At 42.5% G+C, this 62,546-nt stretch overlaps 2 protein-coding genes across 7 annotated transcripts; one reads left to right on the top strand and one right to left on the bottom strand.

Moving 5' to 3' along the window:
• Nucleotides 1–6,831: 6,831 nt before the first annotated feature.
• Nucleotides 6,832–15,323, bottom strand: HNRNPA1 (heterogeneous nuclear ribonucleoprotein A1). Of its 3 annotated transcripts, XR_012881342.1 has the most exons (11): nucleotides 14,905–15,323; nucleotides 14,157–14,273; nucleotides 13,339–13,485; nucleotides 13,047–13,257; nucleotides 12,871–12,963; nucleotides 11,505–11,621; nucleotides 11,175–11,426; nucleotides 10,813–10,995; nucleotides 10,552–10,621; nucleotides 7,477–7,558; nucleotides 6,832–6,917 (listed from the first exon to the last, which is right to left on the bottom strand). XR_012881342.1 is itself a non-coding variant. In XM_075851873.1 (10 exons), the coding sequence occupies exons 1-9, from the start codon at nucleotides 14,917–14,919 to the stop codon at nucleotides 10,557–10,559; spliced, it is 1,197 nt and encodes a 398-aa protein (XP_075707988.1). In that variant the 5' UTR covers nucleotides 14,920–15,321; the 3' UTR covers nucleotides 10,110–10,428; nucleotides 10,552–10,556. The 3 variants fall into 3 exon arrangements, 2 of the variants coding, with proteins under 2 accessions (XP_075707988.1, XP_075707987.1); XM_075851873.1 differs by lacking the exons at nucleotides 6,832–6,917; nucleotides 7,477–7,558 and adding an exon at nucleotides 10,110–10,428 and having other exon boundaries at nucleotides 11,508–11,621; nucleotides 14,905–15,321; XM_075851872.1 differs by lacking the exons at nucleotides 6,832–6,917; nucleotides 7,477–7,558 and adding an exon at nucleotides 10,110–10,428 and having other exon boundaries at nucleotides 14,905–15,320.
• Nucleotides 15,304–44,806, top strand: CBX5 (chromobox 5). Of its 4 annotated transcripts, none has more exons than XM_075851874.1 (7): nucleotides 15,314–15,524; nucleotides 22,347–22,486; nucleotides 25,097–25,153; nucleotides 39,948–40,110; nucleotides 41,568–41,733; nucleotides 42,274–42,371; nucleotides 42,816–44,806. In XM_075851874.1, exons 3-7 carry the CDS (start codon nucleotides 25,129–25,131, stop codon nucleotides 42,964–42,966), a joined length of 603 nt encoding a protein of 200 aa, XP_075707989.1. In that variant the 5' UTR covers nucleotides 15,314–15,524; nucleotides 22,347–22,486; nucleotides 25,097–25,128; the 3' UTR covers nucleotides 42,967–44,806. The 4 variants fall into 4 exon arrangements, with proteins under 4 accessions (XP_075707992.1, XP_075707989.1, XP_075707990.1 ...); XM_075851875.1 differs by lacking the exon at nucleotides 15,314–15,524 and adding an exon at nucleotides 15,665–15,759; XM_075851876.1 differs by lacking the exon at nucleotides 15,314–15,524 and adding an exon at nucleotides 16,094–16,115.
• The last annotated feature ends 17,740 nt before the right edge of the window (nucleotides 44,807–62,546 follow it).

Below are 62,546 nucleotides of genomic sequence, written 5' to 3'. Positions count from 1 at the left end.
GAATTCCAGGAGTCCATAAAATATATTTGATCAATTTTTTGGTTTTCTTCCTGGCTGACTTAAATAACCTCTAGGCACCACATTTCCTTGGGTCAGATTTAAGCCACATCCCCTTCAGGTGAGCCATAAAAAGCATCTAAAATACTTCACAATGTGGTACACCACAATACTGCCATAATTTAAGTAGTAAATTTGTCCCGGTAGTATCTGATGAACAGATTCAATAGTCATAACAATTTGGTTTAAGTATCTACTTGGGGCGCATATCCTTTCGTATTAAATATATTTTAATTTAAAAGGAAATTTTATTGGATAGTAGAAAAACATTTGTTAATAAAAAAAAAACCAACAATCTTCTGATTACAGAAATGCTTTTATGTTAAATGTATTGTATTGTTGAATACATGCTAAGCTCCATCTGATTAGAAATAAAGGACATAAGATATGGGAGTTTAAAATTAAACATCATCTCTCAAAACACCTAAATCACTTTGTTGCTCCTGCGCAGGAAAAAGGTAGTATATTAATTCTGCATTTGATCTCCAGAGAGGGATGTGTAACACAATAGTGACTGAGAATAGTTGAAAAAGCGTTTCCCACTTCAAACAGTGACTTTCCGTTTAGAACCTCAAAAAAAAGAATTGCCACTTCTGCCATTCATATTTTGTCCTTCTTGACTGCATCCCAGCAGACTAGGCTTTTGGGAGGGACAACAACTTGGAGGACTTTATACCCAAAGGCCAGATTTTGGCTGGCAAATATGGCAATGTATTAAGACTGGCGTGTTGCATCTCTCGGCCATGCGCCATACGGTCCCCCCACGTTGCCTATAAACTTAAAAACCCACATACTCAACTCTCCTCCACGTGCCTTCATCCTTCTAGCACAGCTCATATAAGGTCCTGACACCAAGTAGCATCATGGCCTTATATACGATGCAGCACTGCAGTCATCAGTGATGCGTCGTATACAAAGTCCCGACACTTCCCGACATCATTACGTTGTATGATCTATGCTGGTGTGATGAGGGGAGCAGCGAGTATCATTTTTATTTAAACTGTACAATGGGGTTGGGATTGGTAAGTTGGTCAGGGGATGGCAAGGCCACTACCTTGCTACACCCCATAAAAGCTGGCTTAGAATTACACTGTAATTTATGCTAGTTTTCTGGAATAAATTATAATAAATTTATAGGGCTGTGGTTTTTACATAAAAGGAAAGCAAACGTTAAGAGTAGCGCTCATTTAAATAGTGTTTTCCAGGACTATAGAAACATGACTACTTTCTTCATAAACCTGCACCTCCCATAGGTTGCATGTGGTATTGCAGCTCCACTCCATTCACTTCAAATGAGCAGAGCTGCAATACCGGTCAACTCAGGCACAGATGTGGTGCTGGTTTTTAAAATAGAGTAGCCATGTTTTCCTAGTCCTGGATTACACCTTCAACAATTTCCACAATAGAATTATGTGCGGAAGTTCAGCAGCATTCTCAGTAGCAGCAAAGTGGATGGAAAATCTCATGCTCAGGCTGCGGAAATAAATGCAGTGGGAACGGTAATAAATTGACCTGTGGAGCGGAATTTAAAACTGCAGCATGTCAATTTATGCTGCATTTTCGTTGCTTTTCTGTTGCGGGTTTTCCCTATTGATTTCAATGGAGGTGCAAAATCCACAACAAACAGCCAAGCGTTGCAACTTTTGTGCCGGAACTGCAAAAATCACAACTCAGGAAAAATAAATAAAAATAAAGTAGAATTAGTCTTACCGGTAATACGGTTTCCACAAATCGAATTTTCCATGACAGGACCACAGGGGTTGTCTATTGGTCCTAATAGGGACAGGCAAACACAAGAGGTTAAAAGCCCCTCCCACCCCACCTTCACCAGTGTTTTTATAAGTAACTACTCGATCACCTATCTGATGTTCAAGAAAGAGTTACAAGTGAAAGAGTACCGGGGGGGGGGGCGCGACGATGACGGACGGACTCAGTGCTGCCATGGAGGATTCAGAGAAATAGTATTACCGGGAGGACTAATTCTACTCTTCTCCCTTCACCTCCATGACAGCACCACAGGAGAATACCAAATTAATGGTTTTAGGGAGGGACTACCCTCTGGAGAACCTTTCTCCCAAATGCTAGTTCAGAGTTTGAACCTAGGTCGAGGCGTTAATGTTTTGTGAAAGTATGAAGTCCAGGTAGCAGCTCTGCTCTATCGAAGCGTTAGCGCCTTCGGCCCAAGAAACTGAAATAGATCTGCTAGAGTGAGCTTTTAAGTGGGACAGTACTATCTTTCCCTGGATCTTATAGGCCTTACAAATGGCATTTTTAATCCATCTTGAAATGGTATTTCTAGATACTTTTTTGCTTTTATTTATTCCCTGAAATTGAACGAATACGTTTCTATACTTTCACCATGGCTCAGTGATCTTTATATATTCCAGAAGGACTCTCCTTACATCTAGTTTTCTTCTTGTCTGGTTTTGGGATTCTGGCAGAGGAAAGATAGTATAATGTCCTGGGACCTATGGAAGTCTGATACTACTTTGGGCAAAAACGATGGATCCAATTTGAAGACTATTCTGTAGTTTAGAATTTTTAAATTTGGCTCTCATATAGATAGAGCCTGGAGCTCGCTCGCTCACTCACTCACTCACTCGTCTGGCTGAAGTAATTACTATAAGGAATAGTCTTCCAAGATAGCATTTTGCCGCTTGAATCTAGCAATGTTTCAAATAGAGATTTAGTAAGACCTTCCAGGACTGTATTTAAATCCCATGGCGGGAGCAGGTTAGTAAATCCACCTGACTGCTTTCTGTACCCTTCAGATGTGTGGTCGATAGGGATCGGAGTCACTGCACACTAAAAATGTTCGTGGTTATCAATTGAAGGAAAGCATGTCTTGAGCTCCCCTGTTTTAAATGAGCTTGTCCTATTGGCTGACAGTACGAACACGTGGCGTCCATGTAGTGGAGCAGTAGTCAGTTAGTTTTTCACCAATACGTCATTGTTTATCCTAAGTGCTTCTTCCCAGATTAAAGCTGTTCTTACCCCTACCTCCTTTCGGGTAGCTCCATCGACCAGTCTTCCGTATACCTCTTAAATTCTCCTGGTCTCTAAAGGGATGAAAGGATTCCCCCTTTTTAAAGAGCTTGCCAACAGGTTGAGAATTCCTCTTGTCTGAGGATTTTTCAAGTATATTTTCTAGTGCTAGTCAAAACACGTAATTACCTTCAACTGCAATGCCACAATTTTGAGACGCCAAAATGCATGTCTAGCTGAATCGTTGAGCATCTGCCTTCGCTGCCACACTAACCCACTCAGCTGAAGCATCCGCCATGAAAGCGGTTGCCATTTTTAGTAGGGGAATAGACACTATTATTTGATCCCTTGGTGTTCTGTCATTTAGATGGTCAAGCCATACACACACATGGACCTGGAGACACAGGTGGTGAAGATATCTGTTTTAAAGGGAATGTGTTGCCAGAAAAACATGTTTTTTTTTTTAAAAATTAAACATTTAGTGTGTGGGTGATTAAACATTTGTTCAAATTTTTTTTATTTTTTTCGCGAGTCAGGAAATATTATAAATTTTTTCTAATTTATAATACTACCCATTTTTGGTCACTAGATGGAGCTAGTTCCCAAAATTGCAGCATTGCAACATTGGGTTAAAAGCCCTCGCTCTAGTGAGCTCTCAGCATCCCCCCCTCCTTTATCCTGGCTAGTGCCGGGATAAACGAGGGGTTTGAAAGGTTTAACCTCCTACACTGTGTGTCGCCATTTTTTGAGGTAACCCACAGTGTAGTAGGTTTACATACAGTAGTAAACACACACAAACACTAACATACATTGAAATCTCTTACCTGCTCCTGCCGCCGCGGCTCCCTCCGGCCCGTCCGCTCCCTTTGCTGCCGCTGTTCCATGTGCACAAGTCCGGAAGCCGCGACCGGAAGTAGTAATATTACTGTCCGGCCGCGACTTCCGGTCCACAGGAAAATGGCGCCGGACAGCGCCAATTTCGAATAGGACTGTGTGGGAGCGGCGCATGCGCAGTTCCCACACAGACGCCGTACACGGCAGTCAATGGGACGGGAGCCGTTCGCAGTCCCTATGGGACTGTGGCTGCCGTATTCCATGTCTGTGTGTGTCGTTAATCGACACACACAGAAATGGAACAAAAAATGGCAGCCCCCATAGGGAAGAAAAAGTGTAAAAATGAGAAACAGTAAAACACAAACACACAAATGAAAATAAACATTTTTATTAAAGCACTAACATCTTTAACATATAAAAAAATTATTTGTGATGACACTGTTCCTTTAAAGGCATGGTGTCGCCCCAAAAACATGTTTTTTTTTTAAAATTTAAACATTTAGTGTGTGGGTGATAAAACATTGTTCAAATTTTTTTTATTTTTTTCGCGAGTCAGGAAATATTATAAATTTTTTCAAATTTATAATACTACCCATTTTTGGTCACTAGATGGAGCTGTTTGGAGCTAGTTCCCAAAATTGCAGCATTGCAACATTGGGTTAAAAGCTATCGCTCTAGTGAGCGCTCAGCATCCCCCCCTCCTTTATCCTGGCTAGTGCCGGGATAAACGAGGGGTTTGAAAGGTTTAACCTGCTACACTGTGCGTCGCCATTTTTTGAGGTAACCCACAGTGTAGTAGGTTTACATGCAGTAGTAAACACACACAAACACTAACATACATTGAAATCGCTTACCTGCTCCTGCCGCCGCGGCCCGTCCGCCCCCTTTGCTGCCGCTGTTCCATGTGCACTTGTCCGGAAGCCGCGACCGGAAGTAGTAATATTACTGTCCGGCCGCGACTTCCGGTCCACAGGAAAATGGCGCCGGACGGCGCCAATTTCGAATAGGACTGTGTGGGAGCGGCGCATGCGCAGTTCCCACACAGACGCCGTACACGGCAGTCAATGGGACGGGAGCCGTTCGCAGTCCCTATGGGACTGTGGCTGCCGTATTCCATGTCTGTGTGTGTCGTTAATCGACACACACAGAAATGGAACAAAAAATGGCAGCCCCCATAGGGAAAAAAAAGTGTGAAAAAAAGAAACTGTAAAACACAAACACACAAATGAAAATAAACGTTTATATTAAGGCACTAACATCTTTAACATATAAATAAAATATTTGTGATGACACTGTTCCTTTAAGTAAGGCCAATGTTGTTTCCCAACCCCTGAGCAGACTCAGCCTTCCTATCCATGGGGTCTTTTAATTGTGATGCGTCCATAAAGGGCAGTGTGGTCTACTTTGCGACCTTCGTTCGCATCAATTTCATCCTTATGATTTTCAGGACTAAAAGGAAAATCAGTTTCCTTGTCTCTCCTGGGCTAGTCTTTCCTGTGGTCTTCAGCGGGACTAATAAATTGTTAGGGTATGTTCACACTGGATATTTTTGGCCGTTTTTTGAGCCGTAACCAGCCGAAAAATCGGAAGCAGAGCACCTCTAAACATCTGCCCATTGATTGCAATCGGAAAAACGATGCGGTTTCGACGGGCGGTTCTTTTACACGGCAGTTTTGAAAAATAGCCACGTAAAAAAAAAAAGACGCGAAAAAGAAAGTGCAGATAACTTCTTGGGACATTTTTCGAGCAATTTCTCATTTACTCTATAGAAATCCGTTCCAAAAACGGCCATGAAAATCGCGAGTGGCTTAAAAAAAAGTCTGAAAATTTTCCCTTGAAAACAGCTCCGTATTTTCATATGTTTGAGTTTGCATGTTAACATACCCTTAGCCTCACCAGGATCCGGAGTCTGAATTTAAGTAGGGATCAGATTCAGAAATTGATGATATCGCATATCTCCTCATTGTTTTTGATCCAGATGCTTCTCCCCCCCCCCCCCCCATGGGTGCAAGCGTTAGAGCAGATAAAGACGTCTCTTCCCGCACCATCTGTCGGGACTATGTGTGGTCTTTCTTCCTATAATATTTTAGAAGTACATGTCTGACAAAACATTTCTTAAATATAGCAGATTTTTTTTTATAGAACAAACGGTGCATTTGTGTCCTGGTCTGCCTATTACAGCAAGGCTGAGGAAGGAGTATATAAATGTTCCCCTATACAGAGAAAAAAAATATATCCCAGATCTAATACACACTCCAAACTTTGAGGAATGAGAGAGTGATTCGTCAATCATTGGGGTTGTTTTGACGGCATTCAGTGGGGGGAAAAACTGCATGTTAACTATTTATATAGGTTTTACTTTTACAGGGGAAAAAAAAAAAAAAGACAAAAATTAGTGTTTCACCACATTGAGACAAATTTTTATGTCAATTGAGCGATATCTGTGCTTTTTTGCGGGATGAGCTGTAGTTTCCATTGGTACCATTTTGGAGTACATGAGACTTGATCACTTAATTCATTTTTTTAGAGGGGAAGTGACAAAAAACAGATTCTGGCAGTTTTAATTTACAGCATTCACCGTGCAGACTAAACGACATTGTAATAGTTTCGACTTTTACAGATGTGTTACCAGTTAATTCTTTTTTTACAATGTGCTCGAATGGAAAATTGAAAAAAAAAAAAAACACAAAATGTTTTTAATTGTGCCCTAGACTTGAACCATCAATCATTGGTTCATGTACACTGCAATACTAATGTATTGCAGTATATCAGGATACTGCCAGGCTCCTATCTGCTCAAAGCAGGGCTTCATAGGAGTACAAAGGTGGCAGAACAGGCTGCCATGCCAACCAACGACCCACCCCCCCTTTCAGTTGCTCTTAAACAAAACCATTCCATGCACTTCTACCCATTTAGAAGTACCTAGAGTCAGACTAAAAATAAAGACAACTGAAGTAAAAAAAAAACAACGTTTATTAAAAAAATAAAATCTCTTTAAAAATAGTGCATTCTCGGATGTAGGTTCACCAGCTTCACATCACCTGCAGAGGATAAAGGGCTTAGAGTTAGAATCTCCTAAAACACATTTGGGACAGACAATAGGATCACAAAACTTGAAGTGAATATTTAGGGTATTTCCTTAAAAAGCAGCAACTACAGCACAACTACTACCCCAATGGAATCACTGGATTAGCCATAAAGTCCCCCCATTAAATTGTTTGGGTGATTGGACATTAAAATCATGCACCAGACACTTCCATTGAAACGGTCTAAAGGGGTTATCCCATAATTATTAATCACTCAACAGGATAGGTGATAAATATCGGATTGGTGGGGTTCTGGTAACTTGGACACACTGATATCAAGCTTACCTTGCCATTCCTGGGACCCTTATAGGAATGGAGTGGTAGTGCATGATCGACCGCCATTTCATTCTTGTCTATGGGGCTGCTGAATATAGCAGAGCGGCAGCCCCATAGAAAGGAATGGAGCAGTAGCAGTATGATTTGATGCAAATTTATTTATTTTTAACTATCACATTAAAAGGTATCATTTACGCATCAATAAAAACACTGGGTATATAAAGTACCACCACCTTACCTTATACTCTGTAGTCCATGACAGCAACTCCGGTATGGCAGTCAATTCTGGAACATGCCAAGCTCTTGCCTTGAGTCATCACCTGTGAGAGTTCATACATTTAAGCCTTAGTTTTCAGTACGTGTTTACATTTCATATATGAAGCACTGCCCTCAAACTGCGCTGTACATTCTGCAGATGGTGTACCATCTAACTAAAAAACATACTACCCTACAGTCATCCACAGCCTTAAATTACATGTTACTTGTAGAAAGCAAAGGAGTCAGCAAGTAGTCAAAATATTTTCCAGAAGTAAAATTACACTATAATATAAATTAAAGTAAACTGCTGCTACTGTACGAAGTACGAGGGAGATTAGTAAAACAGAATGAGCACCCAAACTTGAGTACATTCAGGTTTATTAAAGGAGCCACCAGTGTTTATAAATCAGGGCTCCTCTCAACCTACCAAAGAGAGAAAATAAAGTTTACTATGGTATAGCTAAAAAAAAAATTCAACACTGCTTAAAGGGATTGTTTGACCATCCTTTGTCCCCAGTAGATAAGTGGACCACAAGGAAATTCATCAGTGGGGGGGGAATAGTGACCAAGTGTTCAATTCCTCTGCAGCGAAACCATAGGGGAAAGTGAAGCATTACACAGCGCTCATTAAACTGATGGGCTGTGCGCATGCATTTTTTGTAGCTGCGTGCCACTGAAGTTAGACAAGAATCTCTCCATCTATTAACCAAATAAAAAAGTTACTTTTCTAGATCAGGCAACCTTTAATTATGCCGACCCACAAACAATTTTTATTGCTTCAATTAATCTAAAACGAAGCAACTTTGCAAAAGCTCTTGATTAAAAAAATATATCTATTGTAGTGTCTACAGCTCCGAATCAGATCTGTGTCTCCAAGGTAATCTTTTAGCAAGTAGATGGAGTGACAGCAGAATCACTCATAAGCCAGGTAGGAGACCGATAGTGGCTACAGAATCAGACTACACAAGGTTTGTCTGTAGTCTGTTACCAGGAGCTGTAGAACTGGAATATTTTTTTTTTAATCAAGACCTACAGCAAGCTTGCTTTATTTTAGATGCATTAAAGCAATAAAAATATGAAAGTTGTTGCCAGTATTTAAAATTCACATACAGCTCCTTTAAAATTAGCACGTTCAGCTAAGCTTTTATTGTATTAAGTTTGTCTTCAACTAGAGCTCAAACCCAAGTAATAAGGAAACTGGAAAAATAGCTAGAGTTCATATGCTGCAAGATCTAGTCTTTACACACCCCAGATACAAAGACAACGCAGGACAACTTACCCAGCCACTAAGCCAAGCACCCTGTATAACTGATGTCACAAAATAGTACATGACATAAGAAAAGTCTGTTCTTACCTACAAGGTAACAAAACTGCCCCTTCTGGCTGGTACTGCATGCTAGGCTTAACTTCTGTACTCTGGTCTGCCTCCTTCCGATGTGCTGATGAATCCCCTTTATCTTGCTAGTTGTAATAATGTGCACTTATCTTACTGGATGTCAGCTATGCTTAGAAGTAGCAAAACTGGTCTGAGCTGGAGTGCATCTTCCTTGCTAGCCGTCTCAGGAGCCATAAGCTATTGTGCCTCAGTTTCTGAACTGTCTTCATCTTCCAGTGCCATGCTAGCTCATCTTGTATACGATCAAACAGGTCTAGCTTTCTTTGCTGGATTTCTCAAGGCCTTTAACACGCACCCCAAACCGGAGGTATATTCATCACAAGAGCACTACCTTGTAGCCGACCTGTCAGTTATTGTCTGACTGAAAAGCTGTTAACACTGGCAGCTTTATTTACTGCCTCACTTTACATGATATTGTAGACGTTTAGCTGTCACATCTTCAGCCATGTTAGACTGGTACACAAATGCCGTTCTGTACAATGAAATTGTGAATGTAGGGGGAATTCTCCGTTATGGTTATTTCAGGCTTGAGGCCCCCAGTCACTGGATTAAAAAAGCAGTCCCGCTAGACTTAAACCATTTAATTCTCGTTCAGATTAAAAAGCCAGCAGCCTCAATGTAGACTTGTTTAAGATAAGACTAATATTCATCTGGATCTCTGTAAGCCAGGTATTTAAAAAAACTCATAACGGCTTTGGCCTGGTCTAGAAACAGACAAGTGGTTGCTACAGCCTAACAAAGCATACCCCCAATTTCAGTGAAAAAAAACAACCTGTGTACAATTATTTTTTTTAATTTTTAAACAACTTGTACTATCATTTCAGCTTCAAACAGCAGGGGCTGTGTATAGTGTTGCTGGCAGCTCATAATTTAGCAGGAGAACGCAACCTACTAGTCTCCCATATGCAGATAGACCGCCAGCACTGTAGAATCCTACAATACCAGCGGCCGTTCTGCATACAGGAGCCCTTGAGAACTATGAGCTGCTGGCAGAACAGACTATACAAGGTCTCGGCTTCTATTAGAAGCAGAAACTAGAATACAACTTATTTAGAAAAGCGATTGTACACTCTTCCACTAATAGTTCAGTGAAAGTGGAGGTATGCTTTAATAGTCGACCCGTGAAATTCTACCCCAACACAAACTGAAGAGCTTATAGCCTTCACGTCTGAGACTTTAAAACCCCTACAAAAAAGGAATGTCTTCTAGATAGAGAATTATAAAAAAAGGACACATTTATTAAAGAGTCATGATGCAGTTTACAGTTTGTGAACAGCAAAAAAAAAGAAAAAAATTATATAAAAGTCCTATACAGTAAAACCCACTCCTAGGAATGCTTGACACTTTAACAAAACAAACTCAAAGTCTTCATAATTAAATCATGAACAGTCCTGTGTTTTCCTCACACGTAATTCTGATTTGCTAACATTTCTTCATGCAGCAGCTATGCCCTGCCACAACTGTGCTTGGCTGATTTCAACTTGTGTAGTAACCTGTCGCTTGCCTGGCTCGCCTCTCTTGCTAAAGCATTGTTTCCTGTTGAATAATACGGGACACGTATGTTAATCTACACATACTTTGACAGCTGAAATGTAACGGCAGTTTCCTATTCTGCACATAGTCCGAAGAACCAGTTGACAAAATTGCTTGTGAACATACCTTGTTTAGAAACGTCTGCCACTTCCATAATTGCTGCTTCCACTGCCGCCGCCACCACCACCAAATCCACCTAGAGCAAAAACTATAATTTAAGAAAACATCCAAAGAATACACTCCTCCCATTGAAACCAATAAGCTTATTAAGCAGAATTGTGAACCACCTATTAAGTTAAAAACCTGAGGGAAACTGGACATCGCACATCATAAGGCCATTATACAAGCTACACCGACTTTACAAAGTATTCTAAAATAATTACTCACCGCCTCCACCACCACTACCGCCATAAGGTCCAGAACTCCTTCCACTGAAGTTGCCGCCTCCTCCTCCTCCTTTCATTGGTCCAAAGTTAGATGACTGGTTGTTGTAGCTGCCAAAGTCATTGTACCCACCTCCTCCTCCAGCACCACTGCCACCTCCACCACCACTACTGCCTCCAAAGTTACCTAAAGCAAGACAATCAAGAATCAGTCATACTTTAGAGACTTAAAAACACGTGAAAAGTTGACATTCATATTTCACTAGACTTTAAACATTTGGCCTAAAAAAACAAACAAACAAAGCAGATTGTAGAACAAGCCCGAGTTTCCAGAGGCATCAAAGACAATACAACAAAGCCACTTACCATTTCCACCACCGAATCCACTGCCACTTCCTCCTCCGCCTCCTCCATTGTTGAAACTATCGTAGCCACCGCCATTTCCTCCTCCTCCTCCTCCACCATATCCTCCACCACCTTGGCCTCCTCCATAACCTTGGCTTCCACCATATCCACGATTGCTACCCCCATATGGTGGGTTGTTACCATAGCTGCTATCATTGTTAAACCCATTATTGTAGTTATCACCTCCATATCCACCACGTCCACTAAAACCACCTGGGGAAAGAGAAAGAGTTACATTAATCTTGTTGGGGGGACAGAACCTACAAAAGCTCCCATGATAAAGTCACTTACCACCACCACCACCACCACCACCCCTACTGCTAAAGTTTCCTCCGCGTCCTCCATAGTTATCATTTCCACCAAAACCACCACGTCCACCAAAGCTTCCACCACCGCCACCACCACGCCCTAATTAAAAAAGCAAAATTAAACAAGGTCAAAGGCATAAACATTACACAAGCCACAGATAGCTGCAAGAGCATTAATCCATTATGAAGGGACAATGCCGAAAAACCCAACTTTAGTCCAAAGTATTTAACGCTCAGGAGACTACATTTACACCAAATGTAATTTTCATATTGCACGCCTGAAGACAGTCAGTGACGATCTGTGAGGCTTAAAGAGGCTGTCACCAGATCAAATCCCTATCTCCTATTGCATGTGATCGGCAACTGGGCGTGTTTTCTCTTATTTCCAACTGGACGTGTATGGTGTTTTTAGCAACTGGGCGTGTTTACTTGTTTCACTGCACAATCACACTGGGATGGAACAATGAGAAGTGTATGACACTGATTAGTCACTGATTGGTCACCGTCATACACTCCTCTGTACAACACCCAGTTGGTAAAAAGTAAACACGCCCAGTTGTCCATTGAGAAACTCATAAATCTAAACTAGCTCATAACTTGCTCAAAAATGATCGTTTTTCAAAATAAAAACCACTGCTGTTCTCTACATTCCAGCACTGATCAGATTATGTAGGGGATAGCGCACTTATAATCTGGTGACAGAGCCTCTTTAACAGCTAGGAGCAAAGAGCCTCAGGTACACTTGAATGTAGAGCACCTATGGATTTTAAAATGCTAGTCCTACGTAATAGGCCAAAATGCTGAAGGAGCTGTAGAGAAAATCTATTACATGTCACCCATTTAATACAGTCCAGTAAAGCCCTTGGAGCAGTTTATTCTAGTATTGATTTATCCACCCTTACTGTTTCTTCAATTGCATTAAGCGAAGCAATTTGTCATGATAAAAATTCAATACAACCTCCTGCCATGCAGTAAAATTGTATACATTAAAACATGCAAGACTAAGGGCAACGGATGGCATCCAGCTGAGGTACTTTCCTTGTTCTAATGTCTCTGGTTATTTTGGATTTAGAAAAAGAAAAGGTGGACACATCTGTATGCGCCAAGCAGTATGGCATATGGACCAATACAGATGGGAGAAACGCAATTCTCCAAAAGTCATTATACAATGCAGTTATAAGAATCTGACACATGGAACCTTCTTCCTAGATATAAGCAGACAGCCAAAACTAGGCAGATTTAAAAAAATTAAGGCAGTACATCTAAAATATGCCTGGTCAATGTTCAGCTGTACTACATTGAAGTTACCAAGTTAACGCTAGTAATATGCAAACTGGCAGATAACTCACCTCTTTGGCTGGCAGATGCCGATGCCATCTCTTGCTTGGACAGCGCCTTCCTCACTTCACAGTTGTGATCATTGACCGTGTGATATTTCTGAACTAAAAACACCAAAACAAGATTAGCATGCAACTAAAACCTCACATAAGCTCAATTCTGGTTTACCAAAAATAACTGCACTTACTAACAATCTTGTCAACTGAATCATGGTCTTCAAATGTGATAAAAGCAAATCCCCTTTTCTTTCCATTGGCACGGTCAGTCATTATCTCTACCACCTCTATCTTTCCATACTTCTCAAAGTAGTCTCTTAAATGATGTTCTTCTGTGTCCTCCTTTATTCCCCCAACAAAGATCTTCTTAACTGTGAGGTGTGCACCAGGCCTTTGAGAATCCTATAAAACAAGGCTTTATTAGATCAGGCACCAGAAAGAACAAATGAACCCCCATCCCAATACACCACATAGGACACCTACCTCTCTGGAAACAGCACGTTTCGGTTCCACTACGCGTCCGTCTACCCGGTGAGGCCTGGCTTCCATAGCAGCATCAACCTCCTCTGCCGAAGTGTATGTGACAAAGCCAAAGCCACGGGAACGCTTTGAGTTTGGATCTCTCATGACCTAAATGGCAAAATTTATATATGTTAATTGCATACAAAAGCCAGAGTTGATTAAAAGGGGTTGATGGGGAAAAAAAATAGCAACATTTTCACATACCCATTTAGGTTAAGTAACGAGTCCAATAATTTAACCCCCCTCCCCATCTAGCAACGAGAGCAGAGGCTAAAATTAGTCTTTAAACTGTGCAGATAAAACATTGATTTCAATGAGCACTGCAATGCTTCACTCCCCCTGAGGTGGCGCTGCAGGAAAATCAAACACTTGCTGCAGAGGTTTCACCATGGCTTATATATGATCTCTAACTGTATAACTAAAAGTAGCAGATCACTAAATTTACCTGGTGTATAAAATAAGCACGTTTGGTAGAAAGGACCATTGAAAGGAGGACGCTTGACAACACAAACCAGCCCAGATCATGTCAAAAAGGAGGTTCTCAGAACTGGTGGAGATCTAGTGATCAAATGGGGGGCAAGGATTTCTCAGGACTAACAGAATTCCCATTGAACACTGTACCTATTGTCCATAAGATGACATTTTAGGATGTAAACCAGAGACCAAGTGCACAGCCAATGGAGACGAGGCTTTGGGTTTCATGATTAGATTTTAGGGCAGGCATATACTTGAATGTAAGAAATATGGATGTATTTACTATTCGCGCTATAGAAACTTACCACACAGTCTGTCAGGGCTCCCCATTGTTCAAAATGGTTGCGGAGACTCTCATCGGTGGTCTCAAAACTTAAGCCCCCAATGAAGAGCTTGCGGAGCTGTTCAGGTTCCTTAGGTGACTGAAATACAAAAGAGACCGCCAATAGTCAATACCTTACAAGAGAGGGAGAGGTTAAAAAAAACAACCGGCGTATTACCAGGTGGAGACAGAACAGATAGGCGTCGCAGCCAATCAGAACGCGTCTTTTACATAAGTGGCCGAGTAACATGAAATCTGATTGGTTGTAATACGCACCTATTTAACGGCGCCACGAGACTTGGCGTCGACGCCATTAAAAAAAAAAATTAATAGTCGAACATAAAAAAAAAATTAAAACGTAACTAAACCGAATAAGGAAAGACTACTACGATAAAATATAGCTTCTAATACAGACGAGTGTAAGGCCGCAGCACACGTGGAGGAGACGACTAGGCCGCACAAGATGGCGGCGGACAAAGCCTGCTTACAGGCCTGCTGACTCATTCGCATCTACCACCCGCTTCACGACCGGCTAAACGGCCGTTCGGCTTATAATCGTTAATCTACAAAACAATACATACCGATGTAGACCGCACCCACGAAAATAACAGTATAAAAAAAAAAGCACTACGAATGGACATTAGAAAAAATAAAAATCAACCATCCGCTTCCGTGTGTTTAGTATACAGTGTAACGCCATCGCCTCATATTAGCCCGCAATAACCCCTTACCTCGGACTTATGCATGATGACGATGTCTTGTTGCTTGCTCCGCAACGACGATGACCAGAGAGAGGCGAGACCTCCTAGTATTAAAGCTCAAACCAGCCCAAACCACCTATTTAGCTCATTGCTATACGCCCCGAAGTCTTCCTATTGGACGTAATCGATTTCCGCCGCTTGTGAATAGCTGAAGCCTATGACGATTCTCGCCTCTGATTGGAGAATAAACAAAAACACGCCTCTTCCTTATGGTCAAAGTGGCCTTGATCACGCCTGTTTCCGATTCATAATCTCATTGGTCCACTGCCTTGTCAATCAATGGTTTAAACGCTTGGCTTTGTAGTTTTTCGTGGTTTTTTAAGGCTGTGTGGTACGCAGTGCGGCCTTGCGTGAATGTTATCAGATGCACGTCCCGGTATTGGCCGTTATACGCAGACTACAAAGGAACCGAGCGATAAGCATCTTAGAGCCTTGTTAGGAGATAGTACCGGGGGGAGGGAGCGTGCAAAGAGGGAGGGTCTGCGCATGCGCTTCCTGGCTTGTTTTTGGCGGGGTTTATTCGCTGCGCAGAGCCCTCTCCGGTAGCGGCATTTCAGTGCGGCCGCTTCTCACGGTTGTCGTTGGGGAAGGTGAGTTAGCAGCGCCCCTGTTTATTGTAGCAGGAATCTAAAGAGACACCTTTAATAAACTAACCCGTATTCCCGAGGTTCATTGAAAGGAGACGGTGCCGGCTACTAGTGTAGAGGGGAAACTTGATTGATAAGAGCAAGGAGCCAATCACCGGGCGGCTGCCAATATCGGCTTGTTAGAAAGGGGCGGGGCATAGAGCGACTGCCGGTGCCAGGGAGAAGGCGTGCGGAGCAGGTATCGAGGCCTCCTGGGTTTTTGCTCCTAGAGTATATCAGGGACGATGGGTGGCATCCGTTTGTTGTCCGGGGCGTGCGTGTCTTGTTTGTGTATGAACATACGTATGTGATCCGTGTGTCCTGATCCTCGCACCCAGACAGCACGTAGTACCAGCCACCGCTGCATCTCACTACAGCACTGCTCATTGAAATCCGTATTCCCTAAAGCACTAATCTAACTGATGTTGTGCGACTACGACTCCCAACATGTTTCACGGAAAGGCGAGCCACAGGTTCCACACGGATGGACTAAAGACCACTTGTATCCCTTGTTATGTTGGGGGAGGTGAAGTCTACATTGTGGGGAGGTTGAGGGTAAGGATATTAAGTTCTTGCCCATAGTTCTGATCAGACTGCGGCCTGTATTTGCGCTGAGCGGCCTCGGTGAGGTTCGTCTTTCTTTCTGTAGCAATCCAAATTATTTTCCAGTCCTTTGACATCTATAAAAAGTTGTAAGACTTGAATTACATGAAGGTGTTGTCATCGGATGCTTGTTCCTGGTGTCACATGAGCTACTACGCTCCTGTAGTTCCAGGGACTGACTTTCTCATAGAAGTCAAGGGAAACGCGGTCACATTGATTTCTGTGGAGCCAACAGCAACCCTTGGTGGATAGATCCAGGGCCAAGTCAGTGCACGATGACGGTACTGATGCCCAGGGTGGGCTCTGCTCACAGATGTTTTTCAGGCACGCCGGAGGTGTATGATGTGCCCATGGACTCTCGTGCAGTCAGAGTATATGCTAAGTGTTTTCTTTTGGCATGCGGTGGGTCGGTATGGAATGTGTCCGCACTGTATAGAAGAGGGGTGGTCTACGCTTTTCTATGTAGAGGGGCACAGTAAAAAACACATACCATGTGCTATACGGTTTTTTATATAATGGGAGTCAATGGCCGAATACTCCTGGTGTAGCCCTTCCATGTGCCTGAAAAATAATGTGATCAGAGCCTCACACATTCATTTGTTCAATGGAAATGTAAGGGGACTATACATGTTACATCAACATCTGTTGTAACCAGATTCGGACTGCCTGATCCTTTGTTCCCCCAGACAATATGTGCTACCAAAAGTGTCTGACAGTCTGCCCCCATTTCCTTATTGCAAAAAATGTTCATTCTCAGCTGATGTAAGCCATGTTATACCGTGTGAATGCTGCAGTATATACAGGGACATAGATGGGATAGGATTGAAAACTTCTATGGTGCCTTAAAGAGGCTGTCACCACATTATAAGTGGCCTATCTTGTACATGATGTGATCGGTGCTGTAATGTAGAGAACAGCAGTGTTTTTTATTCAGAAAAACGATCATTTTTGACGGAGTTATGACCTATATTAGATTTATGCTAATGAGTTTCTCAATGGACAACTGGGCATGTTTTACTATATGGCCAAGTAGGTGTTGTGCAGAGGAGTGTATGACGCTGACCAATCAGTGACCAATCAGCCTCATACACTTCTCCCCATTCATTTACACAGCACATAGTGATATAGCTATATCGCTATGTGCAGCCACATAAACACAGTATAACATTACTGCACTGTCCAGACAATGAATATGCATTACCTCCAGCCAGGACGTGATGTGTATTCAGAATCCTGACACTTCTGTAGCGTCTCTGTGAGATTCCAGCACAGCGAGATCTCGCTGTAAATGACAGCTGACAGAGTAATCTCGTGAGACTACGCCTGCTATACTGTAACTCACAGACTACGCTTTCTCTGCTGTAACTACCATAGAAACCGTAACGAACTGCAGAGATTGTGAATAGACATTCCGTGGAATGTCTATTCACTGTCTAAACACTTCAGTATTGTTAATGTGTTAGTATAAGACAGCACATAGTGATCTAGCAGGATCCCTATGCGCTGAGTAAATGAATGGAGAGGAGTGCATGACGCTGATTGGTCAGTGTCATACACCCACCTGTACAACGCCCACTTGGTCTAAAGTAAAAATACGCCCACTTGGGCATTAAACAACTCATTAGCATAAATCTAAAATCACTAATAAAGTGGTGAACATAGATCGTTTTTTTAAAAATAAAAAGCACTGCTGTCACCTACATTACAGCGCCCATCTCCTTATGTAGGAGATAGGGCACTTATAATGTGGTGACAGAGCCTCTTTAAGTTTAGTAAAACAGAGGTCTTGGTGTTGCAGACCCTAAAATGCATGTTGTACAGCCATGTGAAAGCAGCCGAAGGGCTTATTCAGACGAACGGGTTATACGTCCGTGCAACGAGCGTGATTTTCAGGCGCGTCGCACGGATCTATATTAGTCTATGGGGCCGTGCAGACAGGTGCATGATTTTTACTCAGTGTGAGTCCGCTGAAAAAATCACGACATGTCCGTTCTTTGGGCGTATTTCGCGCATCACGCATGCTACACGGAAGCACTTCCGTGCGACCAGCGTGATTCGCGCAACAGCAGTGAAAAGGATTAATGAAAACATCCAAACGGAGCTGTCAAGTGCCTTTTGCGTGCGCAAAACGCACACGCTCGTGTGAATCCTGCCTTAGAGTCCTCTTACACGGCCTGGCGTGGGCCGTGTAAACGAGAGCTGGTTTGCTTCTTTCACAAGGAGCTCTGTATGGGGATGAGCGCTCATTACTACGATTGCTCGTCCTCGTACGTTTCTATCGTGTTGGCAGCATGTCTTGCTGTTTACACAGGGAGATGTGCTGCCAATAACGATAATATTTTTTGGCTGCATAAACAATACAATCAGCCGATGAGCGTTTGCTCGTTTATTGGCCAAATCGTTGCCCTGTTTACACAGGGCAATTATCGGGAACGAGCATTCTGTGAACGCCAGTATAAAAGGGTCGTAAGGACAGGCCAGACACACACGCACGCACTTTTTTGCTCTATTATTTTTTTTTTTTTTTTAGTCAAACACAGGAGTGGAGACAAAGGAAAGAGGAGATTACGCTCCATTCACGTCTGCGGCAGGTGTTCCGTTGGAGCTTTCCATCAGGGGAACCTATGAACAGAATCCAAACGGAAACCATAGGTTTCCGTTTGCATCAACGTTGATTTCAATGGTGACAGATCCGGTGCAAATGGGTTGTGTAAGGGATCCATTTTTTGACGGAGTGAATAGCGCAGTCGACTATGGTATTGCTTCCGTCAGAACAAAATGATTTCCGTTTGTCACCGTTGTGCAAGAGTTTCGTCTTTTGACGGAATGAATAGCGCAGTTGACTATGGTATTGGTTCCGTCTCGACAACGGAATCCTTGCACAACGGTGACAAACGGAAACCATTTGCACCGGATCCGTCACGATTGAAATCCATGGTGATGCATTTGTTAAAGTCAGGATTCCTTTCATGGGTTCCCCTGACGGAAAGCTCCGATGGAACCAATGAACGGAGCCCTGACGTGGACGAAGCCTTAATCAGTCTTTTCTCTATACCTTTCCTTCCTTTTGGATCCACTTCTGGCTTTGGCTAATAAAACTGAGCCAAAAACAGCATCAAAACTTGTGACACTGGCCTTATACCCATGGCAGGATTTTATATCCGTATTTGGAAGCCAAAACCAGGAGTGAAACGGCCTCAGAGAAGAAGTGTAATGAAAGGATTTGTACCGTCCTGTTATGGACCCATTCCTTGGTTTTGGCTTACAAACACTGATATAAAATACGGACTACAATGCTGTATGAAAGTGGCCTAAGGTCTCATCTAGATGGGGGTTACCACACCAAAGTTAACTGTCTGTATTCTGGACCCCCTGTGGCCATAGTTTGACCATGAATGGAGCAAAGGGCATGCAAAAAGCACAGTACTGGTAGTATTGTAACAGTTATTTTAATGGGATTTCCACGATTTTTTATAACTTTTCCTAGGGCAGGGAATGCTTTAAAATAAACTATCCAGTGCTTCTCTCTGAAATCCCCCTCCCCACTGCTCCTGCACAGCTGCTACGCTCCCCTCCGCTTCTGTCACGAGCTACTGCAGCCAATCAGTGGTCTTAGCAGTCGTGTTCCTTTCATGGCAGAATATCTGTTGAGGGCAGTGATTGGCTGCGGTAGCACATGGGGCTGCAGGAGCTTCTAGGATTGAAGGGGTGCAGCATTTCAGGGGTAAGTACGGGATAGTTTAGTATCTAGGAAAGGTCTTTAAAAGTCCTGGAAAACTGCTTTAAATAAAGAAGTCCTCAGAGAATCTCTGATACAACGTGGTAAAACTGGCCTTCTTACATATGCTGTGGTTTTTCTCACAAAATCAATGGTAAAACTTCTCAAGATCTACTCCATGGACTTGTGTTCTACATAATTATTGCTAAACTGGAATGGATTCCAGCATTTATATTTTCCTTCTACGATCCATTCCTGTTTTTGTAAAAAAAATAAAATGGACGGATCATGGACTTTACATTTGTTAGGCATTGTGAACGATCACTTATTTCTGACAATGGGGCATAGTTCTCAATGTCATTATGTCCGTTTTCTTTCTGTATCGTGAAGCACAAAGAAAATGATGCAATTACTCAACTACTAAAAGTTATACCTGTTAAAGAGGCTCTGTCACCAGATTATAAGTGCCCTATCTCCTACATAATCTGATTGGCACTGTAATGTTGATAACAGCAGTGGTTTTTAGTTTGAAAAACTTTAATTTTTGAGCAAATTATGAGCAATTTTAGATTTATGCTAATCAGTTTCTTAAAGACCAACTGGGCGTGTTTTTACTTTAGACCAACTGGGTGTTGTACAGAGGAGTGTATGACGCTGACCAATCAGTGACTAATAGGCCTCATAAACTTCTCATTGTTCCAGCCCATTGTTACAGTGTGATTGTGCAGTGAAAGAAGCTGGGCTGGAACAATGAGAAGTGTATGACGCTGATGGGTCACTGATTGGTCAGTGTCATACACGTCTCCACAACGCCCAGTGGGTAAAAAGTAAAAACACGCCCAGTTGGTCATTAAGAACCTAATTAGCATAAGGGTATGTTCACACGCACTAATTACGGACGTAATTCGGGCGCTTTTGCCCCGAATTACGTCCGAAAATAGCGCCTCAATAGCGTTGACAAACATCTGCCCATTGAAAGCAATGGGCAGACGTTTGTCTGTTCACGCGAGGCGTATATTTACTCGCCGCTGTCAAATGACGGCGCGTAAATAGACGCCCGCGTCAAAGAAGTGACCTGTCACTTCTTTGGCCATAATTGGAGCCGTTATTCATTGACTCCAATGAATAGCAGCGCCAATTACGTCCGTAATTGACGCGGCGTTCAATCGCCTGCACATGCCGTTACGGCTGAAATTACGGGGATGTTTTCAGGCAGAAACATCCCCGTAATTTCAGCCGTTACGGACGCTGCCGTGTGAACATACCCTAAATCTAAAATTGCTCAAAAATTATTGTTTTTCAAAATAAGAACCACTGTTCTCTATATTACAGCACCGATCAGATTATGTAGGAGATAGGGCACTTATATTCTGGTGACAGAGCCTCTTTAAGTCACAGTGGGATTTAAAAGCAAGATTGAATAACTTTTTTTTAAATGTCTCCTAGCGTCATAGGTGCCTATGACGATAAGAGCCCGGCTCCCTGCACTGCGTTCGGTCCGGGAAATGCGGCCTACTTACGGACCGAACACGCTCGTGTGAATCCGGCCTAAGATATTTCACCCGTCAGAGGGTGCAATAACACCTCTACAGGCCTGTAAAGGCATAGTCACACTCAACTCAATCTCATCATGTGTATTTCTAGGGGAAAGGTGCGCTGCGTCAACATTTTTGTGCAAAGGAGAGTAGTGGTTAGGCCGGGTTCCCATGGGTCTGATACGCTGCGTAAAACTACGCAATGTATCTCACCTGGAACCCGCAGCACATCCTGTCCGAAAAACCGCACCACGTTAGGTGCCGTTTTTCCGGTGGAATCACTTGGCTATTTGTTGCAGGTTTTGCATCCCCATTGAATTCTATGAGGGAAAACCCGCAACAGAAAATCAACGAAAACACAGCATAAATTGACATGCTGCGGATTTAAATTCCGCTCCACAGGTCAATTTATTAACGTTTTCACTACGGTTTTTTTCCGCATCTGATTTTGCAGTAGCAGCAAAATCTCATCCGCTTTGCTGCTACTGTAAATTCTACGGAATTTCCGCACAGAATTGCATTGCGGAAATTCCGCAGAGTTTACGGTACGTGGGATCCCAGCCTGACAGACCTTGCGTTCATCATGCGTGCAATTTTGAAGCTGTGGCGTATATTTTAAAAACAGGTGCATGCGCTATCCGCTGTGGTAATTGTCACAATCCTAAGCTTTTTTTTTCCCTACCGACTTCTATGGGGAAAGATTCAACCGCTAAAAAAACCGCTATCAATTATTTTGATTACATTATATAAAGTTCCTGTGTGAGCAGAATTACGTCACTACAGGCATTGTGGAGGACACAGAAAAATGTATTGATTTTATTTGTGGAAGTTAATTAATGCAAAAAAATGGAAGAATACAAACATTTTTATACTTTCAAGTTTTTTTTTTCATTGTTTCTAACCTGCGTTTTCCTGGCGGTTCCTCTACAGAAAAAAAAACCCTCTGAACGTGTGTACGTACGCTTACTCATTAACCATTATCTGAACGTAGACAAGTAGCCGTTGGAGGGGAGAGGCTGCTCTGCTGTTGCCAGATCCGGAGAAAGTGAGCAGCTGTACCGGAAAGGAGGGTGAGGCTGGTCAGGAGAGCTTTTTTATGGTTTTATTCTGTTGCAAAAAAGTAGCGTCAAAAATGTAAAAAAAGCAATAAAACCGTGAATAAAAACATAACCTCCTGATATACAGAGTATACTGGTAGATCATGTACACAGAATACCCCTTGCCATAATGGTGGACGTATAGCTGCATAGGGGCCCAGATGGAGATGGTGCCCGCTATAGCCACAGGGTCTCGCTCCTGGCACATACTCCTAGGCCCGGCATAATACCTGTCAGCCAATCACAAGGACTCAAAGCTGTGATCTTCCAGCACCTTAGGGATCACGGACTATTATTAATGCTACCTCCGTAGATGTTGGGTCACCCATTCCTTATGGTCTCCGTCCAATGACATTTCTGCTGTATGCCCAGTTACACCACTGCTGATATGGAGGTAGTTGGGCAAATCGGTTTGTTTGTGGGTCAGACCTGCTATTACATCTTGCCAGTTTCACACCATGTGGCCACATGATGTCTCCATGTCTTTGTTATGCATGTGCTCTGCTTGCAGTGATGGTGTATTGTTATGCAGAGAAATAGTGTCTTTCTCATTACATCTCGGGGGGGGGGGGGGGGGTCATTGTTCTTGTTTATGTAACATGTAGGGGTATTGAACTGGGAATGTCGATTGTTGGGTCCTGTCTGTTCTGGACTCGTTTTATTCATTCTTTGCTTACACATCACTCAAAGACATTTTCACCACACCCAAAAACTCTTTGACATGATAACATTACTCTGAATAGAATTTGGTTTATTTCTGATTAACATGAAATTAAAACAAGACAATAGATCAGTCAGAATGAAGCGATAACTCAATTTATGACACCGTTTCAGTAAACTACATTTGCAGGGAAGACTTGTCCAGATTAAATTAGCACTTTGTCATTATTCTACATTTTGGGCAGACATAATGTTTAGCGGTCAGGATTTTCCTTGAAGAACTTCAATTTGTACTTAACGGATGAAGTTGTCGGAATTTGCCCATACCTGCTGGGTTGTCTTGATATCAGATATATCTTAAATGGGTTGTCTCATGACAGACGTTTATGGGATATCCACAGGATATGCTATAAATGGCTGATAGTTGCGGGTTCTGCCTATGTGGCCTGCACCTATATCCAGAACTGGGGCCCCTGTCCCTGCCTGACGAGGCAGCCACTGTGGCTATGCCATAAATGTCTGCCATGAGACAACCCTTTTAATGTATGTCTATTAAAGTGGATCTCTGATCTCCTGCCTGACCTGATATCGCGCAACTGTACTGCCTAGCGTGCAGGAGCATCTCTCCACGCCCAATGTCAGGTCGGGCAGGAGATCACACTTTAACTACATTATTTGGGAATTGCATTGTGAGCACTTCCCTTCTATAATGTCATTATCAGAAGCCCTCCTAACTTAAAGGGGTTTCCCATCAGGCACATTTATGGCATATCCACAGGGCCTGGGACCCGCACCTATCTCTAGAGCGGGCCCCCCTAAACCCTGTTCTACCTCTCTGTGCTCTGGTTGACTCGTGTGATTCCCGACCATAAAAAGAAACCGCTGAGCTACGCTGTTTCCGTAAGTCCCATAGTAGGGAATGGCAGTTACGGAAACCGCGTTACATGCGAGCATCTATATGGGACCCGCATCTATCTGACATTTATGGCATATCCTGTGGATATCTCATAAATGTCCCTGATAGTAAAACCCCTTTAAGGCCTCATGAACACGACAGAGGCGGAACTCAGTGTCGCAACGTTTCCCTTGTGGAGCTGTAGACTGTGTTCTAATCTACCTTCATGCGGCGCCATATTCTACCCTAGAAGCAATGTTTCTGGAGAGAATACATTGGTAATACAGCATGCAGCGGGACATGTCATTGTATGAAATCAGCACATGAAGGTACAGTATAGGCTCTATGGGAATTCTACAACATGGATCCATAATACAGCCGTGTGCATGAGACCTAAGTAGAGGAAGTTGCAATATTACAGGAGGGTATGAAGGTCAGTCCAGAGTATTCCCTCAGGGCTGTCCGCTATTTGTCAGCCATTATTCTGTAAACTACTGTGCATGCGGTTTGTATTCTGTGGAATAGGATTCCCACCAATACTCGAAATCTGGCCATACATACACTTGATAGCTGTCGGCCAAATTATTGTTCAGCCGACAGCTATTCCTCCCGGCTACCCCATACAAATTCACGCTCCGCTTGGCCAAGCGTGAATGTGTTTTCAATAGGGAGAAGTAAGAATGCTGCTCCCGGACTCCTAGCAGCGGTTTATCTATTTGCATAAAAAGGATCGGGCATTTTGAAATTCAGCATGTCCGACCCTTCACTACCTTGACTTTTGCCGTTGGGGAGAGTCCGGACCCTGCCGTAAACATTAGGTGGTCGTCCAGTCCCACCAAAATTGTTGGTTCGACTGGCGTCTAATGCGTATGGCCAACCTAATAGAGTAATAACATTTGTGAATTGTTTGTAATGTAATTCCCTAATAGTTAAAATGGCTCCAAACTGGAGTCTCACTTCAAATATGATGTCCTGACACAGTTCACATGTATATCTGTCAAATGTTTGTCTTTTTTTTACAACTCAAGTTTTCCGGCTCAACCCACATCCGACGTAGATAATGGACATCACTGAGGCCCCAACAGGTACAATAAACTGGCTGCAGATTTTATTCAATGCTTTGTAAAATGTTTTTTTTCTTTTATTGCCTTCATGTTTTAATAAAAAAAAACAGCAACACTGACATGTTGAGAATCACACCACAGCAAAGCAACTGAATGGCAGTCACTTTCGATATGTAAGTGCTGTATAGCCATTCAGCCCCCACGTCCTCTCATGATAGTGGCTAAAGGCCACAGACGCAATCCTGCAGGTAGATGGATGTCACGACCAAACCACTTTCCCCCAATGGTAATCTAACTGTAATTAGACATCAGTTCAATATAAGTCAATGAGGTGGACCGGAAAACTGGTGACGTCACTCACCCCGGTCTGCATGCCCGCTCTGTCCTGAAGGGGTGAGCCAGAAGAGGCGCTGTGGTGGAATGGGTGATCAGTGGGTATTATTTTTTATTTTTAGAAAAACCTTTCTACATTGTGCATCCGCTCAAAGCTGCTGGCCAAATGTAAAAAAATAATCTGTGCCATTCATACACTATGTGAATATGGTGCACTTGGCCACCCTGGCAGTATCATGCCGCTGTAAAGTCACCGTGTGTATGGAGTGTATTCCGGATATCCTGCTGGCACTTTTGTGTTCCATTTGTATGGAATGTATTACATTCTCGTTGTGTACATTTTGCACAGTAATATAGCCCGTGAGTAAAATAGCAAGGACAGTAGACAATGCCCCCTTTATACTGACACGGTCATACAAAACTGGAACAAGCACAGGATGATCTCCATTTCAGATTCCTGGATCCCCCCCCCCCCCCCCCCCCATTATAGATCTGTAATACGGTTGTGTGCATGAGCCCTAAGGGCTATATGTTGTATACGTCCGTCTGACGGCCGTTACACGGACGCATGTATTTGAATGGGGCCGTTTTAACGGACAGTGTGAAGGTCTGTTGTAAAATAAAACATGTCCTATTTTTTTCCGTTTTCACGGATCCCTCAATAGACTCAAGTATATGAGGGATCCGTGAAAACGGGTCCCACATGGGTGTAAATCGGACGTGAAAAACTGCCGGGTTTTCACATCCGAGTTTGCACGTTTAGCCCTAATGCTGTGCTAAAAAATGTGTACATTCTGGATTGGCATCTGTGTCGCCATCTGTTGATTAGATGTCTGCGCACTTGTTTTAGGCCTAATTCACACGAGCGTGTACGTTTTGCGCGCGTAAAACACTCAGCGTTTTTCCTGCGTTGCAGTTCCGTGTGGCATGCAGTGGGTTCCAAATAGGACATGCGGTGAGTTACACGCAGCGGACACACGCTGCGCGAAAAACACTGATTGGCCCATTTAAATTGCATAGGAACGTGTGACGTCCGTTGTTTTAACGCGTGTTAACACGGACGTGAAATACGCTCGTGTGAATAAGTTCTTAGGGTCTAAACAGACGACGTGGTTGAAGTGCGGTTGAAACTGCATAATTTTTTTTTCCGAAATACTGCGTTTTCACTGCAATTTGGTGCGTTTTTTCACCGCACCTCGACCGCTACGTCTCAATAGACCCTTACAGAGCGTTGCAGCGGTTTTGCGATGCTTTATTGGCCGCTCGGTGTTTACAAGTGAAATACATTTTTGTAAGAGTGCATTTAGATGGGGTGTTTTTGGCCGCACGTTAAGAGACGCATCAAAAATCATGGCAAAACAGCGCATGGTTTTTCTGCGTTTTGCCACTGTTTCCAATGCGGTTTTTGCCTGTGCAGTTTTTACGGGTGAAACTTGTGAAATAAATGTGTTTCTTTACATGTAAACACCAAACGGGCAAAAAACGCATAGCAAACCATGGCAATTTGCAGTAAAACTACGTGCGTTTTTGGTTAAATTTTTTATGGTGCGGCTGAAAACGTCTCATCTACATGCATCCTTATATACTTCACCTGTAAGAACCGCGCAGCCAATAACCGCATCGCAAAACCACAACCATTTACTGTACGTTTCCAGTTTGAAAGAAACGTCCGATATCCTGGTGTCTCAGCCTAGATGCGTTTCATGTGTATTTGGCTTTATTTTCTCGGTTTCTTGCTAGTATTTGTATCCTGTGGTTGAGAATGGACATGGACTCTTCATGTGTGCATTTCTACCATTACTGTAGCTGCTCTATCCTCAATAGTGGCTGTATCTGATTTTCTTTCCTTTCCCTCCCCCACCAACCTGTGGGGGAAGGGAGGCTCAGCCTCTTCTGCAGCTCTTCTCTCCTGCTACTGTGCTGCTTTACATCCAAATGGAGGAGGGGAAACCTCTAACTTAACCCTTTATAAGTCATAGACGAATATCGAGAGAGGAATAAATATAAACTTTTAGTGAAGAATGTATATTATAGTTGTAAGTTAGAGCAGTAATCGCTTCATTGCTTTCATATCCAGTTTACTTGGGCGTTCAGAGAACATGGATGAATATTATGGATATTATTCTTCGGAATATGCAATTAATATCCTTTATAAAGTGCCAAGTTATTATATAAGGCAGGGGTCAGCAACCTTCGGCACTCCAGCTGCTGTGGAACTACAACTCCCAGCATGCCCTAATAGCCAAATGCTTTATTATTCCACCCAAAGGCTGCCAGGGCATGCTGGGAATTGTAGTTTTACGGCAACTGGAGTGGCAAAAGTTGCTGACCCTTGATATAAGGTATGCATAATATAATAGACATACAAATAAGGCCCCATGCACACAGCCATGAAAAATCGACGTAATTGCGGACCGCGATTACAGACCCGCCCGGTTCTATTGGCCGCGGACACCTTTCCGAATCGCTACGGATGGGTGTTTGTGCCATAGAACCGTGCCGGGAATTATGGAGCATGTCCTACTTTTCGTTTTTTTTTTTTTAGGGGCCATGCTCCCATACTTTGCATGGGACCACGGCACGAAAATGCGGCCGGCCGTGATAACGGGCACAGCCGTGTGCTTGAGGCCTAACAGAGTAGGAGAGGACATTCCTACGCTATATAATCCAATAATGTACTACAGGTGTGCGTGGGTTTATTCATGGCAACTTTTTTTTTTTCTTTATCAAAGATTTTTATTTTGAAAATATAACAATACATAAACATTTCACGGTTTGTGCAAAACAAAAATTGAAATTTGCACGCAGTGCAATACATTTAAGTGAAGTATCATAGTATAACAACAGTATGTATGTATGTATATATATATATATATATATATATATGTATATGTTATAAGAACAACAGTAGAAGGTAGCCTCCCACCTATCAGAATTGAGTGATAAGAGAGATATATCGGCAATAACTGTACCATGTTCGCATCAAATCAGTGCAATAGTCAGGGAGACCGCCCCCCCAGTAAAGTGAGAAGTGACACATATAAGAGCACTTTTGAATATATGGACGCACAACACATAACGCCAGACAACAAAGGGAAAACACATACAGACAAAGCACCTCAGGTAGGTAATATGATTTGTTCAGAACATTCCATCCAGCCAGAGAGGTAGATCAGCACCATCCCGGAATCCAGACCACACCATCCAAGTTTGGACGAAGAGCCGTGATTTGCCCCTATCATCGGACATTCATGGCAGCTTTAACCAATTGTTAGTGAACAAACTGCTGGGGTTCGTTGGATATAGTCTAGGGGTCCATTCACACACTGAGGTTGAAGAGCAGTTAGAACCACATAAAAAACACATGTGTTTTCAGTGCAATTTGATGTTTTTGTTTTTTTTTATGCATCAAATTGCGATTAAAAACGCATGCAGTTTTTCGATGCGCTCCTTACTGCTTTTCAACTCCAATGTTTGAATGAATCCTAAGGCCCCGTACACACAAACATGCTTTTGCGGCCGCAATTCACCCGAAAATCCACAGTAGAATTGCGGCCCCATTCATTTCTATGGGCCCATGAACACGACTGTGGTTTTCACGGTCCGTGCATGGCCCAGGAGCCTGGACCGCAGAAAGAACGGACATGTCTTATTACGGCTCATAGAGAATAATGGACGCGACCATGTGCACGGCCCGAGATTTGCGGCCGGCTCGCAGGTGACAATCCGCGGCTGGCCGACCCGAAAATCACAGCCGTGCACATGGCTACGGTCGTGTACATGAGGCCTTAGCGTATATTCACACAGTGCAGTTTTTGAAGCCACTACGAAAAGAGAATAATAAAAGGTGAGAAGTAGAACCATTCCTATATACTTTCCTCCCTTTAGGGTTCATTCACACGTTAAGGGGGGTCGAACCGCATTGAAAAAAATGCATTAAAAAATGTATGCGTTTTTACCATGAATTGCGTATTTCGATAAGGTTGTGTCGAGAATCACGAAATTGCGGCAAAAATGCATGCAGTTTTCGGATGCGGTTTTACCCGCAACGTGTGAATGGACCCTACCTAGCCACTCTTGGTTATAGATTTAAAAAAAACTGCACTGTGTGAATAAGACCTAAGCCCTTATTCACACGACAGGGTTTCCCAGCCGGGTGACGGCCGTTCATAAATCGGCCGTCACCCGGCTGCATTAGGAACAATAGACCCCTAATGGGGCTATTCACACGACCGATTTTTTTGACGGCCTGGGAAACCTGGCCGTCAAAAAATGGGACATGCCCTATTTTGAGCCGTTTACCCGGCCGCCTGGCTCCCATAGAAGTCTATGGGGCCGGGTAATACACGGCCATCACCGGAATGTGTCCCGAGTGATGGCCATGTATTCCGTCGCTCGCTCTCTCTCCTCCTCCTCGCAGTGTGAATGTGAGGAGGAGGATGGTCTTTTCACGCTCCCTGTAGAAGTCAGAATCACCAATCCCTGCCGGGGATTGGGGATTCCGCTACAGGAGAAGTGAGTGACTACACTGTCTATATATGGACACAGCGACGTCACTCACTTCTGAAGCCGAATCCCCGACACCTTGGCCGAGGATTCCGCTACAGGAGAGGTGAGTGACTACTCTGTCTTTATATAGACACAGCGACGTCACTCACTTCTGAAGCGGAATCCCCGACACCTTGGCCGGGGATTCCGCTACAGGAGAAGTCAGTGACTAAACTGTCCATATATGGACATTGAAGTCCGTGGGGTGCAACCTACAGGGGGCTGTGTGACATTACCTACAGGGGGCTGTGTGACATTACCTACAGGGGACTTGGTGGCATTACCTACAGAGGACTTGGTGGCATTACCTACAGGGGACTTGGTGGCATTACCTACAGGGGACTTGGTGGCATTACCTGCAGGGGGCTGGGTGGCATTACCAACGGGGCTGGGTGGCATTACCTACAGGGTGCTGTGTGTGGCAACAAATTTAAATGAAATTCATCCAATTTTAAAACGGACAGGGAAAAAACGTCTGCTAAACGGGTCAAAATCGGCTGTTAAAAACGGCAACACGGAACGGATGCAAACCGACCGGCCCAAAACTGCCGATTTTATCGGCCGACCCTCGGACCGTCGTGTGACTGAGGCATAACGGTATATTCACACGTAGCAATTGAGGTGCGGTTCAAAACCACATTTGTTTTTCCTGCGATTTGGTAAAAAAAAAAATTAAAGCGGTTTTCAACTGCAAATCAACTGCTACATGTGAATATACCCTTAGGCTGGGTTCACACGACCTATTTTCAGACGTAAACGAGGCGTATTAATTATGCCTCGTTTTACGTCTGAAAATAGGGCTACAATACGTCGGCAAACATCTGCCCATTCATTTGAGTGGGTTTGCCGACGTACTGTGCAGACGACCTGTCATTTACGCGTCGTCGTTTGACAGCTGTCAAACGACGACGCGTAAAAATACAGCCTCGTCAAAAGAAGTGCAGGACACTTCTTTCAGACGTAATTTGAGCCGTTCTTCATTGAACTCAATGAAGAGCAGCTCAAAATTTACGGCTGTCGGAGAAGCCTCGCAAAATGCGAGGAGGAGCAATTACGGCTGAAACGAGGCAGCTGTTTTCTCCTTGAAAACAGTCTGTCATTTCAGACGTAAAAGCCTGCTACCGTGTGCATATACCCTTAGGGTCCATTCACATGGTGCGTTTAAATCGATTTGGCAAAAAGCACAGTGTTTTGCTACAATTTCACGGTAATGGCGTGTTCGCCCCATGAAAAAAAATCTGTACTAAGTTACCCAGAAGACAGAAATATATAGGCCCAAATTTACTAAGACTGACATTTCATACACCAGTCCTAGTATTAATCCCACAGAAGTAAGGTGCGCATGATTTATTAAGAGGTGCACGTCTTATAATAAATTTGTCACATCATGTGTTGTCCATCTATGAGATTTCTCCTATAATTTACGCTAGTTACTGGTGTCAATTAGGCCTTATTTACACGAACATGTTTCTCACGGAAATGTAACTCAATGGGGCCGTTCAGACTGTCCGTGATTTTCACTCAGCGTGTCTGCTGCGTAAAACTCACCATATGTCCTATACTTGAGCGTTTTTCGCACATCACGCACCCATTGAAGTCAATGGGTGCGTGAAAACCGCACACGGACGCGCTTCCGTGTGCCACGCGTGATTTGCCCTACAGTTTTTAAATAAATGAAGGGGAAAAAAAAGCACCACATTCATTGCAGTTTCTAAGCATCAAAACCGTGTGTCATAAGGATGGCATATGCGTGAAAATCACGCAGTCAGGCACCAAACACTTATGACACACGGAACTCGTGTGAATTTAGCCTTAGGGTATGTTCACTCGCCCTATTTACGGACGTAATTCAGGCGTTTTACGCCTGGAATTACGGCCGAAAAAACGTCTCCAAACCGTCGGCAAACATCTGCCCATTGAATTCAATGGGTCTTACGGTGTTTTGTGCAGACGGGCTTTTTTTTTACGCGCCCCTGTCAAAAGACGCCCACCTCAAAGAAGTGCATGTCACTTCTTGGGACGTAATTGGAGACGTTTTTTATTGACTCCATTGAAAAAGAGCTCCAATTACGACCGTAATGGATGGTTCGAAAAACGTCTGAAATTCAGGAGCTGTTTTCGCCTGAAGACCGCTCCGTAATTTCAGACGTATTTTGCGTTGTCGTGTGAACATACCCTTGTAGTAAATGTGTCGAGCCGCAGGTGACCCCACCCATTCCACTAGGCACCGCTCACTTTTCTCTAGAGTTCTGTGAATGGCATAAATGCATCAAAAGTTGTAATTTTTATTACAACTTTTGACACATTTGCAACTTTTCTATGACAAAAAACTGGCGTAGAACATTTAATAAATTCTGTGATGCAAAATTAAAGCCGCCTATATGTGATAGAGTTTAATGGTTGTAGGTAGCCAAAGACAATAACTGATCAGTAACAATCTGACCATAAGGAATGATCGTTGATCGTTGTTTCTGTGGTACAGAAGAGATTTAATTTTATTTCTTATCATTACTGATAAACACAGGGGCTAATGTAACAAAGTTTCAACGCCAGTTTTCTGAAAGTTTTGATAACGGCCCAAAAGTCGGTGGAGCTTAAAAAAATGGGGTGTGGCGTTTACTATGATTTATGCCAGAAACTAAATTATAGCGGAAATGTACACCAGTTCCTGGCATAGTCTTAATACATCGAGCTCTATGATCTTCGCATAGAGCAAGCAGTCACACAAGAGGATAAAATACATGCAGAGTAATATATTTATAATAATTGCAACATTTTACTCATGCAAAATCATTCTCATCATTGCAGATATCTTTCAGCCTATGGGTATGTTCACACAGCTTATTTTCAACCATTTTTCTGGCCGTAAACATCTGCCCATTGATTTAAATGGGAAAAACTGCGTTTCATTGCCACGGGGAGTATTTTTACGCGGTCGTTTGTAAACACGGCGCATAAAAAAGAAGTGCACTTCAGAATAACTTCTTGAGCTGTTTTTAGACACGTTTTTCATTGTCCCAATAGAAAAACCGCTCCGAAAACGACCCTAAAAAACGCATCAAAAAATGCTTCATGCATAAAAAATGTCACATTACTGTCCATATATATTGACCGTGTCATCAGTAATCCCAGAGAAGAGAACTACTTGATGCTCTCCCTTGGACTCCGGCTCTGGGGGAACCCAACATCTATGTCTATTGTATACCTGTGACCCAAAGGCTCCCATGTTAAAAAAAAAATAAAAGTATTCCTCAGGATGTAGTCTACTATGCCTTCGAGCCTTCAAAAGAAAAGAAAAGGTACACTGATGTATATCAGCCTGCTGAAGGTCAAAAGGACACTCTTTTGGCCACCATCGGGCTAGTGGAGCCCTATGGACACATTTAGTGTGTACATCGGGTGCTTTCTCTACGTACACGCTATACGTGGGCATAAACGTGTTGTGAAGGGGCCTTATTTGTTTTGTTAGCGTTGCAGATTTTAAAAGATTTTTGTTTACAATATTTAATTTAACCCGTTAGTGACCGCCCCGTAGTGTTTTTACTGCGGCCACTAACGGGCTTTATTCCGATGAAATAGCCTTTTTACGGCCTGCATCGGAATAAATAAACAGAGCAGGGAGCTGTTAAATCTCCCTGCTCTCAGCTACCAGAGGTAGCTGGGGGCGTCCCTGCACTAACTTGTGAGATCGATATCCGTATCGATCTCACCCATTTAACCGTCACCCTGTTTGTGATCACAGAGTGTCTGTGTCTTCTATGGCAGCCGGGGGGGCCTAATAAAGGCCCCCAGGTCTGCATGTAGTGTATGCATGCTAGGTCATGCCAGAGGCATGGCCTAGCAGATGCCTGTCCGTTTTACACGGACAGGCACTAATACACTGCAATACAGAAGTATTGCAGTGTATTATAAATGCGATCGGAGGATTACATAGTGAAGTCCACTAGTGGGACTAGTAAAAAAGTTAAAAAAAATATGTAAAAACCCACTTTTTTCCCTTTATTACTAAAAAAAATAAAGTAAAAAAAGTTACACATATTTGGTATTGCCGCGTCCATAACGGCCCCAACTATAAAGTTCTTACGCTATTTAACCCGCACGGTGAACGTCGTAAAAAATCAAATAAAAACAATGCAAAAATTGCTGTTTTCTTTGAATCCAGCCTTAAAAAAAAAAAAAAAAATTGATAAAAAGTGATCAAAAAGTCGCATCTACTCCAAAGTGGTACCAATAAAAAAATACAAGTCGGGCCACTAAAAAAAAGCCCTCATACAATTGCATCGGCGAAAAAATAAAAACGTTACGGCTCTTCAAATACGGAGACACAAAAACAAATAATTTTGAAAAAAGTGTTTTTGCTGCGTAAAAGTAGTAAAACATGGTACTGTAATCCGCTGCAAGTTTTACCTGTGTAAATTCAGAGGTAATATCCACAGCGATTCCGGTACTTGCGGGCTTACCCTAAAGATTTTCCCAATTTTATCTAAATAAAGCTTAATCATTGTAGATTGATAAGCTAATCAACTTCCTAGTAAACTTTGTTTCAATTCCATTCTTTTCAAGGTCTCTTTTTGCTATCAGTGAATAGATAGTTACATAGTTAGTACGGTTGAAAAAAGACACATGTCCATCAAGTTCAACCAAGGGAAGGGAAAAGGAAGGGAAACATTTCTACACATAGGAGCGAAGATTTATTTGTTCTAGGAAATTATCTAACCCTTTTTTAAAGCCATCTACTGTCCCTGCTGTGACTATTCCATAGATTCACAGTTCTCACAGTAAGGCCTCATGCACACGACCGTATTTTTGTCCACCCGTATTTACGGGCACGTTTTCGCTGCAAAATTGCACTGCAGTAATCGGCAGCCCTTCTCTCTATCAGTGCAGGATAGAGAGAAGGGACAGCCCTTTCCGTAATAAAAGTAAAATTAAAATTCATACTTACCCAGCCGTTGTCTTGGTGACGCGTCCTTCTCTTGACATCCAGTCCGCTCTCCCTGGATGACGCGCAGTCCATGTGACCGCTGCAGCCAGTGATTGGCTGCAGCGGTCACATGGGCTGTAACGTCATCCCAGGAGGCCGGACTGGAGGAAGAAGCAGGGAGTTCTGAGTAAGTATGAACGTCTTTGATTTTTTTTTTTACAGCTTTATCTATATTGTCATCGGTAGCCACTCTCCCTGGTGCTGAAAGAGTTACTGCCGATCGTTGAACTCTTTCAGCACCCTGGACAGTGACTATACACTGACGTCGCCTAGCAACGCTCCCGTAATTACGGGTGCACACACGTAGTCACCCGTAATTACGGGAGCCCCATAGACTTCTATGGGCCTGCCCATTCCTTAATTACGGCCTGAAATAGGACATGTTCTATATTTTTCAACGTCACAGGCACCTTACCGTAAGCATACGGGGAGGTACCCGTGGCCAATAGAAGTCTATGGGCCCGTAATTACGGGCGTTTTTACGTTCGTGTGCATGAGGCCTAAAGAAGGCTTGTCGTCTCTGCAGATTGAACCCTTTTTTCTCCAGACGGAGGGAGTGCCCCCTTGTTTTTTGAGGGGGTTTTACGTGGAACAGGATTTCACCATATTTTTTGTATGTGCCATTAATATATTTATATAAGTTGATCATGTCCCCCGTTAGTCGTCTCTTTTCAAGGCTAAATAGGTTTAATTCTTTTAATCTTTCCTCATAACTTAAATTCTCCATGCCCCTTATTAGCTTCGTTGCTCTTCTTTGTATTTTTCTAACTCCAGGGCATCCTTTCTATGAACTGGAGCCCAGAACTGAACTGCATATTCTAGATGAGGCCTCACTAATGCTTTGTAAAGTGGTAATATTACATCCCTGTCCCGCGAGTCCATGCCTCTTTTGATACACGACAATATCCTGCTGGCCTTTGAAGCAGCTGATTGACATTGCATGCTGTTTTTTAGTTTATGATCTAAAAGTACACCCAGATCCTTCTCAACAAGCGACTCCCCAAGAGTAGCGCCCCCTAGGACATATGATGCATGCCGATTGTTGGTACCCAGATGCATAACTTTTTACATTTATCTACATTAAACCTCATTTGCCAACTGGACGCCCAAACACTTAGTTTGTTTAAATCCGCTTGCAATTCACGAACAACTTCCGTACACTGAACTATAATACATAGGAAGATTTAAAATCCATACAGACCGAATATGCCTCACAGCTGAAGGTTTGCTGCAGTTGTATGCAGTCCAATCCTCTATTAGCTAAGCAGCCTTGACTCCAGGATGATACATTTCACCTACACGGATACACTATAGTAAGTTATCGGGAGAGAGATTAGTGGAGATACATTTATAGCTGCTCTATTAGGCCTCCTATGCTACCCTATATGAGTCGCTGAGGATATATGAGCTTGTATACCGGAAAGACGTTGTAGTGTATATGTAAGAGGGTCAGTTTTTAGGGTATGCCACCCTGAAGGATGGTGCAGTAATGGAGGCAAGTACAGTTCAAAGAAACCCGGTTTTACTCTGGCTGGGGCACAATGTGTAATGGTAACAGGCAGTACTACTAAACGTAACGATTACAGGGTTATAACACAACTTGTTGGTTACAGTCTCTTAAAGGGCCCTTAGCTTGGAAGTATAGTCTCTTGAGAGGCATTTAGTTTGATGGTTACAACTCTTGTAGGCACCTGTCTTGGCAGCACAATCTCTGGTCTTTTAGTGACTTTTCCAGGCATGTGTGACTAGGCCTTCACCTGTCCAAAGTACAGGATTACGCTGGAAGTCGTACGAAACCACACTCACTTGGCTTTTTCCGGTCACTGAGCACTCTTCCGGTAGACCTAAGATACACAGCAGTCCGGAGCCCCTCAGAAGACAAACGCTGGCACGACACAATCCTCTGACTCGCTCTAGATCTCTGCTTGCTTTTAGTCCCATGCACTTCCTACGGTCACACCTGACACAATCGTCACTGTGACTATCACTGACCCTTCTCACCACAAGACGTGCCAAAACGCATCCTTTAGAGACTCGCTCCATTCTAGTACAAAGCTTGCGCGCCGCCATGTTTCTGCTTCTGCACACCTGACCAGAGATTATACAGCCTGAAATAGAAACATTACAACACGTTAAAGGCACAACACCTGCTACAGAAAACATGTTAGAACATAACAGTCCAGTTACTTCACGGGAACAATCCAAGTGCATTTCTTGGTAAGGCCCCATGCACACGACCATAGATTTCAGCCGTAATTATGTACCCATTAATTTCTATTGCTCACGGACACCATCCCGTATATTTATGGGAAGGTGTCCGTGTCGTAGAAAGGCTCCGCAAAAGATAGGACATGTATTTTATGAACCGTGCTGCCATACTTTATAATGGCAGCACGGCCCGCAAATGCGGACTGCTGGCCATGCCCGTAATTACAGACCGTGATTACAGACACAGTCGTGTGCATGGGGCCAAAGTGGTGGGGATCACTATCAAAGTCCACTTATGCGGAGCACCTCCTTACATATGGGGGGGGGGGCACAGGGTTCATAAGCTTTCTCGATGCATTTTAACTACTTTTTACATAAAAATACTAAAATCATAAACTATATATCCCCTAGCTTTGTGTCTTCTCCCTCTGTCCCATACTGTTCTTATATAGTTAGCATCAGAGAACTGACAGAGCCACTTTAACCCTTTCCCTTGCTGTGACAATATAGTATGTCGTTAGCTGTTCCCACGAACCGTCGTATTATTACGTCAAAGTAATGGTGCTGTGCCCGCCCCATCACTTGCGGGTGCCGGCTGTAGTCCGTAGTGATCGCGGCACCGAATGTGTTTGACAGAGGGAGAGGACTCCATCTATCTCATCAGCGGCACTCCCGCCATGTGATTGCAGGGTGCTGGTTTTTTACTATGGCAGGTGAGGGCCTAACAAAGGACTAATAGATTGCCTTTCAGTGTAGCAATAATGCTTTCATATCAAGTCTCCTAGTAGGTAAAAAAAAAAGTTCCAGATAAAATAAACCCCGTTGTAGCATTAAATATTTTATTTATTAAAAATAGTTAACTATAAAAAAAGACGTATGCTACCGCTGCAATCCTAACGACCCGTAGAATAAAAAATATAGTATTTATACAGCACATCGCATGGTGTAAAAAAAAACAAAAAAAGACGCTATAGCGGATATACAATTTATTCACATTCCCCCTCCATTTTTATTTTTTATATAAAAGTTAGTCAATCAGATACATAAATATATCGATAAAAAAAATAAAAAGTTTTATGGCACTTGTAATTCGGCAATGAAAAAAATCGCTGCGTCGTCAAAGTCCCAAAGTAGGTTGCGTTCTTCATTGTTCCGCTCAGGGGATTGTCTAGACTGGATACTATTATCAGCTGGGAGAAATTTTCAGCCGTAAACCAAAATTTTGAAAAGGATGAGGATCTGAGGCAACCAGAAAACTTCACACACGGCAGATTTTGTTGCAGAAATTTTTGTGCCTGAAAATCAGTTCCATTCATCTGAGTGAGGTTGTTTCTATGGCAAGTACAAAGATTTCTGCAGGTTCCAATCAAATGAATTAAGCTGATTTTCAGTCGCAGAAATTTCTGCAACAAAATCTGCCGCGTGTGACTGCACCAGAAGACTTGACTCACAATTCGTTTTGTTGCAGATTTTAGAGCCAAAGCCAGTAGTGGTTTCAAAAGGAATGGGAAGAACTCCTTCGATCCACTTCTGGTTTTGTCTCTAATATCTGCGCCACATACGCAATGTGGGAAACCCACTCTAAAAATAATTGTTTTAGTAAATACTTGTTTTCCCCATGTGCCGATGTGCCCTATTATTCCTCCAAAAATGTATGAATAAGGCTAGATTCACACGAACGTGGGGGAAACTCAGATGTGAAAAATGTGATGTTTTTCACGTCCGAGGTGCCCCCGTGTAGGTCCCGTTTTCACAGATCCCTCCATAGGCTCAAGTCTATGGGGATAATTGGACAGGTTCTATTTTTCAACGGACCCTTCACACGGTCCATTGAAAAGACGGCCATGTGAATGGCCCCATTGAAAATCATGCGTCCGTGTGATGGCTGTTGTTTTAACGGCCATCTCACGGACATCTTCAACGCTCGTGTGAATCATGCCTAAATTGACAACTGGGTGTTACCAGCTGGGGGGGAGGTGTCCCTACACAGTCTGACAAGGTCCTGTCAATGCTCATAGTATCAAACTGTGCAGGGACACATTGTTTTGACAAGGGGAATGGAAACACCCAGTTGTCAATTTATTTATACATTTCTAGGAGGAATAACAGGCAAATGGCACAATGCAGAGATCCTACCAAGTCTCCTTGACCCTCCTATACCTTTAGTTCATTGGCAAATCTGCCGAAGAACTGAGTGATCGGAAATGTCTTAGGGCCTGTTCACATCAGCGTTATCTTTCCGTTCCGGGGTTCCGTCGGGTGAACCCCGCAACGGAAAGTCAAACTGAAACCACAGCTTCCGTTTCCTTCACTATTGGTATCAATGGTGACGGAAACATTGCTAATGGTTTCCGTTCGTCACCATTTCAGCAGGTTTCCGTTTTGCCGTTTTTGGAGCCGTTTTTCATTTTGTCAATAGAAAAACAGCTCCAAAAACGGTCTAAAAAAACGCATCAACAAACTTTTGATGCTTAAAAACAGCTGAAAATCAGAGGCTTTTTTCCCTTGAAAACAGCTCTGTATTTTACAGCTGTTTTCCATTTTGCATGTGAACAATACCCTAACATGTCGATTTTTAAGCATTTCAGGGGTTTGATTAGCAAGAGTGGCAGTAAAAATTGCACTGGAATATTCTTCTAATTTCTTAGCTTTTTTTAACCTGTTCTGTTTTGCCATTGTGATAAATAGTATAGATAAAATATTCTTCCTGTTTGTATGTTTTGTATTTTTTTGTTTGTTTAGAGGAGAGCGTGACTATCAGTAGCAACGTGGCAAAAAAGAACAAAAGAGCTTCTGATGCCTCCTCTTCCTCTGAAGAAGAAGAATACGTGGTCGAAAAAGTTCTTGATCGAAGAGTAGTCAAAGGACAAGTGGAATATCTCCTTAAGTGGAAAGGATTCTCAGAGTAAGTAACCCAGATCCGCAACACCTCAAAGGGGTTGTCTCAAGAAGAAACCTTTTTCTGAAATGGGCCTAGTGATCAGCCGAACCCAGCATGTTGTGAACAGCCATAAATGTCGTATTACATAGCGGCCATTCAAATGCTGGGGCAGCCAAAGTTGGAAATGCTACTATTTGGGGTGATCCCAATGCCCTAATAGCGTATGAAAAGGGGTAGTCTCAGTGAAGCAGATCATATTGTCCTTGTATGCAGATTGCTATGGGGCAACGTAGTACCCAATTATAGTGACCATAAAGAATGGAAGACGGAAAGCGAAAACGGGGAGAATAATTAAAGGTTATCCTTACTGTGTTTCACGTTCTGTAGGGAAAATGGGACAACTGACCCTGAAACTTTACACCTGGCCCGGGGAGGAGAATATAAAAAGCGAAGATCTTGCATATTCCCATTTCACGGAATAAAAAGCTTTGTCTAAGTCTAGATTCTGCGGCATTAATAAAACGGACATTTTATACCAAACAATCATTCTAAAACACGAGTGAGTTGTGGTTGTTACAATTTATGTGCTTTGGTAGCCAGTTGTTCGACAACTATTTACAGAATCTGATAAATGATATAGTAGCATTGGTTCCATCAAGAATCAATGTATCGATCGTTACTCATTGTTAATACCAATTCACACAGGAAGATTCTCATTTGATACATTCATATTTGTTGTCTTAGACCCTCTCATTAACATATCAGAATTGCTCCCTTTACAAGTTTGAGCGTTACAGTAATAATCTGCATGAGTTTCAGAAGCCTTGCTGAACTGGTCCTATTGGAGTTGTTTGCAGACAATAGACTGTATTTTATAAATACACTGCACTGCAATACAGTCCTTGTATAATAATGTAATTTACTTACTCTATAGATGTGAAGTCTTGGCTTCATTCTTGTGTTAATTCCACGTGTCGGTGGTGGGAGTATTTGTAATCATAATAAACTACATATCCCAGCATACAATGCACTGGCAAGGATCTAGCTGTATATGGATCAAGTGTAGAGATGATACTGTGCATACTGAGATTAGAAAAAAAAGGTAGGATAAATTTACATGGAGCTGAGCTGCAATGTCACATACGGCCAATGGACAAGAGTGGCACTTTGGAATAAAACCTGGCTCTTTTAATAACCCTGGAAACCCCTTTAAGTGCTCAGATCTATTGGCATTATAAATCCTTCCCAGCGGGCAGAATCGTTGGCATCACAAGTGGCATAGACATAACCACTAGCCAAATAAGTTATGTGCATATTTAAATCTATTTACCAAGTGCCGAAAAATCCCTTTGACACAAAAATGGTAGGGGGTAGAAGAAGTATTGCTGTTGTCCAGAAAGAAAGGTCCTGTCTTAAAGCTTGCAGGTCTCCCCTCTATGATGTTTCCACTGACCGTGTTGTCCACCACTTTCCTACTGCAGAGAACATAACACATGGGAGCCTGAAAAGAACCTGGACTGCCCTGAGTTGATCTCTGAATTTATGAAGAAATACAAGAAGGGTAAAGAGGCTGAACCCAAACCCAAGACAGAACCCACCAAAAGAAAAGCTGGAAGTGATGACATTCGGGCAAAAAAGAGGAGAGAGGTGAAGCCATATGTTGTTAACACTAATACTGTAATGCAAACTGGAATTTAATAACATTTTTTAAAGGGGCTCCATCAGGACTACCTCTTTTTTTAATGGTTGACCACTGTGGTTGCGGCTACTGGAACCCCCTGCAATTGGCAATCCTTGAAGGAAGCTACTAGTGCCTGCATATATAATATTATATAGAATCCATTGAAACCAACATGGTCTTGCCAACTCTTCCTGTCGCCCTTTGCTATGCTTCTCATTTCTGGATAACAGAGTGGGGGTCCTGAGTGAGGGATGTCTTGATAGGGTATATGGACAGAAATTGTCCAGATAAGGCAACCCCTTTAAAACACCAGAACAGTAAATAAATGTAGTTCTTTGTGTTTTCTACCTTGGTTTTATCCTTAATCTATACATTGTACAGGATTAAAGTGAACAAAGTACAGTTATGTGTTTAGTTCTAGCTGACGTGCTGTTTATCGGTACAGTCTTTGATACAACGCTTACCTGACGTTCTCTTTTATTATTCTATTTTATAAATTGCTACAGAGTAATGACATTGCCCGGGGATTCGAAAGGGGGCTTGAGCCTGAAAAGATTATCGGAGCAACAGATTCCTGCGGTGAGCTCATGTTTCTCATGAAATGGTAAGTAGAAGTGTAGGCTGTCTTCTACAGCCAGAGAGGATAGGGCATATGGAAAGGAGTTGTCTTAGTGGGACATTTTTAAACATAAAAGTTGATCCGTAGCAGAAAATGTACGATAATAGTAAAAGTTGGGCAAGTAGCATTTAGATTTAACAATCACACTTTCGGCAACTATGACTTTTAGGGCATGCTGTGGTTTGGGAGGGGGGGAGATGATTGGGGGTTTAGCATCAGGCCCTTGAAAATGTGCCGCTCTGTGCTACATAGTGTGAATGGGTTTTTGCTAAAATGTCCTTCACAACTATGGCACTGGCTACAAAAGTGGGCTAATGAAGAGTTCACTAAAAAAAAATCTAGGTTTATTACATCTCTAGCTAGTTACTTTTGTTGTATTATATTGTGATTTACCTTGAAACAAAGCCACCTTCCCCTTTTGTATTGCAGGAAAGATTCGGATGAAGCAGATCTTGTACTAGCGAAAGAAGCCAATGTGAAGTGTCCGCAAATAGTTATTGCATTTTACGAGGAGAGATTGACTTGGCACGCTTACCCCGAAGACACAGAGAGCAAAGAGAAAGAAGCTGTGAAAAGCTAAAATGCCCTTTTATATATATATATGTGTGTGTGTGTATAATATACCTCCCCTCATTTAAACACATGCACACACATTCTCCCCACACTCCTCATCCGCCCAGGTCCAAGTGTTATCAAGATGGGGAGGGAATCTTGCCTTTCATAGATTATTTTTGATGTACACTTAACCCTTTTACCCTAAAACACTCTACAAGTGGCATTTGCACAAGATCAGACTGCCAAATTTTAGAAGATTGGGCAGCCATGGCATATTTACCACTCATGGAGGAACGCACTGTAGACGTTGCTTGCTGAGCGCTGCTAAACTTTCTCTAACGTTTAAATTATTGTGAGGAAGATCTGCAGTGGGCAAAGGGGTTAGATCAGTAAATGGTTACAGTGTCTGGCAAGTCATGCCAGGATAAATTGTGAAAGGACCTCCCTCAAGTAACAGTGACCAAGTATATACTGTACTAGGAAGGGAACGTTGCTGCTTTCTCCCGTTCTTGGACGCTTGTACTTTGAGGGAGAAGAGATTGTGTTTTAATGGTTTTAATTTTTTTTTATCTATCTGTATCTACCTTGTTATGGGTCTCTCTGCGTATTACTTGTTTTTTTATCTGAAGATATTTGCTAAAAACAACAAAGAACTCAAGTGGCAAGTGTATCAACTCGGGAGAATTTCTATATTCATATCCAAAGTGTCATTTAAAAAAAAAAAAAAAGCACTTTGAAAAAGTCACTGTGTGGTGGGGGTCCCACAACCCGCACTTTAACGGAGACCTCATCAGTCATTTGTATGGGGGTGTTATGAGACTGTGTGGCTTTTGTATGTGTCGTTCATTCAATGTGCCATAAATAGTAATAGAATATCATCCCGTTGATAGTCATGTGTGAGACAGAAATCATGCCATACAGTATTGATCCCAAGTACAATGCTGAAGTGATGCTTGTTAGCGTTTTATATATACAAAATATACTATTTCCATCTGTAATAAATTGAAACCACTTTGTGGGTTTTGATAAAAAAAACATTTCTTAAAAGATAAAATACAAATCACACATTTCAATTGTCAGTGACAACATTTATGTATAGTACAGTAAAATAAACTTTTAAGATCAGCTTGATGTTTTTTATGTTAAAGGCTCTGTACACTTTGTTGGCTTTTTGTTTTAAATGAAATGTATGTATTTTACCATAAAAAGCACTTGTGATTGGCTTTTAAAAAATGTTTTGCCCCATTTAGTGACGGCAGCTTCTATTTATCACAGTACATAGAAGCTGTAAAAAGCCGTTCTCAGCTGAATTAGACAGATCACTGGTGTGTTGGCTGGATCTGCAGCGGCTGCTGTGTGCTCCTCAACCATCATCTAAGCCTAAGTGCACGTTCAGATGTGATCGACTTGCGGTGCGGATTTCGTATCACAAATTCACAGCAATTTACAGTATGATATAAGTGGCGAAAATAATCTGCAATATCTTTCAAATCCCAAACATGCTCATTGTTGTGCCGAGAAGCAGTAGGTTTTCACTGCAGAAGATACCCTTTGCAATAGAGTAAAGCCCGCGTCAAATCTGGGAAAAAAATAATTGCATGTAACATGCATATTTGACCTTCGATTCATCTGTTGTGGATTCGCCTAATTTCTCCGTCACGTCTGAACATGTCCTAATACCTTGATTTGATCAGTATTAATCTTGGATGATGTCTCAGGAACAGACAGGAGCCGCTAAAGAATGAGCTGTCAGACCAGTGCTCTGTCGGATATGTCTTTCTGCAGCTCATATGTACTGTAAACATAGAAGCTGCAGACACTGAATGGTCCAAAATGCTTTTTTTTTTTTTTTTTTTATAGTAAAATACAAACATTTTATTAAAAAAAAAAAAAGCCACCAAAGTTGTCCACAGCTTTTAAAGAGGTCTCAGAAATGTAATGGTTGTATTTCATTTTCCGTGGTTGTAGTGCAAAATTATAGTGCATATAATTTTTTTTGTTTTTTTTTTTTAAAGTAAGGTAAATTTTAATTGTATGTATACCTAAATATGTTTTTTGTTTTTTTTTTATATAAAATACATGGTGGATGACTGCATCCCCCAAAAGTTAGGGTTTAATAAATGTATTTGCTTTAGGAGAAAGACTATTTGCATATGAGCCTGGGACATAACACATGGGAGAAACGGCAATAAAATAATCTTCCTTAGTATTGCCTAAGTACTTAGTCTAATCCAATATTAATTGGCCAGATACTCAGTCGAGTTACATTATTATGACAACATCCTACTTTTGACGTTGGCAGTGCATATCCTGTGAAGGAAGTGATGTGTCGTGGGCTGGCTTGGGTATATAAGGTGTGCGATAGGCTGTCTGAACACATATCAGTCGATGTTGTCATGGGTAAAAGGGACGATTTATCAGAGTTGCAAAAAGGGATGATTATTGGCTTTCGGGTCAAGGGAAGTATTTCTTAAACAGCGCAGTTTGTGAGCTGTTCGCGTGCTGCTGTGGTGAAAGTGTAACGTGAGTGGACAAATGGCACCATTGTGAATAACCGACCTGGAAACTGCAGATCACCACGTGCCATTGATGTGAGAGGTGAATGTCGGCTACGAAGGTGCGAGAGGGCAAAACTACATGCTACAGTGGAGCAGCTCACCGTGAAAATCATCCAGGGGGCTACCCAGACGTGTGTCTAAAACAACAGTTCAGTGAACCATACCACGTATGGGGCTCCAAAGCAGACGGACAGTCACTGCTGCTACGCTAACAAAGATGCATCGGGAAAAAAAGGCTTCAATTTGCATGGCAGTATCGGAATTGGACCACCGATGATTGGCAAAGGGTTGCCTTCTCCGATGAGTCACATTTTCTGCTTCAATGAATGGACATTTAGTGTGTCAGGCGAGAAACATCAGAGAACAAACACCCTGCAACCATTGCTGGAAGCGCACAAGCTGGTGGTGGCAGCGTTCTGGTCTGGGGAATTTTTTTCATGGCATTCTCTGTGCCCACTCATCCATGTGAAAGGCACTCTGAACCGATTTTGCATATTAATCCATAGTTGCAGATCATGTCCATCCATACACGCTGTTTGTCCTCTCCGGGGCAGATGGAATCTTCCAGCAATACAATGCGACATGTCACACGCAAGAAATGTCCGACAGTGGTTGGAAGAGCACGACCAAGACTTCCAAGTTCTTTACCGGCCCCCTAATTTGCCAGAATTGAACCCAATTGAGCATCTATGGGATCACCTCGATCGTCTTGTTCGCTCTATGGATCCCCCCACGCACCCTCCAGCAAATGTGGGATGCACTGCAGTCAACATGGCTCCGGATACCTGAGACAACTTACCAGCATCTTATTGAGTAACTCCCAGCCCGTCTAGCTGCTGTCTGTGCTGCACACGGCGGTTACTCTGGATATTAGCTGGTGGTCATAATGTGACTCGACTTTGTAAAATATTAATGAGCGGGTAATGTGAACCTGCTATTAATGGCAACCTTCTACTTAATCTCTGTTCTTGGTGCCATATACTCTAAAAAGAGAAAGTCAGAATTCACACATGCAGTGTTTGAAGCAGTGTTTTTTTTGTTTTTTAAATCTAAAGCCAGTTTTGGATCCAAAAAATTCTGCAATTCCTGAATCTGGAATACGTCAATAAAATGGCTATGAATAGTAAAGCTTTTAAAGGGGTTGTCCCGGATTAGAAGAAGATGGATACTTCAGAAACTGCGCCACACCTGTCCATGGGTGTAAACTGGTGCGGAATATGTTGGTGCTGTATAAATAAAGGTTATTATTATGGGTTGTGATGTGTAGTATTGCAGCTTAACTCTAATCATTTCAATGGAGCTGAGCTTCAATATAAGACACCACCCATGGACAGGTGTGGCGATATTCTTCTTATCCTGGACAAGTCCTTTAGGTAGGGATTTGAGAAGGCCGTGCTTACTTTCTATTTGTTTTTAACCAAGCCCCCAGTGACCACAAACTATATCTCCAATAATGTAACACATATAACCTGATAGAGCTTGTATTGTTAATGTACTGTGTCTATTTAAGACATGACTGGAAAATTGGGGGGTGGGACAAAAAAATGTATGTGTGTCCAAGAAGGCTTTCCTTCCCCCCCGTCTTCCTTCACTGCATGTGAAACAGGAAACTTGACATCAGAGTTGGGGGCTCCACGCTAAGCCACAGCTTGATATTTCTAGTAGGAGCTGGATCCCTGTTGTCTTAATCCTGCATTTTTTTTTCTACCCCCAAAATGAAAAACAGAAGAAGGGAAAATTTGTATTTTTGGTAGCATACAATATTCAGTATTAGCATGTGATGGGACGATATTTGGGTTATTTATAGAGTGCCCAGTATCACTTGCAATCACGTGATCTCCTGGTATGGCCTACTTTACCTAATATAACAGGAATAAGATGTCAGCTTTGCTTTATGAGATCCTTAAAGTGGCCCTTTCACCTTTAAGGGTTTTTGTGCACAGTGTGAGAACTCTGTTTTCTATTACAGCTTTAAAGAGGCTCTGTCACCACATTATAAGTGGCCTATCTTGTACATGATGTGATCGGCGCTGTATGTAAATTACAGCAGTGTTTTTTATTTAGAAAAAACATCATTTTTGATATGACCTATTTAAGCTTTATGTGAATTACTTTCTTAATGGACAACTGGGCGTGTTTTACTATATGACCAAGTGGGCGTTCTGGAGAGAAGTGTATGACGCTGACCAATCAGTGACCAATCAGCGTCATACACTTCTCCCCTTTCATTTACACAGCACATAGTAATCTTACTAGATCACTATGTGCAGCCACATACACACACATTAACGTTACTCAAGTGTCCTAACAGTGAATATACATTACCTCCTGCCCTGCCAGGACGTGATGTTTTTTCAGAATCCTGACACTTCGCTACGGTTTGTGTGAGATTTACAGCAAGGCAAGCGTAATCTTGTTTTAAATGACCGTTTACAGCGTAATCTTGCGAGATTACGCTTGCCTTGCTGAGAATCTCACACAAATGTTAGCGAAGTGTCAGGATTCTGAAAAGACCTCACGTCCTGGCAGGAGGTAATGTATATTCACTGTCAGGACACTTGAGTAACGTTAATGTGTGTGTATGTGGCTGTACATAGTGATCTAGTAAGAACACTATGTGCTGTGTAAATGAATGGGGAGCAGTGTATAAACACTTCTCTCCACAACGCCCACTTGGTCAAAAAGTAAAACACGCCCAGTTGTCCATTAAGAAAGTCATTAGCATAAAGCTAAAATAGGTCATAACTGTCAAAAATAATCATTTTTCTAAATAAAAAACACTGTTGTCACCTACATTACAGCGCCGATCACATTATGTACAAGATAGGCCACTTATAATGTGGTGACAGAGCCTCTTTAAGCCTTATTCAGACTGGTATAATCCATGATGCTGTTTGTTCAGGGTCATTTGAACCACAGTTGGGCTGGTATTTGCGGCCATAATATGGACGCTAAAATGTGGCAAAACTAGGGAGGGCCTGTTCACATCACCGTTGCCCTTCCATTGAGGTGTTCCGTCTGAGGTTTCCGTCAGGTTAACCCCTCAACTGAAAGGTAAACTTAAACCTAAGCTTCCGTTTGCGTCACCATTAATATCAATGGTGACGGAAACGTTGCCAGAGTTTTCCGTTTGTCACCATTGTAACAGGGTTCCATTGTTTTGACGGAATCGAGCGGAGTCAAAAACTACGGAACCCTGTCACGACGGTGACAAACGGAAACCTTTAGCAACGTTTCCGTCACCATTGATATCAAAGGTGATGCAAACGGAAGCTTAGGTTTCCATGTGCCTTTCCGTTGAGGGGTAAACCCGACGGAAACATCCAACAGAACCCCTCAGTGGAAAAGAACGGTGATGTGAACACAGCCTTACTGCTGTCTGAATGAGGCCTTAAAAGTCAAGAGACACAGCCAGCAACCCTTGTAACATCCCTCACAACGTTTTATCTACCTTGCGTTACTTCCCTTTCCGTACTAATGAGGAATGCCCTAAAAATTAGCCTGACCATTTTTATCTGGTAAGCAGTCTTAAAGAGGCTCTGTCACCACATTATAAGTGCCCTGTATCCTATATAAGGAGATCGGCGCTGTAATGTAGGTGACAGTAATGCTTTTTATTTAAAAAACCGATCTTTTTGTGAGATTCCAGCAACGGATACGAAATCTCGCGAGATCACGGAGCTAAACGAGATTTGGTTTCACTTGCCGGAATCTCACAAAAGATTCAGAAGTGTCAGGATTCTGAGTACACATGACGTCCAGGCTGGATTGTCATGTGTATTCATTATCAGGACACTGTAGTAATGTTAGGGTTTGTGTATGTAGCTGCACATAGTGATATATCTGTATCGCTAGTGCAGTGTAAATGAATGGAGAGGAGTGCATGATGCCGATTGGTCAGCATCATACACTCCTCTGTACAACACCCACTTGGTCGAAAGTAAAAGTACGCCCACTTGGGCATTAAGAAAGCTCATTAGCATAAACCAAAATCGCTCCTAACGTTGTGAAAAAAGATCGTTTTTTTAAATAAAAAGCACTGCTGTCACCTACATTACAGCGCCCATCTCCTTATATAGGAGACAGGGCACTTATAATGTGGTGACAGTCTCTCTTTAAAAAAGGGGTAAAATTAATAATAATATGCCTCTATAACTAATTGATAAAGAGTTATTCCGAGATTTCATCTCAAATAATTGAGTCATTAAAGCAGTCCGCCGTATCTTTTTTTCTATTTTTTGTTCTATTGGATGATCATTCTGGCTACAGCACCAAATCCGTGAGTGCACGTCTGTAAGTGCAGGCTCTATTATTTTCAACAAGCGGCTGCATGCAACCTTGCTCTTTACAATGTCTTCACTTTATCGAAATGTGTAAATACTGAGGCATACCATATTAACCATCATTTTTTTTTTAATCTAGCGTATGCTGTACTCAATATACTATGTTCAGATTATGTATTTTATTAAATTATCAATTTCTGGTAATTTCCTATAATTATTATTTTGATTCTGTGCCAAATAATGTTAGTTTTCAACCCTTAACCCCTTAGTGACCAGCCTATTTTAGGCCTTAAAGGGGTTGGCCAGGGAAAATTATTTTCTAAAAAGTGTCCCCCTGCCTTAGTTTGCCTTCCCTAACACCCTTCTAACCAGATTTCTGTTTGATCTCAATAGTCACTACTGCTCTTTCTGTTTGTTTACATCCCTTGCTTCTGTTCATGTCTGTTTCCGGTCTTGTAACCCACCATACCCATGATCCCTTGCTGCATCTGAGGAGACTGCTTACAGTCCCCTCTTCTTCCACAGCATCTTAGCTATTTGCATACTGCCACACCCTTCTATGTTCACAGGGTCATTCCCTGCTCTAATTACAGTCACCCAGCTCCCTGCCTGCACACTTTCACACACTCCCACTTGTAATCACACTGTGGTGATGAGGGATATATACAAGGATGATATAACTCCATCATCCCTGTATATAACCCCCATCATCTCTGTATTACCTCATCCCTGTATATAACCCCCCATCATTCCTGTATATAACCCCCCAACATTCTTGTATATAACCCCCCCATCATCCCTGTATATAACCCCCCATCATCCCTGTATATAACACCCCCATCCCCATTATACCTGTATTTATGTAACCCCCATCATCACTTTATATATGTAACCATAGTTTGCAACATTTGAAAAAAAATAATAATTCTGGGACACTTAGGCAGGGTTGCCAACCTCTACTTAAGTAAATTTTTTTACAACTGAGCTAAAAATAACGGATAGACCAAAATTTTGACAGACCTATTACAAAATCAAGAGCTAGTGATAAACCTGATGTACCCCTATCATCCCTGTATACAACCGCCGTCATCCGTATATATACACCCACATCATCCCCGTATATCACCGCCATCATCCCTGTATGTAAACCCTATCATTCCTCTATATAACCCCATCATTCCAGTATATAACTGCCATCATCCCTCTATATAACCGCCATCATTCCTGTATGTAACCCCTATCATTCCTCTATATAACCCCATCATTCCTGTGTATAACCCCATCCCAGTATATAACCACCATCATCCCTGTGTATAACCCCATAATTTCAGTATATAACCACCATCATCCGTCTATAACTGCCATCATCCCCCTATATAACCGCCATCATCCCAGTATATAACCCCCCATCATTCCTGTATATAACCCCCATCATCCCTGTATGCACAGCCCCCCCTGTAGATGGTGCTCCACAATCCTCCCTGTAGATAGTGCCACATGGCCCCCTAAAGATTCCACTGGAGGAAGTCCCTGCCCTTATATGGACAGTGAAGTCGGGCTCCGTCTATGTGCGGAATCCCTGGCCAGGGCGTCGGCAACGATGTGGCATGGGATTCCGGCGCTCCGTGAAGAGTAAATGGCAGAGCAGGAAGCGGATAGTTTCCTGCTCTGCCATAGTATTCAATTGTATGTGCATCCTGAGGACGCAGATACAATTATATGTGTCAGTTGCCGAACAAGTCCCGGGACAGTAATTTGCCGGAACTGCCTTTAAATTCGGGACAGTGGGCAAGTATGCTTTATATATGTAACCATCAGGGCGTCCGGGGATTGAGGCATAACATGAAAGCCACCCTCTCTGCCTTCTACATCAGAGAGTAGAAGGAGGAGGCAGCGTGTACTATGAGAGACGACGTTCTGTGTCTGCTCAGCCAGCACTTCCGGCTGAGGAGAGGCACAGCGCGTCATCAACTACGTTTACAGGCAGTGGGACCAGAGGCTGGGCTCCGAAGAGCTCATGAAACATCCGCCTGGCCCACTGCCTGTAAACCTACTTGTTGACGCACCATGCCTTTGCTCAGCCGGAAGTGCTGGCTGAGCAAAGACACGGAACGTCAGAGGAAGTGATAAATTTACTCTGGGTGCCGTCACGTGACCGCAAATCAGAACAAAGCGCTGCCACATGTAAACATACATTATATTGGAAAGATAAAGGGTAAATAAAAGTTCAACAAACTTCTGACATGTCATAACGACATGTCAGAAGCTTTGATTGGTGGGGGTCTGAGCACTGAGACCCCCACCAATTGCTAAAATGAAGCAGCAGAAGTGTTTGTGTGAGCGCTCAGCCGCTTAGTTTCTGTTCGGCTTTTTCTGGAAATCAATATATCGGTGTACGGGCTCAATAGAAAGCCCGCACTCCGATACATCGGCTTTCCGTTTTAAGTTACCCTTTAATTATATATGTCACATTAAGGACAACCCCTTTAATGACCAAGCAATTTTTTTCGTTTTCCCATCGTCTCATTTAAAGAGCTATAACTTTTTTATATTTCCGTCGACATAGCTGTATGAGGAGTTTTTTTTGCGGGATTAGTTGTATTTTTCAATGGCACCATTTTAGGGTACATACATTTTTTTATTAACTTTTTTTTGGGAGGGATAGAAAAAAAACAGCAATTCCACCATTGTTCAATGCGTTTTAAATTGACGCAGTTTACCATGCGGCATAAATAATATGTTGCCTTTATTCTATGGGTCGGTACGATTACAGTGATACCACATATGTAGTTTTTTTTTTATGTTTTACTAGTTTTGCACAATAAAAACACTTTTGAACTGAAATTATTTGTTTTTGCATAGTCGTGTTCCAAAAGCCATAACTATTTTCCCATCAATTTCGTTATATGTGGGCTTGTTTTTTGCGGGGCGAGACGTCGTTTTCATTGGTACTTTTTGAGGGTACATGGGACTTATTGATTAACGTTTATTACTACTTTTTTGGGGGGAAATAGAAAAAAATAGCAATTTCGCCATGTTTTTTTTTTTGTTTTTTTTTTACACGGTGTTCACCTTGTGTTTTAAATTTCATGTTAACTATTGTTAGGTTCATTACTCGGGCGCGGCGATACCATATATGTGTACTTTTTATATATTTTTTTTACACTTTTACTAAATAAAAACACTTTTTAATGGAAAAAATGTTTTGGTTTTTTTTTAACTAATTTTTATTTAACATTTATTACATATTTTTATAGTCAAACTAGGGGACTTCACTATGCGAGCTTTTGATCGCTGCTATAATACTTTGGTATACTTAGTATATCAAAGCATTATTGCCTGTCAGTGTAAAACTGACAGGCAATCTATTAGAACGTGCCTCTGGCACGGCCTAATAAGCATATAGCCAGGGCAGGCCTAGGGGCCTTTGTTAGGCCCCCGTCTTCCATGACACCCCATCGGAGGGCCGCGATTGCATCTGCAGGCCGGCGTTGGATGACAGAGGGAGCTCCCTCCCTCTGTAAACGACTTAAATGCTGCGGTCGCTATTAACCGCAGCATTGAAGTGGTTAAACGGACGCCAATCGCCAGCTCCAGCCTGCACGGGACGCTCATGCAGGACATAGATTAAGCTGCCGTGAGAAGGCGGCGGCCTAGCCTAAGGCCTCCTACACACGAGCGTGTTTGCACTACAGGGAGCCGGGCTCCTAGCATCATAGTTATCTGTGACGCTAGGTGTCACCGCCTCTCTGCGGGACAACTGTCCCGTACTGTAATCATGTTTTCAGTACGGGACAGTAGTTCCATGATGCTAGGAGCCAGGCTCCCACCAGTGTGTTCGGTTCGAGAAATGCGTCCGACGTACGGACCGTATATATCATGGACCGAACACCCTCATGTGTGAGGCTCCTAGTGACTGTCCTGAAAAGGCGTATTGGTGGTCACTAAGGGGTTTTCCCATAATATCGGATCACGAGAAAGGGCTTACCTTGCCAGTCCTGGGAGCCCCATATGAATGGAGCAGTAGTGCATATGCTCAGCCCCCATTTTGTTTATTTCTAAAGGGCTGCCGTAGATGGAGCTCAGCGCCCCTATAGAAATGAAAGAAGCAATGGTCAAGCATACGCACTACTGCTTTATTCCTATGGGGCTTCCAGGAACGGCAAGGTAAGACTTCTCGTGATCGGTGGAGGTCTCAGCAGTCGGACCCCCACTAGTCAGATATTTATCACCTATCCCATGGATAGTTGATAAATAATGATTATGGGAAAACCCCTTTAACCCCTTCAGGACCCAGCCTGTTTTGGCCTTCAGGACACGGCCGATTTTTTTCAAATCTGACGTGTTACTTTATGTGGTAATAACTTCGGAATGCTTTTACCTATTCAAGCGATTCTGAGATTGTTTTCTCGTGACATGTTGTACTTTATGTTAGTGAAACAATTTGGTCGATAAATTTGGTAGTTATTTCTGAAAAACACCAAAATTGTCAGAAAATTTCCATTTTTCTAAATCTAAACGTATCTGCTTGTAAAAGCACAGAAAATAGTTACTAATTAACATTTCCCATATGTCTACTTTATGTTTGCATCGTTTTTTGAACGTCCTTTTATTTTTCTAGGACATTACAAGGCTTAGAACTTTAGCAGCAATTTCTCATATTTTAAAGAAAACTTCAAAAGGCCATTTTTTCAGCGACCAGTTCAGTTCTGAAGGGGCTTTGAGGGCCTTATATATTAGAAAAATCCCCATAAATCACCCCATTTTGAAAACTGCACCTCACATGGTATTCGAATCAGCATTCTCAAAGTGTTTTAACCCTTTTAGGCATTTCACAGGAATTAAAGCAAAGTAGAGGTGAAATGTACAAATTAAATTTTTTTGCCGAAATTAATTTCTAATAAAAAAAAAATTTGTAACACAGAAGGTTTTACCAGAGAAATGCAACTCAATATTTTATTGCCCAGATTCTGCAGTTTTTAGATATATCCCACATGTGGTCCTAGTGCGCTAATGGGCTGAAACACAGGCCTCAGAAGCAAAGGAGCACTTAGTGGATTTTGGGCCTCCTTTTTTTTAGAATATATTTTAGGCACCTTGTCAGGTATGAAGAGGTCATGTGCCAAAACAGTGGAAACACCCCAAAAGTTACCCCATTTTGGAAACTACACCTCTCAAGGAATTTATCTAAGGGTATAGTTAGCACTTTGACCACACAGGTTTATCGCTAAATATATTGGAATTCGTCTGTAAAAATTAAAATCTACTTTTTTTTCTGAAAAAACAGACATTTTTAATGTTTACAAGGAATAACGAAGAAAATGCACCCCAACATTTGTAAAGCAATGTCTCCCGATTACGGCAATACCCCACATGTGGTAATAAACTGCTGATTGGACCCACAGCAGGGCTCAGAAGGGAAGGAGGGCTATTTGGATTTTGGAGCACAGATTTTGCTGGAATGGTTTTCGGTGCCATGTCGCATTTGTAATGCCCTGGAGGGACCAAAACAGTGGCAACCCCCAAAAGTGACCCCATTTTGGAAACACACCTCAAGGAATTTTCTAGGGGTATAGTTAGCATTTAGACTCCACAGGTTTTTTGCCAAATTTATTAGAATTAGGCAGTGAAAGTGAATGGTTTTCAGTGCCATGTCGCGTTTGCAACGCCGAGGAGGTACCAAAACAGTGGAAACCCCCCAAAAGTGACACCATTTTGGAAACTACACCTCTCAAGGAATTTATCTAGGGCTTTTTGACCACACAGGTTTTTTGCAGAATTTAGTGAAATTAGACCGTGAAAATGAAAATCTACTTTTTTTTTCTGAAAAAACATAGAAATTTTTACTAGGAATAAAGGAAAAAAAGACCACAACATTTGCAAAGCATTTTCTCCTGATTATGGTAATACCCCATATGTGGTAATAAACTGCTGATTGGACGAACAGCAGGGCTCAGAAGGGAAGGAGCGCCATTTGGATTTTGGAGCACAGATTTTACTGGATTGGTTTTCGGTGCCATGTCGCATTTGTAATGCCCTGGAGGGACCAAAACAGTGGAAACCCCCAAAAGTGACCCCATTTTGGAAACACACCTCAAGGAATTTTCTAGGGGTATAGTTAGCATTTAGACTCCACAGGTTTTTTGCCAAATTTATTATAATTAGGGCGCGAAAATGAATATCACAATTTTTTCCACTAAAATGTTGAATTTTCTAATTTTCACAAGGGATAAAGGAGAAAAAAACAACCAATTTTTGTAAAGCAATTTTTCCCGAATACGGAAATACCCCACATGTGGTCATGCGTTTTTTTCATTAGAAATGAATTAACCCTTTCAGGACTGATCCATTTTTTGCTTTCTTATTTTCGTTTTTCACTCTCCGCCTTCCAAAAGCCATAACTTTTTTCTTTTTCCGTCAATACAGCGGTGTGAGGGCTTATTTCTTGCAGGAGGAGTTGTAGTTTCTATTGACACCATTTAAAGTACCATAAAATGTACTGGGAAACTGAAAATCTTTGCGGGCTAAAATTGGAAAAAAATCTGATTCCATTTTTTTGGGGGTTTCGTTTTTCCAGCTTTCGCCGTGCGGTAAAAATGAAAACTTTACTTTATTCTGCGGCTCAATACAGTTACGGTGATACCAAATTTATATAGTTTTTTTTAATACTATACTACTTTTACAAAGAAAAATATAATTGTTCAAATAAAAATGGTTTTGTTTTACCACATCCTGAGAGCCATAACTTTTTTATTTTTCGGTTGATTAAGCGGTGGGAGGTCTTATTTTTTTGCGGGACGAGCTGTAGTTTTTATTGGTATAATTTTTTGGTACATAAAAAGTGATCAAAAAGTTGTATTACATTTTTTTTGAGAGCTAAGGTGACAAAAAAAACCAGCAATTGTGGCAGTTTAAATTACTTACGTTTCTTACGGTGTTCACCATGCGAGTTAAATAATGGAATATTGTAATAGTTTGGCCTTTTACGGACGTAGCGATACTAATTTTGTTTATTTATTTTTTTACATTACTTTAGAAGAAAAATTGGAAAAGGTTTTTTTTTCTTACTCCTAAAAACTTTAATTCTTATACACATTTTATTAGCCCCCCTAGGGGACTTGAACCAGTGATCATTGGATCGCTGGTACAATATACTGCAATACTAATGTATTGCAGTATATTGTTATCTTTACAGGCTTCTGTAACAGTGTGATCGCTGTTCCTGTCCGTTAGTCCCGGGTGTCAGCTGTAAATACACAGCTGACACCCGCAGCGTATGGAGCGGGCTCAGCACGTGAGCCCGCTCCATACATCACCCCCGCACCATGACGGGCAATTAAGTCATAGTGCGCAAATGGGTTAATGCATTGGATGGTTCAAAGTGAATATTGCAATTTTCCACTGATATACCATTTTAGTGCATAATATGTTATGCCCAGTTTGTGCCACTGAAGACAAATACCTCATAAAACGTTAAGCGAGTTCTCCCGGGTGTGGTGATGCCATATATGTGGGGGCAAACTGCTGTTTGGGTACGCTGCAGGGGTCAGAAGGGAGGGAGCGCCATTTTGCTTTTGAAGCGTAGATTTTGCTTGGTAATAGTTCTGTTTGGGGTTTTGCTGGTATTTCAGTTTATAATCTGGAGGCATATGTAATCTGTGTGGAGAACATCAGGGCATAATAAGAGGGTATAATAATGCGCTAAATAAATAATAATTCATAGATGTGTGGCCAGTGTCGCACTGATAAATGGCGCCCGATCTTATCCGCTTTTGGAACACTGCATATTTTGTATTGTCATATTCTGAGAGCCAGAACTTCTTTATCTTTTCTGCATCGGAGCTGGGTGAGGGCTTAATCTGTAGTTTTCATTGGTACCATTTTGGGGCATATGCGATTTTTTTATATCACTTTTTATTCAAATTTTTTGCAAGCAATTCTGACAATGTTTTTTCGTTTATTTTTTGCGGCTTTCATCATGCGCTATGACAATTTTACTTTATTCTGCGGGTGGGTACGATTACGTCGATACCATATAAATATAGTTTCTTTATATTTTGCAGCGTTGTGTCACCATATTCTGAGAGCCATAACTTTATTTTTTAGTCAAAAAAGCTGTGTAAGCCACACGAACGTAAAAACGCCCGTAATCACGGGCCGTAATTACGGGCCCATAGACTTCTATTGGCCACAGGTACCTCCCCGTATGCTTACGGGAAGGTTCCTGTGCCGCTGAAAAATATAGAACATGTCCTATTTCAGGCCGTAATTACGGCATGGGCAGGCCCATAGACGTCTATGGGGCTCCCGTAATTACGGGTGAATACGTGTGTGCACCCGTAATTACGGGAGCGTTGCTAGGCGACGTCAGTGTATAGTCACTGTCCAGGGTGCTGAAAGAGTTAAACGATCGGCAGTAACTTTCAGCACCAGGGACAGTGGCTACCGATCACAATATAGATGAAGCTGTAAAAAAAAAAAAAAAAAAAGACGTTCATACTTACCTAGAACTCCCTGCTTCTTCCTCCAGTCCGGCCTCCTGGGATGACGTTACAGCCCATGTGACCGCTGCAGCCAATCATTGGCTGCAGCGGTCACATGGACTGCGCATCATCCAGGGAGGTCGGACTGGATGTCGAGAGGGACGCGTCACCAAGGCAACGGCCGGGTAAGTATGAATTTCTTTTACTTTTATTATGAAAAGGGCTGTACCTTCTCTCTATCCTGCACTGATAGAGAGAAGGGCTGCCGATTACTGCAGTGTAAGTTTTGCAACGAAAACGTGCCCGTAAATACGGGTGGAATACGGGTGACACCGGACACGTATTTACGGGCACGGGTCCGCAAATACTGGTGCAATACGGGTCGAATACGTGTGACCAAGGACCCGTATTTACGCCAGTATTTACGGGTGGCCAAAAATACGGTCGTGTGCATGGGGCCTTAGGGCTTGTTTTTTGCGGGACGGGTTGTAGTTTTTATCGGGTACATGCAGCTTTTTTATCACTTTTTATTCTCTATTTTGCGAGGGGTGATGACCAAAAAATAGCGATTCTGGTGTTGTTTTTTATTGATTTTTTTGGGGTGTTCATAATGCGGGAAAAATAGCATTATAGTTTTATAGTTGGGGTCGTTACGAACGCGGTGATACCAGATGTGTACTTTTTTTTAACGTGTTCATTTTTTTCCTATAATGAAAGTCTTATTATAGGAATACAAGCATTTTATGTTTATATAACGTATAACTTTTATTTTTACACTTTTTTTAAAACATTTTTCTTACCTTTTTTTTTAACTTTATTTACTTGTCCCACTACGGGACATTTAGGCCCCATGCACACGAACGTGCTTTTGCGGACGCAATTCCCCCGAAAATCCATGGGAGAATTGCGGCCTCATTCATTTCTATGGGGCCTTGCACACGACCGTAGTTTTTACAGTCCGTGCATGGCCCGGGAGCCCGCACCCTAGAAAGAACGGACATGTCTTATTACGGCCGTGTTCTACGGTCCAGCCTCATTGAAAGTCATGGCCGTGGCCATGTGCATGGCCCGTGATTTCCGGGCGGCTTGCGGCCGACAGTCCGCAGCCGGCCGACCCGAAAATCACGGCCGTGCACATGGCTACGGTCGTGTGCATGAGGCCTTAGACTTGCAGCTTTGATCGCTGCTAGAGTACATTACACTACCTACGTAGTGTAATGTATTATAACGGTCATTGTGACGTGACAGCCACAATGACAGGAAGCCTAGGAGGACCGGCCGGAGGCTGCTCCTCCGAGGCTTCTGTACATGGCAACCCGGAGGCCATTGTCTGGCCTCTGATTGCCACGACAAGCATCGTCAGCCCCCACAATCCCTTCGTGGGGGCTGCCAATGTGCTTCAAACCCCTTAAATGCGGCGATCGCAATCGGTCGCCACATTTATGGGGTTGATTGCCTAAATCAGGGGACAGCTGACCTCCTGGTTCCCAAACACTGTCCGTTAAGTCAGTGTGCGCCGGGAACCGCTCTGCAACTGTACATCCTGGTGCAGGAAGCAAACCCTCTCCAGGACGTACAGTTGCGGCGCAGCGCGGGAAGAGGTTAAGTAACCCACATCTATGTTAAAGGCTATGGACACCTTTTGAAAATAATTTTTATTTTATTTTTTTACTTATTTGCTTCCTAAATTCAAAATTAGGCAACTTTCTAAAAAAAAAGTCTTCATTAAACATGTCCTGCCATTATGCGGCTGTAGAGTCCGTACAACCAGAGATGAAATCAGCATCCTGGACACACAGACTTTACATCCAGAGTGTGAGCCAGACACCCACACGAGAAAAGTCTGAAACTAGGAGCAGCTTACAAAGTGAATATCAGTTGGTCTGAAAAGAAATGAAGAAAATACGCAGCACAATACAGTAGCAGCAGTGTGAGTGAGATTTGAACAAATTTTAGCCACCCACAGCGTTAAATATCCATTGAAAAAAATTGTTCAGAAATTGACCTGCGGTGTACTTTTTTAAGCCGCAGCATGTCAATTTATGCTGTGGAATCGCTGCTCTTCTGTTGCTGGTTTTCCCTATTGAATTCAATGAGCTATGTTTTGCATCTCAAATGCGATTCCGCCTCAAAAATCGCAAATGAAAAACAAACCTGTGTTTTTTATTGAAATTAGTGAAGTTTATACTTACTCCCAGCCATAGTCATAGCGACGCGATCCTCTCCCAGCCCGGATTCCAAAGGCTGCAGCGGTCACATGGACTACAGCATCTTCACAGGAGGCCGGCTATGCTCAGAAGAGAGAGACTTGTCGCCATAACTATTGTCGGTTAAGTACAACCTTTTTTTTTCTTTTTTTTTAATTACTGCAGTATTTCCGCAGCAGAGTTAAATTTGGTGCGGTTTTCGGCAGAGTTCCCTGTGGCTATCTGGGCGGATTTGCTGTGTCGTTTTACGCAGCGTATCCGCCTAGTGTGTTCCTACCCCAAAGGGGTTCCCAACGTTGATAAAAAGAAATCACCAGACTCCCTAGTATGATAAGCCCTATAGTTTGGTTTATTTAGAAGGTGTAATGTTGTGTCTATGTATACACCGCGTTCCAAATTATTATGCAAATGTTATTTTTCGCTGATTTTCCTAAATAGTCGATGCAAATGACAGTCAGTATAATCTTCAAGCCATCAACCGTTGGAGTATAATGCAAATTTTATTGAACAAATTTCCTAATGATAACAGATTTTTTTAGAAGTAAAAAACTCAAAATGCACTGTTTCAAATTATTATGCACAACAGAGATTAAAACACTTTAACCCCTTAACGACCGCCCACCGTCTTTTGACGTCAGGCGGTGCAGGTACTCAGTCTACAGCGACGCCTTTTGGCGTCGCTGTAGTAGAGGGGGTTTAACGGCACCCTGGTGACATCGGCACTAAAAACCGGCTGTAAGTAACAGGTCCGGTTCTTAGTGCAGCCATCAGGACCTGCCGATTTCGTCGTAACAGCATGTGACCGCTGTGACAGCCAATCACAGCGGTCACATGCTGTTACTGCGTACAGAGCCGCCGGGAGTGTCTAAATGACAGCTCCTGCTCTAAGAACGAGCTGTTGCTAGCAGCTCTGTTCTTAGAGTAGTGATCAGGAGCCAATAGTATTGGTTCCTGATCTTTTGTCATCACTATGAGATCCAATCATAGTGATCACTACTGTAAAATAAAAGTAAAAACATGTATCTGTTTCTCCTCACTGTTCTAGCTGTGGAGAGAAACAGATACAAGTGTGTCAGTGTCCCCACACAAAATCACTTGTTCCTCACACACAGTTTATTAAAAAAAACAACATTTTTTTCAGTATTTTATAGTATATAGTATATACATATATATATAAATATAAATATATTTACTGTATATACTAAGAATCATACTATAAACTACTTTCTTTTTAGGGTACGCTGTTAGACGGCGTGTACGCTGTTAGGCCTCATGCACACGACCGTAGCCGTGTTCACGGCCGTGATTTTCGGGTCGGCCGGCTGCGGACTGTCAGCCGCAGGCCGCCTGCAAATCGCGGGACATGCACATGGCCGCCACCATTGTTTTCAATGAGCCCGGACTGCAGAACAGGGCCGTAATAAGACATGCCCGTTCTTTCTGCGGTCCGGGCTCCCGGCCCGTGCAAGGACCGCAAAAACTACGGTTGTGTGCATGGCCCCATAGAAAAGAATGGGGCCGCAATTCTCCCGTGGATTTTCGGGGGAATTGCGGCCACAAAAACACGTTCGTGTGCATGGGGCCTTAGATGGCGTAGGGTGCTATTCTGGGCTTGGGTTTACGGTTTGTGTTAGGCGTAGGGTTTAGGTTTAGGTTTGAAAAAAAAAAAACTTAAAAAAAACAATAAAAAAAAAAAAGTTTCATTCTTTTAGTGTTCTTAGTTGATTAGGCTTCATGCACACGACCGTGCTCGTAATTACGACTCGTAATTACGAGCACGGCCGGCCGCGGGCAGCCGGCTGCTTTTGCGAGCCGTGCTGTCATCATAAAGTATAGCAGCACGGCCCGTAAAATAGAACATGTTCTATTTTTTTAACGGCACAGGCACCTTCCCGTGAGAAAACGGGAAGGTACCCGTGGGTAACCGAAGTCTATGAACCCGTTATTGCGGGTGTTTTTACGGTCGTGTGCATGAGGCCTTAGTTGATAAAAAAAAAATTGAAACCGCTAGTTCCACTTATTATTTGCGGTTTAGACTGTATTATCATTATGGCTGCCAGAAGATACTGCGTTG

This window comes from Rhinoderma darwinii, chromosome 2 (assembly GCF_050947455.1).
Source record: "Rhinoderma darwinii isolate aRhiDar2 chromosome 2, aRhiDar2.hap1, whole genome shotgun sequence".
NCBI classification, from domain to species: Eukaryota; Metazoa; Chordata; class Amphibia; order Anura; family Rhinodermatidae; genus Rhinoderma; species Rhinoderma darwinii.
This window is presented reverse-complemented; position numbering and strand designations above follow the sequence as displayed.

Bases quoted from the DNA above. Each gene is read 5' to 3' on its own strand.
- HNRNPA1 (XM_075851872.1), bottom strand. The intron at 13,486-14,156 runs GTAAGTTTCTAT...TTTGCCATTTAG, and splicing joins GAGCCCTGACAGACTGTGTG to GTCATGAGAGATCCAAACTC. The intron at 10,996-11,174 runs GTAAGTGGCTTT...GTCTTGCTTTAG, and splicing joins TGGATTCGGTGGTGGAAATG to GTAACTTTGGAGGCAGTAGT.
- CBX5 (XM_075851877.1), top strand. From the start codon at position 25,129: ATGGACATCACTGAGGCCCCAACAG. The intron at 25,154-39,947 runs GTACAATAAACT...TTGTTTGTTTAG, and splicing joins CATCACTGAGGCCCCAACAG to AGGAGAGCGTGACTATCAGT. The intron at 41,734-42,273 runs GTGAAGCCATAT...AAATTGCTACAG, and splicing joins GGGCAAAAAAGAGGAGAGAG to AGTAATGACATTGCCCGGGG.